At 42.4% G+C, this 72089-nt stretch overlaps 2 non-coding genes and 1 pseudogene across 2 annotated transcripts; 1 reads left to right on the top strand and 2 right to left on the bottom strand.

Moving 5' to 3' along the window:
• Window positions 1-30267: 30267 nt before the first annotated feature.
• Window positions 30268-31055, top strand: LOC136536731 (uncharacterized; annotated as a pseudogene).
• A 7425-nt stretch (window positions 31056-38480) lies between these two features.
• LOC136540950 (small nucleolar RNA R71) lies at window positions 38481-38587 on the bottom strand. Its single transcript, XR_010780067.1, has one exon. It is a non-coding gene; the product is annotated as a small nucleolar RNA R71 (small nucleolar RNA).
• Window positions 38588-53077: 14490 nt separating this feature from the next.
• LOC136541015 (small nucleolar RNA R71) lies at window positions 53078-53186 on the bottom strand. The gene has a single exon (XR_010780131.1). It is a non-coding gene; the product is annotated as a small nucleolar RNA R71 (small nucleolar RNA).
• Window positions 53187-72089: the final 18903 nt, after the last annotated feature.

The raw sequence follows: 72089 nt of genomic DNA, 5'->3' as shown, positions 1-72089 counted from the left end.
CTGATTTTAAAGACAAAACCAGATACACACTATGTGTGAGCCCAGGAAGTCAAATTTCACATATAGCCACAATTAAGGGTAATATCAAGAGACAATACTTATTACATAACATATTAGTAAAAGGAATATAACCTCAGAGTATAGATAGCGGAAAGTCGACTCTGATTTTCTGGCGAAGACTCCAAATCCACAGGGACGACTGACTGGTTGACCACAAGCCTAACTCCTCCAAACCAGCAATCTGGTACCCATCCGGGATTTTTATCCAAAGTATAGAAAAGTAAAGTAAGCGTAAGTACATCTCGTACTTAGCAACATAACATGGGGTTCATGAGGCTCAAAAGGCTGACACTGGTTTACTGCGATTAGCTTTAATATGTCATCTTTTTAAGCAATTAAGTAACAAAGAATTTATCATTCCCATAAACACATGATTAGGTAAACATGATTAATGAATAGCATAAACAATTAATTATTAGTACAATTAACCATTAGTGATCATCTCTATTCCATAAGGGTCCAAGGCCGCTCGTGACTATGAGCACGACTGTTATAACAGTTTTACACTCTGCAGAGGTTGTACACTTTCACTATGAGTCATGATTTACCCTTTCACCCGAGGTAGCTAATCTCTTGACCCACTTCCAAAGAAGGTCGATAGGGTTCACTATGAAGCCTTTCAAAGGTTCGTCTAACAAGTTAGGGCCGCTAGGCGTATGTGGCCCTTCTCTAGGAGTGGCACGCGTGGGCACGCAGCATGATACACACATCCCAGCAGGAAAGGAAACATACCCTCTTGAGTCATAAAGGTAACCACTAACAAGCTAGAAAAGGTCCTCATACTGAGCTAAAGCCAGAGCCATATAGCCCTCACAGCTGTACTATAAGTCCCGGATGATTGCTTATAGATAAGTCCTTAGGGAGAGGAATTTGAAGCATTTAGAAAGTAGCTAAATACTCTAGCCCCCTATTTTCATGTTGCTAAAAAAGTCATGTTTTAATGTTTATTGCATATACCATTAGTCAAGTTACAAGATCATGGTTTAGTTAAGCACTAGCAAAAACTACCCAATGCAATAACCCAAAGGTATCAAGGTACAAGATATTAAATATCTAGGATATCCTTATTGGCAACACGGTAGACACATGCAATATGAATTAAGTGATTAAATGTGAAGATCTAACAAGGATGGTCCCATGCTATACTTGCCTTAAACATCGATCCTTCGGTAAGCTTTAATCTTCAACGTCCTTCTTCTTCCTCTGGATCACCACGTGTATCTCACCAACTGGACGTAATCGTAGAACACCACACAAACATCCATACACATACATGCATACCATACAATTGCATCTATATTAGAACAGTACACCAATCATAGAAAAATAAGCAAAGAGTTTGAAATACGATTCTACGCATCGCTACAAACACACAGCCACGAGAGGCACGCTAATCGGAGCCACGGTTGAAAAGTTACAACTACCGAGAGAATTGCTTTACACGTGGAAAAAGAAGGCTATATGCTTCATTTATTTTAACTATATAAATTCATATATATAAGATATTTCATAAATAATATAGATTGAATTAAGTCAATTTTAGATTTGAATTATAAAACTAAAGTAAAACAAATCATATTTTATTTATAATATCTAGTTGCATAATCATTAATCAAGATATGATTTAAACCATGTTATTTTAGAAATAACAATATAGTAAACACTATTACTAACGCGCAGATCTCATCGTTATGAATCTAATGCAACTTGAACGAACTATTTCAGAGTTAAAATGAATAAGTTATGATTTAAATAAGTTTTCCTATAGTTAAATAATAGATTAAATCTACCCATGAATTTTAAATATTGAAAACATGTCTAATAGTAGTGTAAACACGTAGAAAACGTAAATACGGTCCTAACGCAATTCGAACGGGTCAAATCGGACTTAAAACGCAAAAGTTACACATGAAATAAGGCGCAATGGCATTTCTGTAAATAAACTAAACTTATTTTTGAATTAAAACAATTAAAAATATGAATCTACACGTTTATTGGACTGCGCGTACTATTTCTAGAAAACATAGGGACCTAAACGAATAAAATAAGGACTGATATGCATTTGTTTTGAATTAAACCGGAGTGCGGGTTGATTACTTGAAAACTCGAGGGCTAAAATGCAAAACGTGCATGGCTTTGACCAAGGGCTGACTGTGCTGCTGACCTGGCGGCATGTGGCAGCCGTTGATTGACACGGTGCGCCATGTGTGCGGTGGACGCGCTGATATGGCGCCATGGGCCGGGTCCATGGGTCCACGGTGGATCAACCACTTAACCCCAAAGGGGTACGCGATCTCGGCCATCCACCAAAGATCTAACGGCTCTATCGAGTTAGGGGCAGCGGGTCTCTAGGGAAGACGCACACGACAGCGGCGCCTTGGGTGCTAGTGACCTGAGCTCATTGGTGATGCTGGTACGAGTGAATCCGGCCAACCCAGACCAAGCTGAGGGCACGAGAACATAACGCGAGGTCCTACGAACTCAACGGAGCGTGAGACTATGGTGGGGATCACGCTGGAGCGGCGGTCCCATGGTAGCGCCATGGCCGATGGCTCAGGAGCTTGCAGTTACGGCACTCCAGCGCACTATTTGATGAACGGAGGGCATAAGAAGAACAAGGGGCTCACCACGAGTCGTTAGGAGGGGAGCGTGACGTCCGGGAAGGCTTCGGAGTGAATGGCGACGGCGATGGCGGCTAGAGAGAGAAGACAAGGTGCGGTGAGGATGAATTACGATGATGGTGAGTGCGAGCTCGAGCGGATGGGAAAGGGGAGAAGGAGGGGTGCGGCTTGGAGCTTTATAGGCGGGCAGCGATGCGGTAGAAGGAAGGGGAGCGGGAGGCGAGCGACATTGGGCGCTTTCCATGTAGGTGCGGGCGCGGCGGCTTGCCGAGCATGGCAACGTCATCAACGGCGGCGAGAAAAGGAAGGAGGTGCGAGGAAGAAAGGAAAGGGGAAGGAAGAGAACGGGGCCAACTGATGGGTGGGGCCAGCGACGCTGTGAGAGAGGAGAGGGCGAAGCGCGTGCGGGCGGCTGACGCGCGGGGACAGCGGCGCAGAGCTGGGTTGTGTGGGCACACGCGCGCGAAGCGGGCCGTCGAGCAATGGGCCACGCGGGCGAGACAGCAGGCGCGCAATGCGAGTGGGAAAAGCGGGAAAGGGAAAGGAGCGGGAGGCGCACGGAGCAGGCTAGCGACGAACTGGGCCGGTTCCATGGGCTGGGCTAAAAAGGAAGAAAGGAAGATTTTTCAAAAACAAATCCTTTCCTATTTCTAATTTTTAAATCTAAGCCAAATTCAAATCAAATTCAAGCATGGTTTCAAATATAGCTCCCTATTCAAATAAAAATGGACAATTTTGTTAGGCTTCACAAGATAAACTTTACAACTTTAAAAATACTTTTATTTTTCTATTTTTCTTTTCTTTTATTTCAAAGCCATTTTCAAACCCTTTTTTCAAAAACATTCCAAATTACTTTGGAGTTTTGGATCAACACCATTCATCACAATAAATAAAATGCAACAACATGTATGCTCATACATGTTGCTACCTTATGATGGATTTTAAATTAATGAAGATTTTTATTTTTCCTATATTTCATGTGCACAAAAATTCATAAATAAATCATTTTAGCTCTATTTCAAAAGAGACAAATTTTAGGGTGTTATAGCGGGAGATCAAGGTGCAGGTCACTAGTTTGTCAGGATGAGAGGCACGATTGGAAGGAGTTTGAAATAGACCGGTCGCTGGGACAATGATAAATAGTGTTGTGCCACAGGTCGTGCGTATGTACCTATGTGTGTAGCCCACGTGAGTGAGTCATGTCTGACTGTGAGCGCGAGTCAGATCGGGTCAATCTAGAGTTAAGCGCTACTAGGACATAATGTATGGGCATCATGCTATCTGGTTTGCTCTATGGGTCAGCCCTAAGTTTCTTCAAACGTTGGTGAGCTTGTATGTGTATGTGGGCGTGCTTAGGTAGAGAGGGTAGGGTCAAAGTGGATTTGACTGACCGATGTACCAGAAACTATCATGGGATTGGTTGCCATTGCTTGGGGTGCAGCGAGCCCCTAAGCGTCTGCCCGTGATGAAGTCATTGCGGTCTCCGAGCAATGAGATGATGAGGGTGCTTCTTTAGTGCTTAGGACGGTCGTAGCTGGCGTGGATCGACCTCTCAGATGGCTTTGGGTCGACCTTTGCTGGCTCGACATCCTCGGCATGTTTGTGATCTCTCGGGGATGATTTCTACGTGTCCGGCTCACCGTGGTTTCTGGTCAGCAGGGCTCGTGCATTCTGATGCTTGAGCCTTCATGGCATGACAATGTCACGGTCATCGTGCCTTTGTTTTTGGGTGCAGTTGCTGCTCTCGATGAAGAGCCAACGTGTCAAGTCACCATGGAAGTAGGTTCTAAGGGCAACGCGGTTCGGTCTGATCGGCGCATTGCATGGTGCACTTAGGGAGCCTGCTTCCTTAGACGTTGTGCCTCCGAGTAACAACTAATAGTTCGCTGAGACGTGATGGATGGCTTGTCCGTCGTGCAAGGTTAGACCTTGGTTTCGAGCTTGGTCATGCGAGGCGCAGCGCCGGGTGGCCGCTTGATCGCTAACAACAACGCCGCCCCATGGTGGTGGGTGATTTTGTAGTTCGTGCATGCCCTGGCATGCTGCGCTTCACTGGTTGTGGAGACGCTGCTCGAGGTGTGGTTCTACTATCAGACCCAAGCTTCCCATGCGGTTGGCCTAGACGGGGTAGGAGCTGGTGATGGTCGATCGAGGCCATTCCCTAGGTGAGCTCGCCCTAAGCCATGGGCCTATGGCCTCCTAGGTGGAAGACTTAGCCATGGCTCATGGCAAAAGAGGGTACTGGCCCCCCAATGTAGGTGAACTCTAGGATGCTACCACTAAGGATAGTTCCAAGAGTGTATCCGCCATAGACCATAGGGTCCTAATCTTTGGAGCTGAGGTCTAGGATGCAACTCAAGGTAGACGCGGGCGTTGGCCCTCCAACACTGGTGAACTCATAGTTTCCGTGGAGGATGTGGCCATAGTGGGTGATTCTATGAGGGAGTTCACCAACGGTGTGAGGAGCCATCGCTTCAGTCTCGACAAACCAGAGTGCGCGACTATCCCCTACCTAGTGCGCCAACTATCGGTGTTTTATAAACCATACTAGTAAATTTATATGATTATTGCGCTGCTCTAGGAAGATGATGGTAGCATCCAAAAGACACGAGGATTTATATTGGTTTAGGCTAGAGCCCTACGTCCAGTCTTAGAGATGATTGAGTGCGAGTTCCTCGCTTGAATGCTCTAAAGTTCTTACAAAGGGGGGTGCTAGAATGGTGGAAGAGGTAGGAGAGATAGAGCTAGGAGATGGGCTACCCAAAGGGAAGCTTTAGGAGCCCTTCTATGGTGTAAGAATGAGTGAATGAGTTTAGATGCCCAAGATGGGTGCCCTAGCTGCCCTTATATAGAGTTTGAGGCTAGGACGTGTACAAAGAAGAAGGTTCTCCTGACCGAAGGGTCGTGAGTCTGAGGGAGTTCCTAGCTAACTTGGCTTGCAAGCTATGTCGTCTTGTGGTGCACGTCTAGGCATGGTTGTCATCACAGTCCTGTGGCCATGTCGTGGCATGGTTGGCGTGGTGCTACTATGCCGGTCGTGGAGGCATTGTAGGCATGATGGTGGTTCACCAGACGTCCTTTGTGACGTGGTCTCTGTCGTAGTGCTTATACGTCAATATAATGTAGGAAAGTAATCACCAACATAGGGTTAGGGGTTTAAACTAACAAATTCCATGAGTTTTGGTGAATCTATATTTTCTATAGGGTTTATTTAGAAAACCATCAAGGTGGACCCAAACGTTAGATTTAATTGCAATTATCTACGACGAAAATAGCTCCATAAGGTTTTCTAGAAGACACTAGAGGACACCACGCCGAGGCAGAGAGGAGGAGGCTACCAGGTGGCCAGCCCCACCTACAGGCTAGATAGCCCCTAGGCCCACCTATCAACTTCCATGTTGCAATGTCAGTTCTCCATCGCCTTAGGGTTTGCATCTACGCCATTCATTTAAGTCAGTTTGATCCGAGGGCTCAGAATTGATGCTCTGCCCTATATATACCAGCCCCTACCCTCCTCCCTCAGGCATAAGTCATTCATTTAAGAAGGTAGAAACCCTAATCATCTTTAGAGTTCCACCATATTCTAGGGCATAGCTAGCTAGGCTAGATCTAGAGGGAGACAAGCTTCACTTGGATTCCTGATCTTGTCAATAGTGTGGCTTGGTATAGCCCCTTGTATCCTCTTTTGTATCTTTCATTATTCATACGTTTGCTACAATTAATTCGACATTGTTCTTCATATTATTCATGTTCCTACTTATCCTGATCATCATCTACTTTGATTATATGCTTAGTATAGTTAGATTATCTTTATGTTCAAGCATAAGTTCATATAGCGTTCGCTCCAAAGTACAAGGGGTGAGTGGTCGACATTGTATAAGCATGGTGCTTATATGTTGTTTACCTATGGATGCACCCTATATTCTGGGCCATGTGGTAGATCACGGATGTGACACTCTTGTTGAGTCCTTTGTAGTCCACTCCCCGAATATAGGACAAGTAGGATCTAGTTACGAAGGAAGACAAGCTTTGTTCTTAATCTTCCTTAGTAATATCCCTTATGTGTAGATATGAAGTTGATCTTAGCCATGACTACTAAGTGTAATTGCACTAATCAACATATGCTTTTACTTGTAATTAAGAATGACTTAGGAATTATTCCTCTAATTTCTACTTAGCAACGCTAGTGCCATAGAAAGGAGTACTCTGAGTGATCATTTATCATTACTTATCTTATTTACCTCTTGACTTACCCCTGTTGTGAGTAGAAGTTGGGTTATGGTTACTTCTCCATCATGTGTATAAGTTATCAGTATATTCCAACTGCCCGTCCTTCCCTATGGTAAAAATATAAATAACGATACCTAGAATACTCTCGGGTGACATGCTACAATGGTAAATTATCTGTGCGCTTGCAGATCCCTTCATATATATATATATATTCTTTCTAGTCACAATAAATACTTATGTACTTCTTAGTGTCATTCTAGAAGTGGCACTAGATAGTACTGTTGGAGATATGCCCTAGAGGCAATCATAGAGATGATGCTCTAGAGGCAATCATAGAGATGATGATATTCCATTGTATCCATGTTTCATATTGTGTTCCTTGAATATCCATTAAAGGCTACTTGAATTGATTTGCAATTATGTGAATTGTATGTGAAACACTTTACTTGTATGGTTATTCTAAAATTGTCCCTAGTCGGAGTTCATGTGAGGACACACATGAATATTAGACTAGTACATGTATTAGCTGATGACTATGTTTCACACGTCATGGACATGCAGATGTCAAACTAATAATGTGGGCACGTGTAGAGACATGTGCCAGCACTGACCCAACACGAGATATAGTTACATAGTTCTCTTTACACAATGTGTACGCTTTGTCCTTAGACCTGAGATTGTTGCATGCACTCAATATGTGAATCGACTTACTTAGGGGCTGTCAAACGCTACTCCGTAACTGGGTAGTTATAAAGGTAGCTTTCAGGTTTGTCAGGAAGCATGCTGTGAGGTATGATCAGTCAAGATGGAATTTGCCCCTCTCTACTTGAGAGAGATATCTCTGGGCCCCTCGAGTGATCGAATCCGAAAATGCATGGCCATGCTACGTGAGGTTAAGAGTTAACCTAGAAAGGGATTTTGAATTACAGGATCGAGAAAGAGAGGTCGGCTTGAAGCTAGACCAAATATCGTGAGGCAAAGGGAATATCATGTACATGATGTTGTGATGGTTCGTCTGATATGATCTTCGTGTGCGTATAGCAGTTGGCATGTCTTGCTATAGGCCACTACCAACTATTGGCCGAGTAGAAGTACTCACGTCATGTCTATACATATGTGAACCTATAGGGTCGCACACTTAAGGGGCTAGAAGCCCAATGAGGATCTGATCTGAATTGGACCAGATTTAGGAGTACTAATGGGCCTCGGACCTAGAGGCCTATCAAGGACCTCTATATATTGAGGGGTAGGGGTGGCTTAGGGTTTGGACATTTTTGGCGCAGCTGCTGCTCCATCTCCCATGCCCAGCAGCTGTCCATCTCCCACGCCCTCACTGAGTTGCACTTGTGGATCTAGCAGTCTAGTTTGCGATGCTTCCTCCCCGCACATATGGATACCTTGGAGGTGTTGCGGCTGCAACACTTGGATGAGCCGCTGCACGAGGACACAGCTGAACATTTGACGTGGAGGTGATCGACTACACTACCTCGACGCGCTTCATCAACTTCCGCATCTGCGTGTCTAGTGGTAATCCCGTGATCTATAAGAGCTGTTTTCCTATTTTACGTGGTAGAAATTTTTTTGTGCTAGCATAGCCTACCTCATATTGCTACAGTGGTATCAGAGCCGATGCTGTTTAGTTATGGATTCGGGATGTGTGTATATGGAGATATACGGGTTTTTAGATTGATCTATGATCTGGTTTCATGATCTTGCTGCAATGGTTGTGTAACGACGTACTCCTACCAGTCTAAATTCCACCATCGGAGTTAAGTGATGTCGCAGAACTGAGCAATTTATAAGAGCATAAGTACAATGGTAGCCCGCAAGCGGTCGCACTGTCATACTTGAGCCCATATAAACCCGGTAGTCTGTCGAGTACCACGATGGGTCTCAATAAACGATCCACAACAATCAAGATCGTACATGATTCAACATACATGTCACATATTACATAAAGTTTGCAGATACATTTCCATCATCAGAGTATGAAACAAAGTTATTACAAACTAAGTTTGATAGATAATAGCGGAAGCAAATTAAATTTAAAAGTAGCATTTGCCAACATAATTTAGTACAGTGCCAACATACAATCACAGTCCACAAAAGCATATAGAAAGATTAATAAAGAAGCCTGCCTGAGGTTTACTCCTTATCCACAGCGGGATAGAAGCAACTCTTGCAATAACCATGATAAACTGTGCCATCTGCAACAATGGGAAATAAAACCCTGAGTATGGTAAGGTACTTAGCTAGACTTACCCGTCATAAACCAGAAATGAATTGACTCCAAGGATTATGCAAGGCTGTATAAGTGGAGGTAGCTTGAAAACATTTTGCATAAAAAACGATTAACTCAGTTATACAATTATAATTCCGTTATCAAGTTAATTATGACTATCCATCTCTAAATTAGCAACTATCCTGTGCCAAACATGTGGTAAATCGTTTTAAGAGTATACAATAGTAACCATAGCAGGTATTATAATTCCATGTTTATCCAAACCATCATATTCCATAATACACTTACTACGAGGTTGGAGCTAGCCAAGTTTCTCATTATCCGGGAGAGACGACGATTCGAATCGATTTCAACAAGCTGGGAATTTATTCCTAACACAAACCCGGGTCTACCAGGCATGGTAGCCTTAGGTCACCTTTTGATGAGGACATGGCACCTTCGGATACGAACAATGATTATAAGGTGCGCTCGTTCCTACATTTGCATAGTGGCTTTGGTTCTAATTCACTTGGTTCCACATGTACATGTCACTATTTGATTGTAGGTTCAAATGTGTTTCATAATGGAAGTTCATTAAAGTTGAACTTTCGGTTCGTCGGCAGCCCGACAGTGCCTCATTGGGATGGCCATAACTCATCCATCCGGAGTGCGATCGAGGTCAATGAGCACTTGATGGAAAGCTTGTTTGATAATCTTTCAAATAGATCTGGTTCCATCTCAATATCACATCGGCAAGGCCTCCAAATCACCAATATATTCTGTCGCTATTTCTGGCGGAAGCTACACTATCGTCATGGGCTTGTTAGACATCCTTGGGACCCAGACCCAAGTTGGAGTACGCCCCAAGAAGATGGAGAACGCCTAAGAGATGGCCTTGGACGTCCTCCTCCTTGGCCACCACCTTAGGAGGCCAGCAAGGACGTCCAAGTCAAGCCAGAGGCCCAGTCCAACTTGAGTTCGAGTCCATCTCAGGCTCCAGGACCAGCGTGTAGTAAAACGGATGTCCAGGTCGCATACGAACTCCGTTTTTGATGATCCACATATGGATGGAAAGACAATTTCATAAGGAAACCAATGGAAGTGGTCCCACATCAAAATTACATGAGAATCAATGGGAATTGTCGAAACAAGTTGACGTCCAGAATATGTCACGGCGCTGCGTCGTCGTCTTTTGGGCCGTTGGGCCTTGTAACGTGTTGGGACACCTTTAGGACATGAAGAGGGATCCTTGGATGTCCCTTAGGCTATATAATCAGTAGCCACTACCTACTTTAGGTTTTGGGTTTTGCTTAGATTATTCTGTCAAGAACAGTTTCGCCGTTCCTCGGTTTGTGAGACCCCAACTTTGTGAGATTAATCATTCATCAGTAAATTGGTTGCTTTCTTCCTTGTTCTTGCTTGTGTTCTTCGTTGCGCAGGCAGGGATTAGCCTTCTTGGCGAGGTCAACCTGGTCCGTGACTTGGTTGATAACCAGAGGAGCTGTGGTGCTAAGATTGCAGGGTTCGATCTTTCGATCTGAAGCCGGATCGATGTGTCATTCTCTGCCACAACGATAGTTACCAGTACCTGATGGAAGATCGGGACCCTTGTCTCCATTAAGTGGTAATCAGAGCTTCAGGTATACCATCAAGTTCACATCTTACCCTTAGTTCGAGTATTTTTGCTTTTATCCCATAGTCCAATGCCATATTTGTTTCCTATCCTATAACCATCCGCGCCATAGCCTTTGCATGATTCAGTTTCAGAGTCCGCTTTGTTGAGTTTGTGTCCTAGGTCAAAGTCTTGTTGCTGGTTTAGATTGTGTTCTTTTCTAGTTTGTGTTGATACCTCCACCCGCCGCTATTCCGTATCACCATCGGTTTGCATCTTATGTCCACTAAATCCCTGATTCGAGCAGCTTCCTTAAAACAGTCATAACTTTTACATCCGAACTCGAAACGGGAAAAATTTTATTTCTACGGAGAACGCCAGAAAATTTTGGATCTATTTCATCCCAGCATTGCTGGGTTTGCAAAAATTAGATTTGCAAAATTTGATTAGGAAAATTGAGTTTCTGGGCCCACAAGTTTTGGTATGCTTTTTAGCACAGTCCTAATTTTCTATAGGCCACATCTTTTATTCAATTGAGCTCAATTTTTTTGTGGTTTATTTTTGTGTGCTCCTTGCTGAGAAAAAAATATCAAAAGAGCAAAAGCAAGAAAAAAAAAGATTGGACAAAAAATAAAAGAAAAAAAATAGTAAAAAAGAATAGAAGATATCAAAAAGGAGCACATAAGGAACACTCAATAGCTCTATTGTTTGTGGTATCTTTTGCCTTGTTCATATCCGTTGCTACCTTTAATACTTGTTTCCTTTCATCCTTGTTTCCTCTCTTGTTTATCACAACTGGTGATAGAAACACGTATAAGCCAGCAACTAGGACAAGTGCTCTGGACATTTATTTAATATTGCTGTCTGTCACTGACTTGTGTGCCACATATATATATTTGTTCTTTTTTGTGCCTCCCAAGCTCCACATATACTTCAAATCGGTACAGAAAAAGACCCTTGCAATCTTAGTGTCACACCCTCACAGGTATCACGAACCAGCCACCGGTTGTACCGTCCACTGCTTTGCGTTGGTAAGAACCTTGTAAGAACTTGGTAAGACGTGTGAGAGTGTGATTCCACTGACCAATAAATAGTTGATAGGGCATTTATTTTGATTGCTAACAATGCCAAACAACGAGTTTCTTTTTAAGTGTGAAATGTAGGACATCATGGACCGACTGACTACAAGGATGGATGAAATAATTGCAAAAGAGGTCACTAGAGCGTGCACACAACCTTCCTCCTCCGCTGCTACAACAATGTCATCACCGTCACCTCCTGCATCTACTACAGAGTTTGCACAGCGCGTGCTCAGTTCTCAAATGGAGAAGGCAGAGCAAAACCAGTTCAACAACTTGTTCCAAACATACTTTGTTGTGAAGGAACGACGTTGTCGTGTTATGATTGATGGTGAGACTTGCAACAACCTTGCAAGCTTAGAGATGGTTGAGAAGCTTGGTCTGACCACACAACCACATCCACATCCATATTACATGCAATGGGTAAATTCTTGGGATAAGATAAAGGTAACTGAAATTGCTCGTATTGAGTTTTCAATTGGTCTTTATAAGGACAGCGTAGAATTTGACATAGTACCTATGCAAGCATGTCAATTATTGCTAGGCAAGCCATGGATATATGAAAATAATGTTTTGCACAACACAACTACTAATAAATATTTGCTCAGATATAATGGTAGAAAAAATACTTTTATACCTATGACTGCTACTAAAATTTTAAGAGAAGATCTCATGAGAGCAGAGAGAAGAAAAAATGAGCCTTTTAGAAAAGAATGGGCTATTTCAGATGTTACAATACCGTCATCTAAATCTGAATTTTTACAAAATGGAGATAGTGCTTTGCCTCTTGTTGGAACTAATATTTTGCAGCATGTATCCCAAAAAGAGGACAAGGTGACTGAGAAAGAACAGGTAAATGTATCAGGTAAGAGCTCTCTTGATGTGCTGATTTTTTCCACCAATGATGCTAATAATTCTATACTAAAATCTTCTATTGATTTACCTTTGACACATGGCGAATGTTCTACTGATCTTTGTGATAGAGAAGAGTTGTGTGATAGTGATATGATTATAAATGTGCCGCAACCAGTGAATGAGAATGATTCTTTTGTTTTGGAACCCAAATACTTGTGCTAAAAATAAACAATTGCTTCCAATTGCCACTGAACAAGATGAACTAAAATTGTTGTCTTCTCTAAATACTTTGGGGTATATTGAGTTTGAGACACTATGTGCTCTGAGTAGTTTGGAGGAGAAATTTAATTGTGCAGGATTGCCATGGTTATCTAGATGTACATGTCACTTTATTGGCAAATATAATTGTAAAGGAGAGTATATGGTGCATCGTGTCTATATTTGTTCAACTCTAAAATCTCCTTTCATTGTGCAAAAATATGATCAACTAGATGGCACTAATAGCGATAATGTTGTCATGTCGAAATCCCCAAGTTTTGTAATGAGGCAACAGGTTAAATTTCAAGAAGGGGAGCAATGTTGGCTACTACCGACAACTTGTCCACCAGCTAAGCTCAAACCGAGGACGGTTTGTTGTCAAGAAGGGGAGGATGATGAGGACATGGCACCTTCGGATACGAACAATGATTATAAGGTGCGCTCGTTCCTACATTTGCATAGTGGCTTTGGTTCTAATTCACTTGGTTCCACATGTACATGTCACTATTTGATTGTAGGTTCAAATGTGTTTCATAATGGAAGTTCATCAAAGTTGAACTTTCGGTTCGTCGGCAGCCCGACAGTGCCTCATTGGGAGGGCCAAAACTCATCCATCCGGAGTGCGATCGAGGTCAATGAGCACTTGATGGAAAGCTTGTTTGATAATCTTTCAAATAGATCTAGTTCCATCTCAATATCACGTCGGCAAGACCTCCAAATCACCAATATATTCTGTCGCTATTTCTGGCGGGAGCTACACTATCGTCATGGGCTTGTTAGACATCCTTGGGACCCAGGCCCAAGTTGGAGCACGCCCCAAGAAGATGGAGAACACCTAAGAGATGGCCTTGGACGTCCTCCTCCTTGGCCACCACCTTAGGAGGCCATCAAGGACGTCCAAGTCAAGCCAGAGGCCCATTCCAACTTGAGTTCGAGTCCATCTCAGGCTCCAGGACCAGCGTGTAGTAAAACGGACGTCCAGGTCGCATAAGAACTCCGTTTTTGATGATCCACATATGGATGGAAATATAATTTCATAAGGAAACCAATGGAAGTGGTCCCACATCAAAATTCCATCAGAATCAATGGGAATCATCGAAACAAGTTGACGTCCAGAATCTGTCACGGCGCTGCATTGTCGTCTTTTGGGCTGTTGGGCCTTGTAATTTGTTGGGACACCCTTAGGACGTGAAGAGGGATCCTTGGATATCGCTTAGGCTATATAATTAGTAGCCACCACCTACTTAAGGTTTTGGGTTTTGCTTAGATTATTTTGTCAAGAACAGTTTTGCCGTTCCTTGGTTTGTGAGACCCCAACTTTGTGAGATTAATCATTCATCAGCAAATCGGTTGCTTTCTTCCTTGTTCTTGCTTGTGTTCTTCGTTGCGCAGGCAGGGATTAGCCTTCTTGGCGAGGTCAACCTGGTCCGTGACTTGGTTGATAACCAGAGGAGCTGTGGTGCTAAGATTGCAGGGGTCGATCTTTCGATCTGAAGCCAGATCGGTGTGTCATTCTCCGCCACAATGATAGTTACCAGTACCTGACGGAAGATCGGGACCCTCGTCTCCATTACCTTTGGTACAACTCAAGTACACATTTCGTGGGTTCTCCCAGCGCAGCACAATCAAGGGCACCAAATGCCAGGACGTTTAGGCCTAGCCTGCCCTTGGACTCAGTCTGGCTCCCCGCACATCCTAACTACCATCCAGAGTGCGCACTCTTATAGAGCGGGGCCCAGCCTGAGTTGAGCTACTCGGCTTCGTGGTCGGAACAAGTTATCCGACCAGCTATGTGATAGGCATGCGTTCAATCTTGTCAAAAGGTCCAACAATGGTACGGTCCTTAATTGGCACAGATGAAATCACATGAGTCAACCTACCATAGACTCCACCCGACTTCGATTTACATTACCCCATGGTTCTTTTCCACGATAGCAAATATAGCCAACCGTGCTTCGGTATCAACCTATATCTTGCAGGTGACAGGAAATCACCCGACTTCTACCGGTCTAAGCATATATTCGATCCTGGACCTACATAGGGTTAAAGGTATATTTCTGGACAAGGAAAATATATGCATCCAGGGGTTGCAATCAATTCTGATAACCTAATGCATCAATCATAAAGGACTCGAGCAATATTTTGTAAAATACTGGGAGACATAGAATGCTCCGGGGCTTGCCTTTCAGAAAAGAACTGGGACGGTGGTCAGGGCACTCCAGAAGCTCTCTGGGGTCTGCTTCTCTTCTTTGGGAGCTGCGGCTTGAGGAATCTCCTGCTGGTCCCCTTCCTCTCCTTCGTTGAACTCCAGCAATGTTATCTCCTCTATCGATCCTATATGCATGGATATGGCATAAGATATTGCGAATGCATACATGCTGACAAATATAGTATGATGATACATGATGAATGGATTCTTGTAAGTATTCTTAATAGCATGGTGTCAAAGTAATAACAAGTGCATCACATTTTATTGAGTATGTGCATATCTCTTCTTGATTACTTAATCAAACACTTCAACAATTCATTTACTATACTACAAAACAACAGCTACTTGTTTTACTCATAACTGAAGTTCTACTTATCCAAATGTTGTGATCTTGAACTTTCTGGAAAGCTTATAAAATTGTCTACAACTCTTATTTAATCACCAAAAGCTAGTTCGCAATCTATCTTAACCAAAACAGACAATCAAATCAGTGCTGTCCAGAAATTCCAGAGAGCGAGCATTTCGGAATACTAACTTTAAACAGCTATAACTCCTAAACCCTTTGGCCTATTGTCCTGAAATTTTGACACAAGATATATGAAGAAGTTACCTACAACTTTGTTATTAACCATTTTTACAGCAAGCATCATTCTTGCTATGCAACATACCAAACCACAAAATCTGTCTGAAAACCCTTCTCACCCGAATTATAAAGCAACGATATTTCTATTGCATATAAACATTCCAAATTTGACCTCAACAATCATACCAACAGTACAAGGACATCAAATACACTCAAGAAACATAATGACCATGCCCAAACTATTTATTTAATTGCCTTTATCAATTTACTAAGATACTTAGGTTAAATAATAAACATATACCAAATGTAAATCATAAATTCTCAGAAATTTACAGTGGCTTACTAGAGCTACCAATAGTCTACTATAAAGGTTTCATGCCATTTTACCAAGTAAAACATCCTATGCAAAAATGACAAGGCATAAAGGTTTAAAATAACATAAATAGGAAACCCTAGTGAAAAGTGTCAAGCAACAGATTTTATATTTTTCTTAGCATCCATAAGGTACTAAGACAACCTCCAATAAATTTCATGAGTATTGGATTCATAGATAATTTATAACAATTCACACAAGGATCACCTTATTATAAAAGGAAAATCTATAACTCAAAAACTATTCATGCACTAACCCTCAAATTTTTACCAGAGCTTATACTTATCAAGAAAAGCTCACCATATAAATTTCATAATTTTTGGACCACAGGAACTCTAGATATAAATTAAACAAGTTTGCATACATTTAAAAACACATTTGAAGTTTCAATTTAATTCTTCCAGAAACTCTACTACAAGTGCTAATATTATATTTTTCTTAAATACTACACTTCACCAAGATCCTAACAAAATTTGAACCACCAAATTTGGATCTACCAAACTCTAGATATAAATTTTTCAAAACAGCATGAAATCTAGAAATAATCGAGCTATCCTACAACTCTACAGTCACCTATAGACGGGACCCACTGATCAGTCATCCCCACATGTCAGCGAGACAAAATAGGGCAGCGACACTAGATCGATGCGGCTCGACCAAAGCTTGTCGCCGGTGAGCTCGCTGGCGGTAGCGACTACACCTACATGATCTACTCATCCACCCGCACCCGGTGGTGGCCTTTGCATGGCCGAAAGAAGCACGGAAGCCCTTCACTGACGACCATGGCGGACGGCGGCGTTGGCACGGCAGTACGCCGGCCAACTCCGGCCAAGACCCGGTAAAGCGATGGTGTACTAGCCTATGAGGAGGTCCAATGGATCTTAAGGAGGCGACTAGGACGTTGCGGGTGGTACGGTTGAGCTCGGCCACACGCACCGCTGCACGGCGGCGCACAGAGCGCAACGACGAGGTCGCCGTTTTGGCTAATCGGCGGCGACACAAGGGTCTCCATCATGCCAATAACTAGGCCTACGGTTGCTCAGTTCGGTGCTCATGAAAGGGGGACAAAAGGCGGGGAAGCTGCACTACGGCAAGCTCGCATGCCATGGCGAGCATGGCTACTACGACGGCGCCGGTGGCATGTTCCAGTGGAACTGCACAGTAATCATGGGTTAGTGAGGTACACAAGTGCAATGACTCACAGGCGATTCTAGGACAAGTGAAATAAAGGCATGAGGTGCACCGAGGAGACATGGCCACGGCGGCAGCCATGGCGGAGCTCCAGCGGGGACGCACTCGTGGTGGCGCAACACGAAAAGCGGCTAACCAAAGGCACGACTGTGGGCGCTGCAAGGTGGGAAAGGCAGAGCAGAGTGAGGTGGAGCTTTGAGTGTAGCCAATTGGAGAATGGGGCGGCGGCGAGCGCAGGCGGGCTCAGCGGAGGTGGTGTGGTGCTCGGCGGCGCTGCGGACAAGCTCTACGGCAAAGGAGGAAGCATGGAAATGCAAATGTGAGCGCGGGGATGGAGCAGGCGAGTGCGGGCACGATATAGTGCGCTCTGGCCTAACACGGTTGCGCTGGGCAAGACACCGACGACGCGCGGCTTCGCTTCCACCATGCGGCGGCCATGCTCTGGTGTTGGTCAGCCACTGAAGGCCGGTTCAATTCAGTCATCAGCGTCCCGATTCAAGCCTGACAAGGTGATTTGAAAGCATTCAATCACCTAAACCGTGAAGAATTAGCGCCAACTATCTAAACCAAAGTTGTAGCTCTATGTACCAGCTAAAATTCGTATTTAAGGATCAAGGCCTAATTCTAATTGGTTAGTGAGTAAAATCATCTCAAAGGTGAGCTTGTCAGCACTGTCAGTTAACTGACTTAGAAAATTTTTGCTAAGTGCTAAAAACAGTGAAAAGCTGATTTTTGTGAGCCAATTTCAAACATGTTAGGAGCTAAACTAGTCTATGACCCAAAAATAAAAGTTGTTCCCCTTATCAAATACTACAACTTTGCTTTAGTGACCGCATCCATGCAAGGTCTGTATCATATAGTTCGAACTTGGTCAAACCCATTACATTCAAAGGATGACTTGTACTTAAACTATGACTTAGTGACCAATTTACCTCTAGCCATGAATACCAAAGTTGTTCATAATGACACTCTAAACATGTTTAAGCTATTGATAAGGTCACACAATCATTTGATACATGGGTTACACATAAAGCTTTCTAGGTCAACATGCATGGCATCACTTAAGTACTTGATCATGCAAAGTGATCTTCATGAACATTGTTTCACTAGTCATCCTAAGTGTAGCTAATATGTTTTAGTGACTCACATCAACCATTTACATGTATTAACTCATGATCATATGCATATGTACCAAGAAACATAAAATATCAAGCATGTTTCATATGTTTCAACCCCATGTTTCAATTGTAAGAGCTTATATATGAATGCTCGATGCTCATGCTCATGCAATGCAAGTCAAATTATGCAAGCTTAACACCTAGGGTGTTACAGCCCCTCCCCCTTATAAAAATCTCGTCCCGAGATTTGCAAGACCTACCATTCTTGGAAAAAGGCGGGATAAACCTCTTGTAAATAATCCTCTCGTTCCCACGTTGCATCTTGTTCACTGTGATTGTTCCACACCACCTTATAGAACTTAATGATCTTACTCCGTGTTACTCTTTCCATCTCTTCTAACACTCAGATTGGCTTCTCTTCATAGGTCAAATCCGATTGAAGCTGTATGTTGGTGGGTGCAATAGCTTCTTCCGGTACACGAAGACATTTCTTCAACAGAGAAACATGGAAGACATCAAATATTGCACTCATCTCTGGTGGAAGTTGTAACTTATAAGCAACATTCCCTTTTCGTTCCATAATCTTGTATGGCCCTACATATCTAGGCGCAAGCTTCTTTTTCACTCCAAATCTCTTCACCCCTTTCATGGGTGATACTTTCAAGTACACATAGTCACCCACTTCAAAAGTCAGTGGTCTTCTTCTTTTATCAGCATAACTCTTTTGTCTGGATTGAGCTACCTTCATATGCTGTTGGATAATATGCACTTGCTCTTCAGCTTTAGTTACAAAGTCGATACCAAAGTATCTTCTTTCACCGGGCTCAATCCAATTCAATAGAGTTCTACATTTTCTGCCGTACAAGGCTTCAAATGGAGCCATCTTGATGCTTGCTTGATAACTGTTGTTGTAGGAGAACTCAGCTAAAGGTAACCATTTCTCCCATGAACCTTTGGAAGATATAACACAAGCTCTTAACAAATCTTCTAAGATTTGGTTCACTCGCTCTGTCTGTCCTAAAGTTTGTGGATGGTATGCCAAACTTCTGATCAATTTAGTTCCCAAAGCCTGGTGCAAGTGTTCCTAGAAATAAGCTATGAACTATGGTCCTCGATCTGAGATTATGGTTCTAGGTACTCCATGTAGTCTCATGATCTGAGAAACATATAGTTTGGCGTATTTCACTACGCGATCCGTTGTGTTCACCGGTATAAAATGTGCTGACTTGGTGAGGCGATCTACAATGACCCATATAGAATCATGACCTCGCTGTGTTACTAGAAGGCCTATGATAAAGTCCATACTGATTTCTTCCCATTTCCAACCTGGAATAGACAATGGCTGAAGTAATCTGATAGATTTCATATGAACAACTTTTACTCTACCGTAGTTATCGCACCTAGCGACATAGGCTGCGATCTCCTTCTTCATCTTAGTCCACCAAAAATGGGTCTTCAAATCTTGATACATTTTGCTACTACCCAGATGGATAGATAATTTAGACGAATGAGCTTCCTCTAAAATTTGATTTCTAAGCTCACAGTCTTTTAGTACCACAAGTCGGTCCTCAAACCATAGCACACCCTTTCATCTAATCTAAAATGCTTGGTTTCTTGCTCTTGCATCTTTCTCTTGATGTGAACTATGCCTACATCTGTCTTCTGCAGCTCTATGATTTTGCTCTCAAGTGAACAACTGATAGTGATATTGTGCAGTACTACAGGATGTAACAAATTAAACCCATCTTCCAACAATGCTTCCATAGTGTTGCAATGAGCTTTTTGACTAAGTGCATCGGCTACAACATTGGCTTTCCCTGGATGGTAGTGCACTTCCAAATTGTAGTCCTTAATTAGCTCTAGCCATCTTCGTTGTCTCATGTTCAGTTCTGGTTGGGTAAAGATATACTTGAGACTTTTGTGGTCAGTATATATATGACATACATTGCCTAACAAATAATGTCTCCATATCTTTAATGCATGAACAACTGCTGCAAGTTCTAAATCATGTGTAGGGTAGTTGACTTCATGTTTTCTCAACTACCGAGAAGCATATGCAATAACTCTTCCTTCTTGCATGAGCACGCACCCCAAACCTATACCCGATGCATCACAAAATACATCGAAAGGCTTCTCAATGTCGGGTTGCGCTAAAACAGGAGCTGTAGTTAATAGAGTCTCGAGGGTGTGAAAAGCTGCTTCACACTTTGGTGTCCAACTGAACTTTTCTTCTTTCTAAAGTAGCCTAGTCATGGGCTTAGCTATTTTGGAGAAATCTAGAATGAAACAACGATAATAGCCTGCTAACCCTAGAAAACTCCTAACTTCATAAACCAAAGTTGGGGCCTTCCAATCCATGACCTCTTGTACCTTCGATGGGTCTACAGAGATTCCATCTCTTGATAAGATATGACCTAAGAAAGGTACCTTGCTCAACCAAAATTCACACTTGCTAAACTTTGCATATAGCTTATGCTCCCTCAACCTAGATAGAACAATCCTCAGATGCTCTGTATGATCTGCCTCATTCTTTGAATAAATCAATATATCATCGATAAACACTACCACAAAATTGTCAAGCTCGGGCATGAATACCAAATTCATCAGGTACATGAAGTAGGCAGGAGCATTCGTTAGTTCGAAAGACATAACCAAATACTCATATAAGTCATACCTAGTGGAGAAAGCAGTTTTAGGTATTTCCTCTAGCCTGATCTTTATCTGATGATAGCCTGATCTCAAGTCAATCTTGGAGAATACCTTTGCCTTCACCAACTGATCGAACAAGATGTCGATGCGAGGCAACGGGTACTTGTTTTTAATGGTCACAACGTTGAGTGGTCTGTAATCCACGCACATTCTCAAGGACTTGTCCTTCTTCTTCACAAATAATGCTGGACAGCCCCATGGAGAGGAACTAGGTTGAATGAGACCTTTGTCCAACAGATCCTGTAGTTGAATTTTAAGTTCTGCAAACTCATTTGGTGGCATCCTATAAGGCCTTCTTGAGACAGGTGCCGTACCTGGCACTAACTCAATCTTAAATTCCACATCCCTATCAGGTGGTAAACCTGGTAACTCCTCTAGGAATACATCCGGAAACTTACAAACCACTAGGATATCACAAAGGGTAGTGGTTTGGATAGCACAAGCTAAATGTTGGAGTTCAAAATTTTGGGAGAGTGGTACTAGAAAAACATTTCCTCCCTTGGGTTCTCTCAACATAATAGTATGAGTGCTAGTGTCAATGAGAACACCATGATCCTTCATCCAATTCATGCCTAAGATTACACTTATGGACAACCCGAGCAATACTATCAAATCTATTGTATATTCCCTCTCTAGTATAGAGATGAGCACATTTCTGACTATCTTATTTGTAGAAATAGTAGCCCCTGCTGAACTTATATTATAACCACTCTTGCTTACTTCAATTATTTTCTGATCATGTCTAGATGCAAATGCTTGGCTCATAAATGAATGAGAAGCTTCCGAATCAAATAAAACAATAGTGGGATGCTTGTTGACAAGAAACATACTAGCCGTGACAACTTCTCCAGCAGGCACTTCCTCAACGGCAGTATAGTGCATGTATCTAGGACGTGCCCTTGAGTTTGCCTGCCTCTGATTGTTCTGATTCTGATTGCCGTTCTTCTTAGGGTGGGGGCATTCCTTGGCCCAATGACCCACTTGATTGCAGTTGTAGCAAGGTTGATTGCTCCTAGGCCCTATGGAGCTTCCTTGACCACCATTTCCTTTAGGTAAGACAATAGTGAATGCCTTACAGAATGTTTTCTAAGGCCTGCTGTTTAGAGCTTTTGGTGGTGGAGACCTAAACTTAGGTGTAGATGGGCAGAACTGTGGCCTAGCTGTGATAGGAGCTCTAGACTGTGCAGATCCGGAGGCACCTGCCTCAATTGCCCTCTTGCGGCCCTTAGCTGCCGCATGCATGTTGTTATGGTTTTCTTGAGTTAAAGCATCACTAATAAACTCGTTATAGGTGGTGCACTTGGAATTGGCCATGGTCTTCATCAGTTTCGTGCTTAGACCCCGCTTGAAACTCTCTATCTTCTTCTCTTCGGTATCAACAAATCCTGGGGCATACCTGGACAGGTTGTTGAAAGCATGCATGTATTCTGTAAGGGTCTTTGTCCCTTGTGTGAGCCTCATAAATTTAGCTGCCTTCATGCGCATTAGGCCTGGGGGAATGTGATGTCCCCAAAAGGCCAACTTGAACTGCTCCCAAGTTACTCATGCATTAGCAGGTAGAGAGGACAAGAAATGTGTCCACCAAATCCTTGTTGGTCCCTGCAACTGATGGGACGCATACTCAGCCTTCAGGTGTTCAGTGACCCTTAGCAGACGAAACTTCTGCTCAATGGTGTTGAGCCACTCGTCCGCCTGTAGCGGTTCCTCTGCCACCTTGAAGATAGGAGGTTTTGTATCCAAAAATTCGTTGAAGGTACTGTACTGGTTTGGCTCAGGCCCCTGTTGATGTGGGTGGGCATGAGCTGTGTTCTGCGTAATGAGGCATAGAGCTTCCTCCATTGTCCTTTGGCTTCCCAAGAATTGGGCAAAGAATTCCTGAGCAGACGACGATGGCAGTGGCGGTAAGTCACCGTCGTTGCCATCATGGCTGCTGCTAGCTCCTGCACGGGTGCGAGTCATCTGCAAAGTTGCAACAATAAGTGATTATTGGATGATGTCAAGAGATTGCAGACAAATTGTATAATCATGCCAAACTAAAATTACTGGAGAGAATCTCAATTTCATACAATAAAAACAGAGGCATAATAATTCATTCTTGCAGCATGGCACCACCAATTTGATCACTTATCGGACTCATAATTTAACGTTCAAATTATGATCACCGATAATTGAACTGGAATTGCATTAGCGTTTAACCAAACGTGAGATAACATGCAAATACCAATATTACATGATAGTCTAATCACCAACACCAAACTCAAACTACAGGTCCATTACATAATCAGTGATGGTACATCAAGCATTTCTACTAAGTACTAAGTGATCTAATCCTCATCATGATCGCAATCGAGGTCAAAGATAGGATCATCTCCCTCCTCTGGCTCCACTTCTTCCTCATCCTCATCTTCATCTTCCTCCATATTAGGACCATCTTCTTCCCCATTGAGGATTGGGTTTAGCTGGTTCAAATAATGCACCTCATGCTGAAGGTCCATCACTTGAAGCTGAGCCTGTGCAAGCTGCTGACGCAAGTCCCTTTCAGCACGATCCTGCATGGCACTCATGGAACGGTGCCTATCTCGTTCTATCCTTATTGCAGCGGCATGGTTGTTTGCTGCATCTGACTGGCACATAGCTGTGGACGCCTCTGCACGGGCGGCCTCCAACTGCTCTTGTAGTCCTGCAAGCAATGCTTGATGATCAGCTCTTGCTTCCTGGGCGGTTGCTCTCTGTTGATCCACTTGCTCCATCTGGGCATGGAGATTGCCCAAAGCTGCATAGGCCTGGTTAGATTCCCATTGGGCTTTACTTGCTGCTTTCTTATGCTTTCGCACACACTTCTTGAGCTTACGTTGTGTGGCTTTAGCTCTCATGAGCTTGTCCATGCAAGTGGTGTATGATTCCTACCAGAAATCCCTGGTGTCCTAGCGTGTACAAAACATCTTCATCACCGCAAGCATGGCACTCATAGCGGGACTAGAGCTATTGGCCATCAGAGTTAAGTGATGTTGTAGAACCGACCAATTTATAAGAGAACAAGTACAATGGCAGCCCGCAAGCGGTCGCACTGTCATACTTTAGCCCATATAAACCAGGTAGTCTGTCGAGTACCACGATGGGTCTCAATAAACGATCCACAACAACCAAGATCGTACATGATTCAACATACATGTCACATATTACATAAAGTTTGCAGATACATTTCCATCATCAGAGTATGAAACAAAGTTATTACAAACCAAGTTTGATAGATAATAGCGGAAGCAAATTAAATTTGAAAGTAGCATTTGCCAACATAGTTTAGTACAGTGCCAACATATGATCATAGTCCACAAAAGCATATAGAAAGATTAATAAAGAAGCCTGCCCGAGGCTTACTCCTCATCCACAGCGGGATAGAAGCAACTCTTGCAATAACCATGATAAACTATGTCATCTGCAACAATGGGAAATGAAACCCTGAGTACAAGAAGGTACTCAGCTAGACTTACCCATCATAAACCAAAAATGAATTGACTCCAAGGATTATGCAAGGCTGTATAAGTGGAGGTAGCTTGACAACATTTTGCATAAAAAGCGATTAACTCAGTTATACAATTATAATTCTGTTATCAAGTTAATTATGACTATCCATCTCTAAATTAGCAACTATCCTGTGCCAAACATGTGGTAAATCATTTTAAGAGCATACAATAGTAACCATAGCAGGTATTATAATTCCATGTTTATCCGAACCATCATATTCCATAATACACTTACTACGAGGTTGGAGCTAGCCAAGTTTCTCACTATCTAGGAGAGACGGCGATTCGAATCGATTTCAACAAGCTGGGAATTTATTCCTAACACAAACCCGAGTCTACCAGGCATGGTAGCCTTAGGTCATCTTTGGTACAACTCAAGTACACATTTCATGGGTTCGCCAGCGCAGCACAATCAAGGACACCAAATGCCAGGACATTCAGGCCTAGCCTGCCCTTGGACTCAGTCTGGCTCCTCGCACATCCTTACTACCATCCAGAGTGCGCACTCTTATAGAGCAGGGCCCAGCCTGAGTTGAGCTACTCGGCTTCGCGGTCGGAATGAGTTATCCGGCCAGCTAAGTGATAGGCATGCGTTCAATCTTGTCAAAAGGTCCAACAACGGTATGGTCCTTAATTGGCACAGACGGAATCACATGAGTCAACCTACCATAGACTCCACCCGACTTTGATTTACATTACCCCATGGTTCTTTTCCACGATAGCAAATATAGCCAACCGTGCTTCGGTATCCACCTATATCTCGCAGGTGACAGGAAAACACCCGACTTCTACCGGTCTAAGCATGGCTAAGCATATATTCGATCCTAGACCTACATAGGGTTAAAGGTATATTTCTAGACAAGGAAAATATATGCATCGAGGGGTTCCAATCAATTCTTATAACCTAATGCATCAATCATAAAGGACTCGAGCAATATTTTATAAAATACTGGAAGACTTAGAATGCTCTGGGGCTTGCCTTTCAGAAAAGAAGTGGGACGGTGGTCAGGGCACTCTAGAAGCTCTTTTGGGGTCTGCTCCTCTTCTTCGGGAGCTGTGGCTTGAGGAATCTCCTGCTAGTCCCCTTCCTCTCCTTCATTGAACTCCAGCAACGTTATCTCCTCTGTCGATCCTATATGCATGGATATGGCATAAGATATTGCGAATGCATACATGCTGACAAATATAGTATGATGATACATGATGAATGGATTCTTGTAAGTATTCTTAACAGCATGGTGTCAAAGTAATAACAAGTGCATCACATTTTACTGAGTATGTGCATATCTCTTCTTGATTACTTAATCAAACACTTCAACAATTCATTTACTATACTACAAAACAACAGCTACTTGTTTTACTCATAACTGAAGTTCTACTTATCCAAATGCTGTGATCATGAACTTTCTAGAAAGCCTATAAAATTGTCTACAACTCTTATTTAATCACCAAAAGCTAGTTCGCAATCTATCTTAACCAAAACAGACAATCAAACCAGTGCTGTCCAGAAATTCCAGAGAGCGAGCATTTCGGAATACTAACTTTAAACAGCTATAACTCCTAAACCCTTTGACCTATTGTCCCGAAATTTTGACACAAGATATATGAAGAAGTTACCTACAACTTTGTTATTAACCATTTTTACAGCAAGCATCATTCTTGCTATGCAACATACCAAACCACAAAATCTGTCCGAAAACCCTTCTCACCCGAATTATAAAGCAATGATATTTCTGTTGCATATAAACATTCCAAATTTGACCTCAACAATCATATCAACAGTACAAGGACATCAAATACACTCAAGAAACATAATGACCATGCCCAAACTATTTATTTAATTGCCTTTATCAATTTACTAAGATACTTAGGTTAAATAATAAACATATACCAAATGTAAATCATAAATTCTCAGAAATTTACAGTGGCTTACTAGAGCTACCAATAGTCTACTATAAAGGTTTCATGCCATTTTACCAAGTAAAACATCCTATGCAAAAATGACAAGGCATAAAGGCTTAAAATAACATAAATAGGAAACCCTAGTGAAAAGTGTCAAGCAACATATTTTATATTTTTCTTAGCATCCATAAGGTACTAGGACAACCTCCAATAAATTTCATGAGTATTGAATTCATTGATAATTTATAACAATTCATACAAGGATCACCTAATTATAAAAGGAAAATCTATAACTCAAAAACTGTTCATGCACTGACCCTCAAATTTTTTATCAGAGCTTATACTTATCAAGAAAAGCTCATCGTATAAATTTCATAATTTTTGGACCACAGGAACTCTAGATATAAATTAAACAAATTTGCATACATTTAAAACACATTTGAAGTTTCAATTTAATTCTTCCAGAAACTCTACTACAAGTGCTAATATTATATTTTTCCTAAATGCTACACTTAACCAAGATCCTAACAAAATTTGAACCACCAAATTTGGATCTACCAAACTCCAGATATAAATTTTTCAAAATAGCATGAAATCTGGAAATAATCGAGCTATCCTACAACTCTATAGCCACTGACAGACGGGACCCGCTGATCAGTCGTCCCCACATGTCAGCGAGACAAAACAAGGCAGCGGCGCTAGATCGACGCGGCTCGACCAAAGCTCATCGCCGGTGAGCTCGCCAGCGGTAGCGACTACACCTACATGATCTACTCATCCACCCGCACCCGGTGGTGGCCTTTGCATGGCCGGAAGAAGCACGAAAGCCCTTCACCGATGACCATGGCGGACGGCGACGATGGCGCGGCGGTACGCCGACCAACTCTGGCCAAGACCTAGTAAAGCGATGGTGTACTAGCCTATGAGGAGGTCCAACAGATCTTAAGGAGGTGACTAGGACGTTGTGGGTGCTACGGTTGAGCTCAGCCACACGCACTGCTGCACGGCGGCACACAGAGCGCAACGGCAAGGTCACCATTATGGCTAATCGGCGGCGACATAAGGGTCTCTGTCATGCCAATAACTAGGCCTAGGGTTGCTCAGTTCAGTGCTCATGAAAGGGGGACACAAAGGCGGGGAAGCTGCACTATGGCAAGCTCACATGCCATGGCGGGCATGGCTACTATGACGGCGCCGATGGCATGTTCCAGCGGAACCACACAGTAATCATGGGGTCAGTGAGGTACACAAGTACCATGGCTCACAGGCGATTCTAGGACAAGTGAAATAAAGGCATGAGGTGCACCAAGGAGACATGGCCATGGCGGCAGCCATGGTAGAGCTCCAGCGGGGATGCACCCGTGGTGGCGCAACGCGAAAAGCGGCTTACCAAAGGCACGACTGTGGGCGCTACAAGGTGGGAAAGGTAGAGCAGACTGAGGCGGAGCTTTGAGTGCAGCCGATTGGAGAATGGGGTGGCGGTGAGCATAGGTGGGCTCAGCAGAGGTGGTGCGGTGCTCGGTGGCGCTGCGGATGAGCTCTACAGCAAAGGAGGAAGCGGGGAAATGCAAATGTGAGCGTGGGGATTGAGCAGGCGAGTGCGGGCGTGATATAGTGCGCTCTGGCCTGACTCGACCGTGCTGGGCAGGACACTGGTGACACGCGGCTTCGCTTCCACCACACGGTGGCCATGCTTTGGTGTCTGTCGGCCACTGAAGGCCAGTTCAATTCAGTCATCAGCGTCTTGATTCAAGCCTGACAACGTGATTTGAAAGCGTTTGATCACCTAAACCATGAAGAATTCGCACCAACTATCTAAACCAAAGTTGTAGCTCTATGTACCAGCTAAAATTCGTATTTAAGGATCAAGGCCTAATTCTAATTGGTTAGTGAGTAAAATCATCTCAAAGGTGAGCTTGTCACCACTGTCAGTTAACTAACTTAGAAAAATTTTGCTAAGTGCTGAAAACAGTGAAAAGCTGATTTTTGTGAGCCAATTTCAAACATGTTAGGAGCTAAACTAGTCTATGACCCAAAAATAAAAGTTGTTCCCCTTATCAAATACTACAACTTTGCTTTAGTGACCACATCCATGCAAAGTCTCTATCATATAGTTCAAACTTGGTCAAACCCATTACATTCAAATGATGACTTATACTTAAACTATGACTTAGTGACCAATTTAGCCCTAGCCATGAATACCAAAGTTGTTCATAATGACACTCTTAACATGTTTAAGCTATTGATAAGGTCACACAATCATTTGATACATGGGTTACACATAAAGCTTTCCAGGTCAACATGCATGGCATCACTTAAGTACTTGATCATGCAAAGTGATCTTCATGAACATTGTTTCACTAGTCATCCTAAGTGTAGCTAATATGTTTTAGTGACTCACATCAACCATTTACATGTATTCACTCATGATCATATGCATATGTACCAAGAAACATAAAATATCAAGCATGTTTCATATGTTTCAACCCCATGTTCCAATTGTAAGAGCTTATATATGAATGCTCAATGCTCGTGCTCATGCAATGCAAGTCAAATTATGCAAGCTTAACACCTAGGGTGTTACAAGTGATACACGTAATGCCAGTTGCAGCGAGCGAAGATCAATGTGATTGGTCAAATTGAAACCTAGATTCATACGCCAGACGCATATGATGCGTAGTAGTCGATTGGATCTACTACTGGATCGAATAATTTGCCATGGTCATGTGTTTCGGTAAAACGGCCATAACTTTTTGGTATGATCTCAGATCGAGGCAAATTTTATATAAAAATTGATGTACAGAAAAAAAATACACATGAAATTCAACGCCGTTGGTGTTTTTGGTGAAATTAGATTTCCCAAAATCAGCTTGGAAGATGGAGTTTCAGGACTTTTAAGTTTGGACATTAGAACGCCTAACTCTGTTTTGCAGGATTTTGTGATCAGTATGGCCCCTGCATATGTATTGTCAAATTAATGTAATTGATGACCTGCGTGTCAATCTGTGATGATCCAAGCAACTGTGTAACCTTCTTTACTAGCTGATTAGATGTAATAGCTTGTATTAGTTCTTGGAGGACTCATCACTAGGAGGATGGTGCACATAGATCATGGAGATGGAGATCATCATGGTGAACAGGTTCTATGGAGATGGAGATCACCACTAGAAATCGGGCCATACTATGTCACAACTATGTGAATGCTACTCTTTTGTTTTACTCTACATGATGTGATGTTAGAAGTAGAATGATCCCTCACAAATTTTAAGTTATGTATGCCCTCCCAACTAAAACTTGCACTGTCCCATGTCTTGTACAATTGGTGGTGGGTCTATGAAATTAGAGTATCACTAGTTTTCCTTGACTAGATGGGTTTGTATCGGATACTTACACGCATAAGGGTTGGTTTGCTTCACAAGGTCATCTTAACGGTTAAGGACTTTGGGGCATGAAGGTTGGGCGCCGAGACATGGAGATGTCACCCAACAACAGGAGTCATATGTGATATTATTAGCAAAGAGTTGCTTATCGATCTTCCTTGACTGCTAGTGGTGATGCTAAAGCTCACTAGTAGACTTGTTAGTTGTGGATCCTAAATCACTAAGTATCAATAGAGGGATATTGATTTTAGTGGGAGTAGAGTCTGTTAAAAGTTTAATGTGATTTACTCTATCATGGATACTTTTGTCTTACTATTTTGCATTATTATTTGTTGTAGATAAATGGCACCTAGCAACACCACACCGTTTGCTTTGCGTTCAGTCCTTGAGAAGGACAAGTTGAATGGAACAAACTACACAGATTGGATCCGTAACCTGAGAATTGTTCTTAGGGCTGATAAAAAGGAAGATGTTCTGGACACCCCATTACCAGAAGAACCTGCTGATGATGCACCTGCTGCCGTTAAGAATGCTTACAAGAAAGCATGTGATGCTAATCTCGAAGTAAGCTGCCTTATGCTTGCTTGCATGGAACCCGAACTGCAGATGCAGTTTGAAACAAATCATGAGGCGTACGATATGATCGTGGCGCTTAGAGATATGTTCTAGACATAGGCTAGGACTGAAAGGTTCAATGTGTCTAAGGCTTTTGTGGAAAGCAAGCTAGCAGAAGGAGTAGTAGTAGGGCCACATGTAATCAAGATGGTTGGTTATGTTCAATGGTTGGAGAAGCTAGGCTTCCCACTAGGCCAAGAGTTGGCCACTGATTTCATTCTTTCATCTCTTCCGCCTAGCTATGGGAACTTCATCTCGAACTACCATATGCATGGGGCAGAGAAGGGTCTGAATGAACTATGTGGCATGCTTAAAACAGCAGAGGGTGACATTAAGAAAAGCGCTGGCAGCAGCTATGTGATGGCAATACAGAACAAGCCTATCTTTAAAAAAAGGGCAATTATTGGAAGAAGAAGGGCAAGGCTATGAACTCTAAGCCAAACCCAGCGCCCAAGGTTAAAGCTAGACCTGCTCCAGATAAAGAGTGCTTTTATTGTCATGAACTTGGTCACTAGAAGAGAAATTGCAAGCAGTATCTGGCTTCGTTGAAGAATGGTGGAAGTAAGAGTACTTCCACCTTAGGTACGCTTCTTATTAATGTCATAGATAACATATTTCTCGCTGATACAATTATTAATTCTTGGGTATTTGATACCGGATCGGTTGCTCATATTTGCAATTCGATGCAGGGACTGATAAAAAGTAGAAGCGTTGAAAGAGGAGAAGTTGATATCCGTGTGGGCAATAATGCAAGGGTTGCTACGTTGACCGTCGGGACGATGCAACTCCACCTCCCATCAGGATTTATCATGGAGTTGAATAATTGTTATTTCGTTCCTAGTTTAAGTCGAAACATTATGTCTCCTTCATGCTTGATGAAGGATGGTATTCATTTGCGAGTGAAAATAATGGTTGTGTGATCTCTAAGAATAATATGTTTATGGCTTTTGCACCCATTGTGATTGGATTGTTTGTTTTAAGTCTTGATGATTCACCTGTCTATAATATAAGTGCTAAAAGGCCTCGGCCTAATGATTTGAGTCCTACCTACATGTGGCATTGTCGTTTGGGTCATATAAGTGAAAAGCGCATGAAGAAGCTCCATTCTGATGGACTTTTAACTTCGTTTGATTTTGAATCATACGAAACATGTGAGGCTTGCTTGCTAGGCAAGATGACCAAGGCGCCTTTCATAGGTTTTCCTGAGAGCGCATTAGACTTGTTGGAACTCATACATACCGATGTATGCGGACCAATGAGCACGACAACTAGAGGAGGGTTCCAATACTTCATAACTTTTACTGATGATTTTAGTAGATATGGCTATGTCTACTTGATGAGGCACAAGTCTAAAACATTTGAAAAGTTCAAGGAATTTCAAAATGAAGTTGAAAATCAGCGTGGCAAGAAAATTAAGGCCTTACGATCTGATCGTGGAGGCGAGTATTTAAGCCACGAGTTTAGCAATCATCTAAAGAGCTGCGGAATTGTTCCAAAGCTTACGCCGCCTGGAACACCTCAGAGAAACAGTGTATCCGAGCGACGTAATCGAACCTTGTTGGACATGGTTCGATCAATGATGAGCCAGTCGAACCTACCGTTGTCATTCTGGGGATACGCTCTAGAAATAGCAGCTTTCACACTTAATAGGGTAACGTCTAAATCCATAGTTAAGACACCATATGAGATGTGGATTGGAAAGACTCCCAGTTTATCTTTTCTAAAGATTTGGGGATGTGAAGTATTTGTCAAATGACTTTAGTCGGACATGCATTTTCGTGGGATATCCAAAGGAAACTTTAGGATATTATTTCTATAACCGATCGGAGGGCAAAGTGTTTGTCGCTCGGAATGGTGTTTTCCTAGAGAAAGAGTTTCTCAAAGGGGAGAAGAATGGAAAGACAGTGCATCTTGAAGAAGTTCAGGATGAGCCAATTGGGCAAGAATCAACGAGTGATGCTAGCGTAGCAGAACAAGTTGAGATATCCATGGCAAGAGAAGCACCACCACAACCACGAAGGTTGGCGAGGCTCCACGAATTGCGGGAAATATTATTGTTGGACAATGATGAGCCTGCAACATATGCAGAAGCAATGATGGACCCAAACTTTGAAAAATGGCAGAGTGCCATGCAATCCGAAATAGAGTCCATGGGAGACAATCAAGTTTGGAACTTGGTTGACCCGCCTGATGGTGTTAAAACCATAGAGTGCAAATGGATCTATAAGAAGAAGAAAGATATGGATGGAAATGTTCGCATCTATAAAGCTCGACTTGTTGCAAAAGGTTTTCGACAAGTTCAAGGAGTTGACTATGATGAGACCTTCTCGCCCATAGTGATGCTTAAATCTACTCAAATTATTCTAGCCATAGCTACATATTTTGATTATGAGATATGGCAGATGGATGTCAAGATAGCTTTCCTGAATGGAAATTTAACTAAGGACGTGTATATGATGCAGCCCGAGGGTTTTGTCGATCTAAAAAATGTTGGAAAGGTATGCAAACTTCATAAATCCATTTATGGGTTGAAGCAAGCATCTAGGAGTTGGAATATTCGTTTTGATGAAGTGGTCAAAGGGTTTGGCTTCATTAAGAACGAAGAAGAGGCTTGTGTTTACAAGAAGGTTAGTGGGAGCTCTATAGTATTTCTAATCTTATATGTGGATGACATATTATAGATTGGAAACAACATTCCTATGCTTGAAAACCATCAAGCCCTCACTGAAAAAAAGTATTTCGATGAAGGACTTAGGGGAAGCAACATATATTCTGGGCATCAAAATCTATAGAGATAGATCCAGAAGGCTTATAGGATTAAGCCAAGATACTTACATTGACAAAGTGTTAAAATGGTTCAGCATGGAACAAGCAAAGAAAGGGTTCTTGCCTATGTCACATGGCTTACACCTTAGCAGGACTCTGTGTCCTTCGACAACTGATGAGCAGGATCGCATGAATAGAGTACCATATACTTTGGCTATCGGATCTATCATGTATGCAATGATAAGTACTCACCCAGATGTTTCATATGCGCTAAGTATGACAAGCAGACACCAGTCTGATTTGGGTGAGAGTCACTGGACAGTGGTGAAAATCATTCTTAAGTACTTCAAAAGGACTAAAGAAATGTTCCTCGTATATGGAGGTAATGAGGAGCTCGTTGTAACAGGTTACACCAATGCTAGTTTCCAATCAGACAAAGATGATTCAAAGTCACAATCAGGATTTGTGTTTACGATAAATGGTGGTGCTGTTAGCTGGAAGAGTTCCAAGTAGGAGACGATGACTGATTCTATGACAGAAGCTGAGTACATAGCGGCTTCAGAAGCCGCAAAGGAGGGTGTTTGGATAAGGAATTTCCTTATTGAGCTTGGTGTGTTCCTGAATGCGTCCAGCCCATTAAATCTCTACTGTGATAACAATGGAGCTATTGTGCAAGCAAAGGAGCCAAGGAATCACCAGAAGAACAAACATGTAATGCGGTGATTTCATCTCATTCGAGACTTTGTTAACCGGGGTGAGATCAAGATATGCAAAATACATATAGAATTGAATATTTCTGATCCTTTGACAAAGCCTCTCCCATAGTCTAAGCATGATGCACATGTAAGAGCTATGGGTATTAGATATCTTCTAGATTGACTCTAGTGCAAGTGGGAGACTGTTGGAGATATGCCCTAGAGGCAATCATAGAGATGATGCTCTAGAGGCAATCATAGAGATGATGGTATTCCATTGTATCCATGTTTCATATTGTGTTCCTTGATTATCCATTAAAGGCTACTTGAATTGATTTGCAATTATGTAAATTGTATGTGAAACTCTTTACTTGTATGGTTATTCTAAAGTTGTCCCTAGTCAGAGTTCATGTGAGGACACACATGAATATTAGACTAGTACATGTATTAGCTGATGACTATGTTTCACAAGTCATGGACATGCAGATGTCAAACTAATAATGTGGGCACATGTAGAGACATGTGTCAGCACTGACCCAACATGAGATATAGTTACATAGTTCTCTTTACACAATGTGTACGCTTTGTCCTTAGACCTAAGATTGTTGCATGCACTCAATATGTGAATCGACCTACTTAGGGGCTGTCAAATGCTACTCCGTAACTAGGTAGTTATAAAGGTAGCTTTCGGGTTTGTTAGGAAGCATGCTGTGAGGTATGATCAGTCAAGATGGAATTTGCCCCTCTCTACTTGAGAGAGATATCTCTGGGCCCCTCGAGTGATCGAATCTAGAAATGCATGGCCATGCTACGTGAGGTTAAGAGTTAACCTAGAAAGGGATTTTGAATTACAGGATTGAGAAAGAGAGGTTGGCTTGAAGCTAGACCAAATATCGTGAGGCAAAGGGAATAGCATGTACATGATGTTGTGATGGTTCGTCTGATATGATCTTCGTGTGCGTATAGGAGTTGGCATGCCTTGCTAGAGGCCACTACCAACTATTGGCTGAGTAGAAGTACTCACATCATGTCTATACGCATGTGAACCTATAGGGTCACACACTTAAGGGGCTAGAAGCCCAATGAAGATCTGATCTGAATTGGACCAGATTTACGAGTACTAATGGGCCTCGGACCTAGAGGCCTGTCAGGGACCTCTATATATTAAGGGGTAGGGGTGGCTTAGGGGTTGGACATTTTTGGCGCAGCTGCTGCTCCATCTCCCATGCCCAGCAGCTGTCCATCTCCCACGCCCTCACTGAGTTGCACTCATGGATCTAGCAGTCCGGTTTGCGACGCTTCCTCCCCGCACATGTGGATACCTTGGAAGTGTTGCATCTGCAACACTTGGACGAGCCGCTGCACGAGGAGGACACCGCTGAACGTTTGATGTGGAGGTGATCGACTACACTACCCTAACGTGCTTCATCAACTTCCACATTTGCGCGTCTAGTGCTAATCCCATGATCTATAACAGAAGTGTTCCTGTTTTACGCGGTAGAAATATTTTTTTGTGCTAAGCCTACCTCGTATTGCTACAAGTACACACAAGCATTTCTGGCATCATAGCTAGGGATGACAACTTAGCAAAAGTGATGCTAATAAATGTCAATAACATTAGGTGGCTACTTAAACAAGTGACATCTTAATAAATACCAACAAGCATTTCTGGCACCATTGTCGGGGAAGGTAGCTAGGCAAAAAGGAATATTGATAAACTTGTACTTATTGATGTGATCGAGGAAACCATATACCCCTGCTCAAACAGGATTACCCTTGTTCTATCTACTTTTATATCTTATGCAGGGTAATGTATGACTGGTGTTGACCTTCCAACAAACTACGTTGAAGATCTAGAAGCATTAATCAGGAGGACTAGAGCTAAACTCAAGAAAGTTCTAGCTTTAGAATCGGAAGACAACTTGACAAGGCGAAGCTTAACACCAGTTTTTGAACCCATGGACAACAAGACTCCGTGAATTCTCCGCTCCAACTACGGCCAACATCCATTCTGGACCAGTGATCAACATCGGAGACAATGCTTTTGAGCTCAAACCAACTCTCATCAACATGGTGCAAGCTAGCTATTTTTGTGGAAAGGCACATGAAGATGCGAGTGCTCATCTCCAACATTTCCTGGAGATCTACAACACTTTCACCATCAAGGGAGTTACTAGAGATGCCATATTACTTTGCCTTTTCCCATTTTCACTTTCAGGTGTTGGCGGTCACTATCGATCAAATCTAACTGCCAATTAATGTCCAAAATGGGAGAAATAAACAAACTTATGACACATATGCATATACTATTGACCTAGTTCCACTTGTATTGGAGAAAACATGTTTTGTGGGACACACATTCGAATACAAGTGGAAAACCAAGCAAAATGCGCAACCAGGCAAAGCGTAAAGCAGATTCATGTAACCAAACATCAAAGAAAGAGAAGAAAGGCCACCTACATGGCAAACTTGGGCCGAGCACCGACATGGAATGGGCCCAGGCCCACCCAGGAACCAACCATGTGAAGGCGGTTGTGAGGCAGGCGCACCAGCATGCGGGCGCATTAGGGGTGCGGCTACACCCTAGGGGCTACCACCTAGGCTCGCCTTCCATCGACTGGTGCATGCCACCATGCTAAGGCAGTTTTGGCTGATCTCCTTATTTTTTAGTGCCAAACCGACCATCAACCACTATAAGAAGAGGGATGGAGCTCTCTTTCAACACAAAAATCATTTGGAGATACACACCTCACTACCACTTCTTGTATTTTTACTTTAGTAGTCTTTTGTGAGCTAGCAAAGCTATCAAGGAGAGCTTGGCTCCTTGGAAGAAGAGAGGAATCTTGGTATGAATACTATAAAGAGTTCTTCCATAGTCATTCCCTTATATCTTCAATATAGTAGTGCATATGAACTAGAGTATAGTTGTCTTGTTATAATCATGATATATGAACTAGCATATAGTTTGTGTGTTATGATCTTAACATGTTCAACTTTATGCATAACCATTCATATGACTTGTATGAGTAGAAGTAGAGCTAGGTTGAGGTGGCAGTTCATCGTTCCTTCGGATTTGCCCATATCGTATGCTTGTTGATCCATAGGGTCGGAGTCCCAGGGGATATGGGTACTTTCTTTGTACACGTGTGTGGTGCTCGGGTGCATGGGAACCTTTGGATATGATGGTACCTATGGTTGAGGGGTAGGCGGTAGGTGGTGATAGCCCTGTCTGTCCCTTGTAATCCTCTAGGTTTAGGTACTGTGTAGAGGTTTGAAAGTCTCTCGCACTTGCTGGTAGACCAGTGCTCCGAGATGTCCCCATCCATCTTAGACTTAGTTCTAACTCTAATCATAATTTGATGATCATTAACTGTTCTTTGTATAGCTATATTTGACCATGATGGCTCCACTTAGTAATATTCTTTTATTCTTTGTTTTCCTTTTATCCTTGAGGTTAGCCTAGATGCGTGTCCACTATCCTTGAAATACCATTTTTACCCCTGCCATGAACTATTGGTTTACTAATGCAAGTATGTAATCTTGTTCATGCTCATGCTAGACTCTTATACCTTGCCCTCCTTTGGAAAAATATAAATAACGATACCCTGAATACTTCCGGGTGAAATGCTACAACGATAGATCTATACGCTTACGGATATTCTCTGTAATTGTTAAGAACTATCACAGTTGGTGTTTCTTGGTGGCGTCGCTAAGGTTAACTCAATCTTAGTGATGGTGCTAAGAAATGCCAACAGGCATTTTTGGCACTGTTACTAGGGATGGACTTGAAACCTCCATACTTGGTGATTGCGCTAAAAAACACCAACAAGCATTTCTAGCACCATTGCCGGGGATGGCATAGGTTAAAAGAATCTAGTAGGACATGATCATGATCACATGCATATAATTGTAGCCATAGTTTATGCAGGCTAATTCTGCTTGTTTTCTTCCTATTGCGGATGAAAATAGGATAGTGTATGACTGGTTACAACTGCCGAAAAACTACACCAATAATCAGAAAGCGCTTCTAAAGAAGAACAGGTCCCGTATTGCTTCTTCCTCCACTACTCCACCAACAGTTGAGCTTGTCACCCCATACCATCTGCTACTACCGCTATGGCCAAGACACTCCATGTCTACTCCACCCCCACGGATGCCAATGTGCCCATTGGGCCCGCCGTCAATACAGGAGCTAGAAACTTTGAGCTGTGCATTGGCCTAATCATGATGGTGCAAGCAAACCAGTTCTATGGTTTGCCAAGCGAGGATGCAAGTGCACACTTACAACACTTCCTGGAGCTGTGCGACACCATCATCATCAAAGACGTCGCACCAGCTAGCATAAGGCTCCGTCTATTTCCCTTTTCCCTAGTAGGGAAGGCAAAACAATGGTTCTACAAGGAGAAGGAAGCTGTTAGTACGTGGGACAAATGTTCCATGGTGTTGCTCGCAAATTTTTTTCCCATGGGAAAAACCAATGCCCTAAGGGGGGAAATTTCAAACTTCTAGCATACTTCATTTGAATCCATCCCCGAGGCATGGGAGAGGCTACAAGATTACATCCAAGAATGCCCGCACCATGGGATGGAAAACTGGCTTGTGCTCCAAAACTTCTATGAGGGGCTTATGCCCATGTCGAAGGGACATGTGGATGCCACAGCTAGAGGAGCATTCCTCTCTCTCACCATCGATGGAGCCATGACTCTCATCAAAAAGATGGTGAACAATTAGAGCTGGGGGGAGGAAAGAAAACAACAAAAAGGCATGCATACCATGAAGGAGGCAAATATGCTTGCTGAAAAAATGGATCTATTATTGAAAAGACTGAATGAAAGGGCCCACAAGAAGGAAGCCATGAAGGCCACCGTTCAGGCCACGGACTCACAAATGACTTGCGAAGTCTATGGAGAACTTGGCCACTCAGGGAACAACTACCCTGAGACCCATGAGGAAGCTGCATATCTCAACAATGGGTTCCACCAACAAAATAATAACGGGTAGAACAATCAATCACGCCCATAAGGAGGTAATTCAAATTTTAATTTTAATTTCAATTCAAATCAACCTTCCCTAAAAGACTTAGTTCTAGGTCAAGCTAAAATTAATGAAAACCTTACTAAAAAGCCAACTTATAATGACAAAATGCTAGAAAATATTAACTCAAAAATAGAAGATTTATCTTCCACTGTTAAAAATCAATTGAGCTTTAATAAAATGATAGAAACACAATTATTTCAAATTGTTGTTGCTATTCCCGTTAATAATAAAGGGAAAATCCTGGGGTAACCTGAGAATTCTCTTAAAAAAGTTAATGCAGTGACCATGAGGGGTGGTAAGTCCACTCGTGATCCACCAAACCCTAACAATAAAGTAGGGAAAGCACAAGGGCAACAGGAGGAGGCATCTTCTTCAACAAAAACACAAAAAGATCAAGAAGAGGAGGAAACGACACCGCAAGACTTCGTCGAAACCAGTTACTTGCCATTTCCAACAAGAAAAAGAAGACAAGCCGTGGACGAGTGTTGGCAGTATCTATCGATCAAATCCGACCACCAATTAAGTGACAAAAAAGGAGAAATTAGCAAAATTAATCACATATGCATTTACTATTAACCAAGTTCCACATGTATTTGGAGAACATTATTTTGCCGGTCACAAACACAAATACATGGAATAATTCACCAAAAGGTGCTTTGCGACGCTAATTCACGCAAAGAAGCAAGGGAGACGCCCACCATACCAACTAAAAATGGGCAAAACCACATGGGGCAGTGACCCATGACAAGCCCAAGGCCTACCATGCAAAGGCAGTGGCCAGAGGCAGTGGTGAAGGGCCGACCGCTCCTAGGGGGCGGTCGCTCCCCTCTAGATGCCTCCCTACCTCTCCTTGCTATGGCGGTGGCATGCCACCATGCTGAGGTGGTGCAACCCGGTGTTTCATGCCAAACATAGATGGAAGCACCGCCTTCACTCTTGTATAAGTAGAGGGGTACCCCCTCTCTAAACACACACCACGTTGAGCAACACCTCACTCTCTACTCTCTTTAGTTTTACCTTTTAGTTGTATTAGAGCAAGGCAAAGCCACCTTGGAGCGCTTGGCTCCTTGGAAGAAGAGATTCTTGGTATGAATATCAATATGGGTGCTTCCAAAGTCATGTCTTCACTTTATTATAGTCATACTTATGAACTAGAGTATAGTTATTGTGTTATGATCTTGATATATGAACTAGCACAGAGTTTATGTGTCATGAGAATAGCACGCTAAACTTTATGCTTAAACAATCATATAACTTATATAATCAAAATTAGAGCTAATTGATGTGGTGGTTCATCGTGCCATCAGGTGTGCTCAAGTTATTTACCTATTGATCCATAGGGTCAGGGACTCGAAGGGATTTGGATAGTTTCTATATACACAAGTGTGGTGCTTGGGTATGGAGAGACATGTGAATGCATTGTCCTTCTCTCTGGTTGAGGGGTAGGCGGTAGGTGGTGATAGCCCTATCCGTCCTTTGTAACCCCTCATGTTCGTTTATGGTGTAGGAGTCTAAATTGTCACATGAGGTTGCTGGCAGACCAGTACTCAATGGCCTCCCGACCTGCTTCACACTTAGCCCTAAAACTAATTATGTAATTTGTGTGATTATCAACTAATCTTCGTATGACTACCCTAGACCAGTGCCTTCTCAACCTAGGATTATTCTTTTATCCTTTCTTTTTTGTTTTATCCTTTGAGGAATGCCAAGTGTGTGTCAACTATCTTGGAATGACTATTCTTACCCCTATTATAAGCATTGGTGTACTTGCAAGCATTATTATTCAAGTTCATATCCATACTAGACTCTTAATCAAATGCCTTCCTTTGGGAAAATATAAATAATGATAGGAAAAAGTCTACTTAACCCCCCCCCCCACCTTTCATACTTGGTCTACTTCACCCCCCAACTATGAAACCGTCTGTTTTACCCCCTGAACTTTCCAAAACCGTCTATTTTAACCCCCCCGGTGGTTTTCAGCGGCGGGCTTGCTACAGTAACAACGTGTTTGCTACAGTAACGGTGGTTTGCTACAGTAATGGTGGGTTTGACTTTTCGGTGAATTTTTTGAAAAATCATAGTAAATCATAGAAAAATCATAAAATGAAAAATCTAATTTTATTGGACTCCACATGAGTAGATCTACATAGTGAATATATAATACGGTATGCTTTAGTACAAATTTTTGTCTGTAATTGGAATATATAATTGGAAAATCTAATTTTGTCTGTAATTAATTGGAATAATTCATAGCTGCAGCTTCTATGGTCCAATTGTGGTGAAATTTTTATGGTACGCTAATTATTGTATGCTTGAACTATAGTAAAAATTTTGTACTCATTGGACTATGTATAACTTAGTTATAGATAAATTCTAATTAATTACAGACAAAATTGGATTTTTCAATTAATCTAAAGCTACAAAGAAATTTTTACTAAAGCATACTGTATTATATATTCACTGTGTAGATCTACTCATGTGGAGTCCAATAAAATTAGATTTTTCATTTTATGATTTTTCTATGATTTACTATGATTTTTCAAAAATTCACCGAAAATAAATAAAAAAATATAAAACCGCTGGCACTGTAGCAAACCCACCGTTACTGTAGCAAAATCGCCGCTGAAAACCGCCCAGGGGGGTAAAATAGACGGTTTTGGAAAGTTCAGGGGGTAAAACAGACGGTTTCATAGTTGGGGGGGTGAAGTAGACCAAGTATGAAAGGTGGAGGGGTTAAGTAGACTTTTTCCAATAATGATACCCTGAATACTTTCGGGATAATGCTACAATGATAGCTTCGTGCACTTGCGGATAAATATCTAAAATTGTTAAGGAACTATCAAGGCTATTTCTTAGCAGCATGGCTACACATTATTTAGGTTGCTAAGAAGTACCAACAAGGTATTTCTGGTGCCATTGTTGAGGATGGATTCAAACCCCATACTTAGTAGTGATGTTAAGAAATACCGACAAGCATTTCTGGCGTCGTTGTTGGGTAAGGCATATTCATTAAAGAATCTACTAGGACATGTTCATGATAATATGCATGTAAGGTAGCCATTGTTTATACAGGGTAACTGTGCTTGTTTTCTCCTATTGTGGATGAAAATAGGATAGTGTATGACCGGTTTTGATCTGCCGAACAACTACACTGCAAATTCGGAGGCACTCCTAAGGAAGAATAGGTCTCGTGCCACTTCTTCTTTTGCCACTCCACCAATAGATGAACTAGTCACCCCCGCACCATCCACTACTCCAACCATGGCCAAGACCCTCCACAACTACTCCACACCCGTTGTTCCAATGTGCCCATTGGGCCTACTGTTAATATTGGGGATGAAAACTTCAAGCTCCACACCGGCCTCATCATAATGGTGCAGGCAAACCAATTCCATGGTTTGCCTAGCGAGGACATGAACACGCATCTCCATCACTTCCTCGAGTTGTGCGACATGATCATCATCAAGGACGTCACACCTGAGAGCATGAGGCTCCGCTTGTTTCCCTTCTCCCTCTCGGGGAAGGAAAAGCAGTGGTTTTACAAAGAAAAGGAAGCTGTCAAGACATAGGACAAATGTTCCATGGCATTCCTTGCCAAGTTCTTCCCCATGGGCAAAACCAATGCCCCGAGGGGATGAATTTTCAACTTCTAGCAAAGCTCCATAGAGACCATTGCCGAGGCGTGGGAAAGGCTGCATGACTACATCCAAGCATGCTCAAACCATGGGATTGAAAATTGGTTAGTGCTCCAAAATTTTTATGATGGATTAATACTCATGTCTAGGGGCCACCTCGACACTACTGTTGGAGGTGCTTTCCTTTCCCTCGCGATTGATGGAGCCATAGCTCTCATCAATAAAATGGTGTCAAATCAAAGCTGGGGGGAGGAAAGGAAAACACAAAAAGGAATGCATATCATGAAGGAAATGGACATGGTTTCCACAAAAATAGATTTATTGATGAAAAGATTGGATGAACGGGCCTAAGATAAAGAAGCCATGATGGGCACCATCCAAGCCATGGACTCACACATGACGTGTGAGGTCTATGGAAATATTGGCCATTCGGGGAATGATTGCCCTAAAACCCACGAAGAAGCTACCTTCATCAACAATGGGGTTCGCCAACCAGGTAATAACGGGTGGAACAACCAATCTCGCCCGCAAGGTAATTCAAACTTCAACTCCAATTATAATTCGAATCAACCTTCCTTCAAAGACTTGGTTTTAGGCCAAGTTAAAATTAATGAAAATGTTACTAAAAAGTTGATGTATAATGATAAAATGTTATAGAACATCAATTCTCAAATTGAAGGTTTGCCCTCTGTAGTGAAAAATCAATTAAGTCTTAACAAAATGATTGAAACTAAAATAGCTCAACTTGCTGCAACTATACCTGTTTCTTCAAGAAAGATTTCGGGACAACCTGAAGCTTCTCTTGAATCTATTAAAATGGTCTCAACGAGGTTTGATAAGACTCTATGTTAGGAAAACCACATTTATCTTGTGGATCCACCATTCAATGCAAGAAAGAAGATCATGGCCGCCCGACAATTACATGCTCAATTGGCCCACATGTCTTCCACAATGCCCTCTACGGCCTTAGAACAAGCATCAACATCATGTCCAAGGTAACATATGATAAAACATTAGGTGGAACTTTGTCCACTGCACATTTCCGACTGCAGATGGCAGATCAAACTTTACGAAATCTGGAGAGATTAGCCATGGACATCTTGGTGAAAATCCAAGACACGTACATCCCCACGAACTTCATCATTCTAGACATGGGAAACAATGAGGAAGTACCCCTCCTCTTAGGGAGACCATTTCTTAACACTACAAATGAAATCTTACATGTGGGATCAACGCATGTTAGCTTTCATATTCAAGGGGAAACAATGAGATGTCCATTCAATGGGTTTAAAATGCTTAAACATGTTAAAACAAACCGGCCCAAGAAACAACCACGTAAAGGGATCAAATAGGTATGGCAGGTAGAAGCATCAACATCTGCATCTACTTCTCTGAACATGGATGTACCTCCATCAAGCAAAAAATGAAAGGAGAAGAGACCTGCTCATTGGACTTTAAAATGGTGAGTCCTTGCTGAAGGTAAATCAGTATTTATGATTTAAAGTTGCCTAAAATTATTAGATAGTAAAACTATAATAATAATTAAAAAAATTCTTTGGTTCTCTTATTCACCATTCAATGTCTTCGTCTCTGTTGGATGAATCTTGTTTATCTTTTCATGCTTCCTTTCTCTACACTGGTATGTTTCGGTTTGGGGGTTGGTCATACATATTTCAAATTAAGCACGGTGCTTAGTTTAGATGTAATGATCATACTTCCATAGTTTTTTTTGAATTAAGCATGGTGCTTAGGTTAATAAGCCTACGTTAATCAAATTAGACATGACGTCTAGTTTGATCATTGAACTAAAACTGCTAGTGTAGAGTTTGGTTGATCATATGGACTGACCCTTGCAGGAATTTATCAACTTCATGAGGGTAAGTCTTTGAGATGATAACTAAGATAAAACTTGTTTGGTAAACCTTGATTAAAATAGTAATAATAATAATAAAAACTTTCGACCCCAAGTATGGTTGTCTTGTTATCTTGATGGCACCAAAAGACAAGCTTGGGGGAGCCTCCTAGCACGCTCAAAAGGAGGCCACAAATCACAAATCAGGCCACGGCATCCACCAGCTAGCAGCATTCCTTGCTGAACCACGAACCGTAAGTCAGGAGTTAGCTTGGGGGAGGACTCCCACAGAGGTAACGTGTATCTCATATTTCTTTTAGTTATTTTATTGTTAAAAATGATGAGATATGACTAAAAAATAATGATTTTACTCTCATATATGACTTAAGAATGTTTAGTTTCTCCTTTGTTGAAATGATGAATAGTTGCTCTATCTATAATTCATCTGTGCCTAGGCTGTAACTTAGTATTCTCTAAGATTTAAGTTTGTTGGCTAAAAATATCTTATCCTAAAAACTTGGAACTTGTGGGTTGCAAAAGCATGATCCTTTTCTAAGTTGTTGCAAGCTATGATATAGTAAATAGGATATGCTATGACTTTGTTCTAAGAGAAACTTGACATCTGGAGTTTTCATCTTAAAAATGCTAAAATCAAAAGTTCCTCAATGATTATGAATTCCTACCACGGCCATATGACATGATTCAAATGCAAACCTTAGTCATATGCTATTTACATTCACATTGAGTTTTATCAAATTGTTATGACCCTTGTAGAGATTCTAGTCATGCACCCATGATCAAGACTCACGTACACCACAAATAAAATGCTGACTCTTATATTGAGAGTTATGCAAAAACATGTTTTCCGTCCACCTAAAATAAAAACTCTATTCATTTGTCATGAGTCTTTCTCTCTAAAGTTTTCATATGCCAAAATGAGTATGGGGCTATACTAAAAAAAGAGAGACATATGAAGCTCTCAAAATAGCAAAAGAAAAGAAGAAAAAGAATGGAACACATGAAGGTTCCAAAGTATTGAAAAAAGAGAGATAGTCCATACTTCTAAGGCAATTATTCAAAAGAGAGAAAGTCATGATCAAAGGAGTATCAAAAATATTAGGAATCACTTTTTATATTCCACACACTTGCACATCTTGATCAAAGTGTATGATTTGCATCTCCTTGGATCTTGTTTTTGACTTAACAATATATGTGATGTAAGTATGCCTCTCATTCATACCTACCTAAAACTCCATTCAAAGCTTTTTAGAGATAGGATGCAAAGAAGGCAAAAGAAATGCCTTGGTAAGGATCATACACATTAAGTGATCGAGTGAATCATTTGAGGAACTTACATTTTATTTTTGCAAAACTCATAAAACCTCCAGATAGAAGGTTGATCAAAGAATGAATGATTGGTAATTCTGTTAAATTTGTTCTATCTTGCAACCGCCTAAGACTTGAAAAAGCAATAAGCCCCACAAGGATTAAGTTAAACGGGTGGATAGAATGCCAAACTTATTTAAATTAAGGAAGAATACTTTGTTATAGGCATGGCACTTGTGAATTATATTCGTCATTGTAGCAACTACTGATCAACAACCAATAACTTAGCTATTTGCTCGGGATGAGCAAAGGTTAAGCTTGGGGGAGCTTGTTAGCGGTCTCTAACGATCAAATCCGATCGCCAATTAAGTGACAAAAAGAGGAGAAATTAGCAAACTTAATCACATATGCATTTACTATTAACCATGTTCCACATGTACTTGGAGAACATTATTTTGCAGGTCAAAAACACAAATACATGGAATAATTCACTAAAAGGCGCTTTCCGACGTTGATTCGTGCAAAGAAGCAAGGGAGACGCCCACCATACCGACTCAAAATGGGCAAAACCCCACGGGGCAGCGACTCATGAGCAGCCCAAGGCCTGCCACGCAAAGGTGGTGGCTAGAGGCGGTTGTCAAGGGTTAGTCACTCTCCTCTAGACATCGCCCTACCTCTCCTTGCTGTGGCGGTGGCATGCCGCCATGCTAAGGCGGTGCAGCCCGGTGTTTCATGCCAAACATAGATGGAAGCACCGCCTTCACTCTTGTATAAGTAGAGGGGTACCCCCTCTCTAAACACACACCACATTGAGCAACACCTCACTCTCTACTCTCTTTAGTTTTACCTTTTAGTGGTATTAGAGCAAGGCAAAGCCACCTTGGAGCGCTTGGCTCCTTGGAAGAAGAGATTCTTGGTATGAATATCAATATGGGTTCTTCCAAAGTCATGTCTTCACTTTATTATAGTCATACTTATGAACTAGAGTATAGTTATTGTGTTATGATCTTGATATATGAACTTGCACAGAGTTTATGTGTCATGAGAATAGCACGCTAAACTTTATGCTTAAACAATCATATAACTTATATAATCAAAATTAGAGCTAATTGATGTGGTGGTTCATCGTGCCATCAGGTGTGCTCAAGTTATTTACCTATCGATCCATAGGGTCAGGGACTTGAAGGGATTTGGATAGTTTCTATATACACAAGTGTGGTGCTTGGGTATGGAGAGACAGGTGAATGCATTGTCCTTCTCTCTGGTTGAGGGGTAGGCGGTAGGTGGTGATAGCCCTATCCGTCCTTTGTAACCCCTCATGTTCGTTTATGGTGTAGGAGTCTAAATTGTCACATGAGGTTGCTGGCAGACCAGTACTCAATGGCCTCCCGACCTGCTTCACACTTAGCCCTAAAACTAATTATGTAATTTGTGTGATTATCAACTAATCTTCGTATGACTACCCTAGACCAGTGCCTTCTCAACCTAGGATTATTCTTTTATCCTTTCGTTTTTGTTTTATCCTTTGAGGAATGCCAAGTGTGTGTCAACTATCTTGGAATGACTATTCTTACCCCTATTATAAGCATTGGTGTACTTGCAAGCATTATTATTCAAGTTCATATCCATACTAGACTCTTAATCAAATGCTTTCCTTTGGGAAAATATAAATAATGATACCCTGAATACTTCCGGGTATAATGCTACAATGATAGCTCCGTGCGCTTGCAGATAAATATCTAAAATTGTTAAGCAACTATCAAGGCTATTTCTTAGTAGCATGGCTACACATTAGTTATGTTGCTAAGAAGTACCAACAAGGTATTTCTGGTGCCATTTCTAAGGATGGATTCAAACGTCGTACTTAGTAGTGACATTAAGGAATGCGACCAACGAGCAATTTGCTCGTTTTGTCGAGCTGATAGAAAAATACATGTGAGCGTCCCCCTAATGGATGTCTTACATGTACCTTCCTACACAAAATACATCAAAGGCATCGTCAACAACAAGCGACCATTGTTGTCCACAGAAATTGTCAAGCTAACGAAAGAGTGTAGCGCGGCTATACTCAACTGTCTATCTAAAAAGAAAAAGGATCTTGGGTGCCCCACCATCACATGATCCATGGCACCTAGTAATTTGATCATGCCTTGTGTGACTTAGGGTCTAGCGTCAGCGTGATGCCCAAAGTTGTGTTTGATAAGTTGAACTTTGCACACTTATCGCCTACGCCAATGATGCTTTAGCTAGCAGACTTAATGGTCCTCTATCAGGCAGGGATTGCTGAAGATATCTCGGTGAAAATCCAGAGTTACTTTGTCCCAATTGATTTCATGGTGCTAGACATGGAAACCACGAAGGAATCACCCCTCATCCTTGGGCAACCTTTCCTTAGCACCATGGGAGCACAAATTGATGTTGGAGCTAGAGAAATCCACTTCAATATCAATGGCAAAGAAGAAAAGTTTGACTTTAGGCCCTGACAGGAGCAATGCTCCATGATTCGTATCAAGTATGGGCTAAACCCACAAGGCATTAAAGAGGTTGAGATATAGCCTCAACTGGTGGACAGCCTCATCAAGAAAAATAAAGGAAACAAAAAGAGGGCCGGAGCTGAAGAAGAACAACCTAAAGCAAAAAGAAGAAGCCCAAAGGTTGTTCCCACACCACCCATAATGGTGTGGAAACAAAAGGAAGACACTCCAAAGTCCACCACCACACCACCCAAATCAAACAAAATGGTGTGGAAACCAAAGAAAGTGCAGTCATCCACGTCCACTTCTTCGGGCATGGATGTACCTTCATCAAGCAAATTGTAAAAGGAGAAGAGTCCTACTCATTGGACTTCAAATAATAAGCCCTTGCCGAAGGTAAATCTGTAGTTATCCTTTCTGTTTATAACCTACTAAATAAAAGTGCTAAACTTAGATAATTATAATGCATAAAATTATGCTAAAAATATATATTAGTTCATCTTTTCATATATCTTTACTTGAATAAATCGTGTTGTTCCACCATGCTCTACATAAAGTATGTTTTGGTTTGGAGTATGGTTCTTGCGCGATCATGCTTCATAGGCTTTTCAAAATTAAGCATGGTGCTTAGGTTGATTAGCCTACCTTGATCAAATTAAACATGACGTCTAGTTTATCATTGTACTAAAATTACTGAGTATAGACATGAGTAGGATAAACAAACCTTTAAGTAAAACCATATGCAATAAAATAATCTACCTCGGAGTCATCACCAAGCACATCTCAAACCATGGGCCATGAGCTAGCTTGGGGGAGGACCCGCGCAAAGGCACCTTGCATCTTTTCCCTCATTTTTTTAATTTTTGCATTTATTTTTTGCATTTATTTATTTATTAGTATTTAAAAAATAAAAAAATTAAAAATACCAAAAAATATGAATTCCACTCTCATATATGTTTAAGGAATGTTTAGTTTCTACTATGTTGAAATGATGAATAGTTGCTCTATCTATAATTCATCTGTGCCTAGGCTGTAACTTAGTATTCCCTAAGATTTAAGTCTGTTGGCTAAAAATGTCTCATCCTAGAACTAAAAAACTTGTGGGTTGCAAATGCATGCTCCTTTTCTAAGTTGTTGTGAGTTGTGATATGATACAAATAGAATTTAATATGACTTTGTTCTAAGAGAAACTTGACATCTGGAGCTTCCATTTTTAAAAAATGTTAAAATTCAAATGATTTTGAATATCTATCAAGGCCATATGACATTATTCAAATTTAAAACCATAGTCATATGTACTTGTTGGAGAATTAAGCTTTGTTAAATTGTTGTGACCCTTGTTGAGATTCTCGTCATGCATCCATGATCAAGACACACATACACCTACAAATAAACCACTGACTACCAAATAATTACTCCATTTACTTTATCAACTGTCTCTCTCAAAATTTTCATATGCCAAAAAATAGTATGGGCTATGCTTAAAAAAAGAGAAAGAAAAGAAAAATGTCCATGCCAAAAGGCATGAGAGGAAAAAATGCATGCCAAGGAGTATGAAGAAAAGAAAAGAAAAAGAAAAAAATAAAGATAGCCCATACTTTCAAATAAAAGGCATTCATCCAAAAGAGAGATTCATGATTAAAGGAGTACCAAAAATATTTAGAATTAGAACTTTATAAAAATTCCACACACTTGCACGTCTTGATCAAAGTGTATGACTTACATCTCCTTGAGGTCCGGTTTTTGACTTAGTAAAATATGTGATGCAAGTATGCCTCAATTTCATACCTACCCAAAGCTATACTCAAAGCCATTAGTGGTAGGATATGAAAAAGAAGGCAAAATTTCAAATGCCATTGGTAAGATTTCGTACACATTGAGTGATCGAGAGAATCATTTGAGGAACTTACATTTTATTTTGCAAAATTCATAAAACCTCTGGATAGATGGTTAATCAAGGAATGAATGATTAGTGATTCTGTTATAACCGTTCTATCTTGCAACCACGCAACAACTTGGAAAAGCTATACGCTCCACAGGGACCAAGCTAAAGGGTGGATAAAAATGTCAACTTATTTGGGTTGTGGAAGAATACTTTGTTATAGGCATGGCACTTATGAAATATATTTGGCATAATAGCAACTCCTAATCACCAACCAAGTACTTAGATATTTGCTTAGGACAAGCAAAGGTTAAGCTTGAGGGATTTGTTAGCGGTCACTATCGATCAAATCTGACCGCCAATTAATGTCCAAAATGGGAGAAATAAACAAACTTACGACACATATGTATATACTATTGACCTAGTGTCGGGTTCATAAACCTAGGGTCCCCAATGGACCCGCTTCCCTACAAAACCCGGCCCAGCAGGCGGCATAGCGACAACATGCGCCTGGGCTGGCCTAGATACATAATGATAGGACAAGACAATGATCCAGTCCACAACCGGAAGGCCTGGCCGAGGTGGGACCATAGTCTGACTCCGACCCCTTTCTCCGACTGAGGATACGCTGGACCTCTACTCGCTGCTCTTTCCCGACTGACACGGTTAGGGTCAATTGGGAACGACTGGCCGAGGATGCCCGCTCGGTGTGGGCCTGGGGAGCAGGCAGAGCAGACAAGGTAAGGCACTTAAGTCAACCGTAATACCAAGGACTATACCCTACCACACCCTGCGCACCTGCAGGATGGTGCCATCAGGGCATGTCCGGCGAACACGATAGAGCTACTAGATGCGTCAGAGCATAAATAGTATTATGGGCGCCGTCGTTTGCCATACCAGGCGAACATGGTAGAGCCTGCCAGACATGTCTAAACATCAACAATATTGTGGGTGTGGGCAACAAGACTAGGTAGCGCACGTATACACACTCTCTCTTTCTCCGACTTATAAGGCCATCCCCTTCAACTATAAAAGGGGATGAGCTCTCTCCTAAAAGCCCCCCTGAAGACTAGATGACTTGAGAACTCAATAGCTCAATAGCTCTAGAGCGTGATAGCTACACAGTCTACACGCTCTCAATAGCTAATAAGCTCAGACACATAGAGCATACGCTCCGATACTTAGCGCACGTTTGAGCAGCTGTCACTCTCTTCCACTCGATTCAGAGTCCGACCAGGCCTCTAACACCCCCTTCTCATTCCTTACTCATTTGTAACCCCACAACAAACTTTGAGCACCTAGGCTCAGGAACAAAGTCACTGACTAACCTCAACTGGACGTAGGGCCTATTGCCTGAACCAGTATAAATCCTGTGTCATTGAGTGCTAGGCCACATCCGATCACAATGCACGGCAAAACTACAAATATTTATTTGTTGGCCACATTTCGCACCAATACCTAGTTCCACTTGTATTGGAGAAAACATGTTTTGTAGGACACGCATTCGAATACAAGTGGAAAACCAAGCAAAATGCACAACCAGGCAAAGCGTAAAGCAGATTCGCGTAACCAAACATCAAAGAAGGAGAAGAAAGCCCACCTACATGGTAAACTTGGGTCAAGCACTGACATGGAAGGGACCCAGGCCCACCTAGGAACCGACCACGTGAAGGCGGTCATGAGGCGGGTGCACCAAGGGTGCAGCCGCACCCCAGGGTCCATCACTTGGGCTCGACTTCCACCAACTGGTGTATGCCACCATGCTAAGGCAGTTTTGGCTAGTTTCCTTATTTTTCAGTGCCAAACCAACCATCAGCCACTATAAGAAGAGGGATGGAGCTCTCCTTCAACACACACATCATTTGTAGCTACACACCTCACTATCACTTCTTGTATTTTTACTTTAGTAGTCTTTTGTGAGCTAGCAAAGCTATCAAGGAGGGCTTGGCTCCTTGGAAGAAGAGAGGAATCTTGGTATGAATACTACAAAGAGTTCATCCATAGTCATGCCCTTATATCTTCAATATAGTAGTGCATATGAACTAGAGTATAGTTGTCTTGTTATAATCATGATATATGAACTAGCATATAGTTTGTATGAGTGGACTTATATGAACTAGCATACCAGTTGAGGGGTAGGTGGTAGGTGGTGATAGCCCTGTCCGTACCATGTAATGTCCCACATTTGGGTACTGTGTAGGAGTTTTAAAGTCTCTCGTGCTTGCTGGCAGACCAGTGCTCGGAGATCTCCTCATCCATCTTAAACTTAGTTCTAACTCTTATCATCTAAGTTGTATGATCATTAACTATTTTTTGCAAGGCTATATTTGACCATGTTGACTCCACTTAGGAATATTCTTTTATTCTTTGTTTTCATTTTATCCTTGAGGTTAGCCCAGATGTGTGTCCACTATCCTTGAAATACCATTATTACCCCTGTCATGAAATATTGGTTTACTAATGCAAGTATGTTATCTTATTCATGCTCATGCTAGACTCTTATACCTTGCCCTCCTTTGGAAAAATATAAATAACGATACTCTGAATACTTCTAGGTGAAATGCTACAATGATAGATCCATATGCTTAAGGAATATTCTCTGTAATCGTTAAGAACTATCATAGTTGGTGTTTCTTAAAAGCGTCGCTAAGATTAACTCAATCTTAGAGATGGTGCTAAGAAATGCCAACAGGCATTTCTAGTGTCGTTACCAGGAATGGACTTGAAACCTCCATACTTGGTGATTGCGCTAAGAAATGCCAATATGAGGAAGGCGAAGCAATGGTTCTACAACTATAAAGATAGAAATACTATATGGGGAAACTACTCCACTGCCTTCCTATCAAAGTTCTTTCTCACAGGCAAGACCAATGCTCTACGTGGGAGAATTTTGAGCTTCCAACAGCAACATGATGAATCTGACCCTAAGGCATGGGAACATTTTCAAGACTACATATCAGAATGTCCTCATCATGGGATGTAGAATTGGCTACTCATGCAGACTTTCTACCATGGGTTGATAAATAGTACCCATGAGAATATGGCTGTTGCTATTGAAGATGCATTCTTGTCACTCATAATCCTAGGTGCAACAGCTCTCATGGAGAAGATGGCCTCCACCAATGTTGGAATGAAGAACGTCTTTAATCCCGCAAGAGAGGTGGAGGTATACATCAACTCAAGGAGGTAGACATGCTGTCTGCCAAGATGGACCTGCTGATAAAAAAGCTTGAAGACCAAGCCAATGAGAAGCAAGAAGTCATGCACATTCATGATTCTCACATGACATGTGAAGAATGTGGCAACACCAGGCAATTAGGGAACAAGTGTCCTAAAACCAAAGAGGATGTGAACTTCATCAACAATAACAACTATCATCCTCAACAGAATCAAGGATGAAATTAGCAACAAAGGCTAAATTACCAAGGTAACTATCAAAGTAATAATTTTAATAAGTTCAATAATCAGCCACCCTTGAGAGAGTTAATTTCTGACCAAGCTAAAATTATAGAGTGCTTATCTAGAAAATTAGCTTCTAATGCTAAAATCTTAGAAAATATAAATAATAGAATGGATAGCTTCTCAGCCATTAAAAACCAGTATAGCTTTAATAAAATGATAGAATCACAAATAGCTCAGCTAGCGGCTGTTGTTCCTCCAATCGACAAAGGTAAGATTCTAGGGCAACTAGAAGATCTAGAAACTACGAATCTTGTCAATATTCACAATGCTGCAAGATGCTACATAGAACAATTGATAGGAAGATGTGAGGATTATTCCTTACCCATAAAAAAGGAGATCCAAAAAGACATGTCATCCCTATAGCCATTGGACCTCACATTTTCCAAGAAGTTGTTTGTGACTTTGGAGCAAGTGTCAACATCATACCAAAGGTAATTTATGATAAAATTAATGGAGATACTTTGTTATACATAAACATGCGTTTGTAGCTTGCAGATTGGTCACTATGCTAACCCAAGGGAATTCTTGAAGACATTTGTGTACGAGTTGGACAATCGTACATATCCGTAGACTTTGTGGTTTTGGAAATAGGTGGAGATGTAAGGGTACCGATTATCTTGGGCCAACCTTTCCTGAGCACCGCAAATGCCATCATCTACACGGATGGTGCTAAGATCTATTTCACAATCAAGGATAGAAGGAGAAGTTTACTTTCAAGAATCATATACATCACTCTCCTAGTCATCCACAAATGGCATATCTACTCAAAGAAACAACAATGACCAAGAAGAGCAACAACCGGAGAAGAAGGAGGAACAAGGCCAGGCAACCACAAGAAGAGTCAGTCAGGATGATCAACACACTTAGATCCGAGTACGACCATCTTCTTGCTTCACCATTCCTTACCAAGAAGGAAGACCCTGGAGTACCAACAATCAAGTGTACAATTGGACAAAGAATCTTCCACAACACCTTCTATGACATCGGATCGGGTGTCAACATAATGTCCAAGGTAACATACGACTACTTATTCAGTGATAAACCTTTGTTCCCTACATATATGCAATTGTAGATGGCAAACCAATCAATTCGATTTCCAGAGGGAATAGCAAAAGATGTCATAGTAAGAATACAAGATCACTATGTCCCTACCGACTTCATGGTTCTTGATATGGGAGAACAAGACGTACCCATCATCCTTGGAAGACCATTCCTCAACACTACCAACGCAATCATCTACATCAAATCTAGACAAGTCCACTTCCAACTTCCAGGAGAAAAGGTATGATGTTATTTTAATAGTTACACCACTTATGAACAGCCAAAGAAGACCTGCTCCAAAAGGATACGCCAAGCATCTCAACACCAGAAGAATCAACTACCCAAGAATGAAGAAAATAAAGAACCTAGGAAGGATAAACCTACTCCACCAAAATCAAGTCCACAGACCAAGTAGGTGTGGAATGAAAAGGTAACATCGTCATCAGAGTCACCATCACAAGAGGTGCAACCATCAAAGTCTCCATCTCTGGGATCGACAGATGCACCCAAAGAATGAACAAGACTAGAGAAGAGTCATGTCCGAAGGACTTAAAATCCAAACAATCGTCAGGAGGTAAATCTGTAGTTATCTATATTTACTTCATAGCATTGCATAAATTATTTTCATTTAGCATGTTTACTTTTCTGCACTTGCATTGCATTTAGATAAAAATCCTAAGCCCCATGTGAATACTTTTTACGGTGTGTAAAATCCCGCAAGAATATTCACCATGGTGGCATAAAAATAAAAATACCATGCATGCATTATGTTAGAAAATCCAAAAAAAATATGAGATAGACATCCTATTAGAATTCTGTCAAATCAAAAATCTTTCTAACTCCAAGAATGTCTAACCCCTAGATGGCTGACCGTTAACCCTTTTATTCTAATCCGTTCCATGAGTTTTGTTGTTCTTGTTGAAGTTTTTGCAGGATGGTCATGAGCAAGTTCACCCAATTGTCTTCATCTCGTTTCACCAAGAGTACATCCTCCTTGAGGAACTCAATCTCCTGATGGACGAGAACGACATCCACTAGTGAAACCGCTCTGAGAAAAACCACAACAACAACCAGCTAGGGGGATGGGCATCCCCCATGTATCTAGATAAGTATTACTTTTCCTTTTTGTTTTATTATTTCTAAGTTTGCATTATAGAAAATGCATAATTAAAAAAAATTAAAAATTTGTCTTTATCTTAGATATATATTAGTAATGTGTGATCTAAAAAATAAAATGAAAACAAAATAAAAAGTATGTGTCTAGTTTTATGTTTTTAAGAGTTAAATAAAATGGTCTCTAAAGATAATCTCTTGAATGGAAATGATAAATAGCTGCTCTATTGTAATTCCTTTCAAGTACCTAGTCTTCAGCCTTGAATTCTCTCGAGTTTTGGATACGATTGTTTTGATATAAGAATTTACCCTGAACTTGAAACTCGTGGGTAGCAGATGCTTGATCTAAGTCTAGGTAATTGACGGATATGATATGAGAAGGTCTGAGTTGATGTTTATCTTGTTCCAAGTGATACTAAAATTTTGGAGATTTATCTTTTGAAAAAACATAAAAATACTACATGATGAGTTGCCTATGACAAAGCTTGAATTCCCACCAGAGCCATACATGATATTTAGACCAGGAAAACTTTCAATCATATATGCTGCTTGTTTTACATTGAGTTTAGTCAAGCTTTGTGGACCCCTATGAGAGGTTTGTCATGCTCTTAAAATCAATATCACATACACACCACCCATAGATGCACTACTACTACACTGGGGGTAGGCGCAAAAACATGCCACTCCATTTTGATCCACCCAAAAATGTTTTACTCCTACACTAGGAGTGAACACCAAAAATATGCTTGATAGGTTTTACCATCCACCAAATAAATGCTCCAAGTTCTTGTTGTTGTCTCTCAAAAGTTTTGTTGTGGAAAAGAAGCAAGGGCTAAGCAAAAATTATTCATAAAAAAGAAGAAAAAAGAGAGAGAAAAAAATGGACAATTGTTCGAGATATCTAAAACAATGGGTACTCAGATGCCCGCCTAAAAAAGATGAATAAGATTGGCCATGTTTTTTTGCAAAAAGATTTCTATGTTTCAAAAGTGAGATATGTTTTCAAGGAGCAAAGTAGAATTAGGTTAGCCACCATATATATCCATACACATCATCTTGATTTGATTGTATGACTCAACTCTCTTTGGATCCAAGGTTTGACTTTATAATATATGTATTGCAAGTATGCTCTTTCATGTTATTTCCACTCCTATGAGCTCCACATAAACCTTAGTTGTAGGAAGAGAAAGGCATAACATCACTATTTCCTTGGTGAGGATCCACAAATACCACATATATTGACAGACTTGAGAGTGTCATACAATGGAAGCTCTGAGTTTTATTTTGAAAACCTACAAAAACTCTAGAATAATAGTTGAGCAAAGAACTTGAGACATAGTGCTTGACTTAATCGTTTTGTCTTTTAATTGCTCAAGACCTAAGTAAAGGTTGAGAAGCCCCATGGTTGAAGGTAATATAATTAAGTTTGAAAGTCAGAATAGTTTATTCTAATCTAGAGGAGAATTTTATTTGAACGCATGTGTACTTTTGAGGAGTGAAACCATTGATGCAACTATTGTTCCATTACTGAGCTTAGCTTTGCTCAGGGACGAGCAAAGGTTAAGCTTGGGGGAGTTTGTTGACGATAGTTAACAACCATTATAAATTGTCAATATAATGCATAAATGTAATCACCAACATAGGTTTAGGGGTTTAAACTAACAAATTCTAGGAGTTTTGGTGAATCTGTATTTTCTACAGGGTTTATTCAGAAAACCGTCAAGATGGACCCAATCGTTAGATTTAATTGCAATTATCCTTGATGAAAATTGCTCCAAAAGGTTCTAGAAGACACTAGAGGACACCATGTCGAGGTAGGCTGGCCCCACCTATAGGCTGGCTGGCCTCGAGGCCCACCTGTCATCCTTCGCGTTGCAATATCGATTCTCTACTACCTTAGGGTTTGCATCTATGCCGTTCTTTCAAGTTGGTTTGATCTGAGGGCTCAAAATTGATGCCCCACTGTATATATACCAGCCCCTACCCCCTCCCTTAGGCATAAGTCATTCATTTAAGAAGACAGAAACTCTAATCATCTTCACAACTCTACCATATTCTAGGGCATAGCTAACTAAGCTAGATCTATAGGGAGGCAAGCTTCGATTGGATTCCTGATCTTATCAAGAGTGTGGCTTGGTATAGCCCCTTGTATCCTCTTTTGCTACAATTGATTCACCATTGTTCTTAATACTATTTATGTTCCTAGTTATCCTGATCATTGTCTACTTTGATTATATGCTTAGTATAGTTAGATTATCTTTATGTTCAAGCATAAGTTCGTATAGCGCTCGCTCCAAAGTACAAGGGGTGAGTGGTCGACATTATGTAAGTGTGGTGCTTATATATTGTTTACCTATGGATGCACCCAATATTTTAGGCCATGTGGTAGATCATGGATGTTACACTCCCATTGAGTCCTTTGTAGTCCACTCCCCGAATATAGGACAAGTAGGATCTAGTTATGAAGGAAGACAAGCTCTATTCTTAATCTTCCTTAGTAATATCCCTTATGTGTAGATATGAAGTTGATCTTAGCCATGACTACTAAGTGTAATTGCACTAATCAACGTATGCTTTGACTTGTAATTAAGAATGACTTAAGAATTATTCCTCTAATTTCTACTTAGCAATGCTAATGCCATAGAAAGAAGTACTCTGAGTGATCATTTATCATTTATCATTACTTATCTTATTTATCTCTTGACTTACCCCTGTTCTGAGTAGAAGTTGGGTTATGGTTACTTCTCCATCATGTGTATAAGTTATCAATATATTCCAACTATCTGTCCTTCCTTGTGGTAAAAATATAAATAACGGTACCTAGAATACTCTCAGGTGAAATGCTACAATGGTAAATTATCTGTGCGCTTACAGATCCCTTCATATATATATATATTCTTTCTAGTCACAATAAATACTTAAGTACTTCTTAGTGTCATTCTAGAAGTGGCACTAGATAGTACCAACAACCATTTTTGGCATCATAGCTAGGGATGACAACTTAGCAAAAGTGATGCTAAGAAATGTCAATAACATTAGGTGGCTATTTAAACAAGTGACATGTCAATAAATACCAACATATAACTTTGTTTGTTTTCTCCTGTTGTGGATGAAAAACAAGATAGTGTAAGACGGTTTCGACTTGCCGATGACCTTCACCAAGAATCCAGAGTCATTCCTAAAGTAGTCCCGACCTCATGTCGATCCTCCTTCTGCTACTCCATTGGAAACCAAACCCATCAACCCAGCACCATCTGTACCAAACACCATGGCTGACAAGATGCTGCAAGAGTACTCCATCCCCACTATTGCCAACATGCCCATTGGGCCCACTGTCAACATGGGCGACGTGAACTTTGAGTTGAAGACTGTCCTAATCATGATGGTGTAGGTAAATCCATTCCATGGATTGCCTAGCGAGGATGCCAACGTACAACTCCAACACTTCCTAGAGCTGTGCGACACCATCATCGAGGGTGTCTCATTGGAGGTAACTAGACTCTGTTTGTTCCCATTCTCCCTCTAGGGGAGCGTGAAATAGTGGTTCTATAAGGACTAGGAAGCTGTCAACACATGGAACAAGTGTTCCATGGCATTCCTCGCGAAGTTCTTCCCGATAGACAAAACCAATGCCCTTCATGGATGAATTTCCACCTTCCAGTAGACAGCATCAGATTCCATCTTGGAAGCGTGGGAGAGGCTGCAAGAACACATCCTTGCCTGCCCACACCACAGGATGGAAGATTGGTTGTGTCGGGGACCTAATATCGGGGTACCTGATGGGGTGAAGCTAATAATCATCAAACGTTGATGCTTCCAAACAGACAAGAACGTAGCTACACTTCTTGCCTAAATGACTAAAGATTGGCTCCACCTCGCCCGATGTCCCGGGCTGGCTCCGCCTTGCCCGACGTCTGAGGGCAAGCTCCGCCTCGCTCGATGTCTGAGGGCAAGCTTCGCCTCGCCCGATGACTAGGGGCAAGCTTCGCCTCGCCCGATGTTTGGGGCAAGCTCCACCCCACACGATGTTCTGGGCTGGCTCTACCTCACCTAACGTTTCGGGCTGGCTCCACCTCGCTCGATGTTCTGGGCTGGCTCCACCTCGCCCAATGCCTAAGGGTCGGCTCTACCTCGCCTAACGTCCGAGGGCAGGTCTCCACCCTGCCCGACGTTCAAGGGCTGGCTCCGCCTCACCTGACCCCCAAGGGCTGGACTCTGCCTCACCCAATGATTGAGGGCTAGCTCCACCTCGCCCAATGTCTTGGGGCTAGCTCCGCCTCACTCGACGACTGTACTTTGCTATTTCATAATGACAAGTATAGGGTATGATAGGACATTTGAGTCAACTGTAGTACCGAGGACCATGCCCTACATGCCTGCAAGAAGGTACTGTTAGGATACGACAGGACAGGCGCTTTAAGCCCTTTTCAACGTGATAGAGCCCAAATAGTGTTGTAGGCACTGACTTTTGTCTTATAGTGTTATGGGCGCCGCCGTCAGCCCTCGGACACAGATCCTAACATAAGCATACGACAACCACTACAATCTAGAAGGGAACTCACATCATCTACAGTGACAAACATATGGTCACTTCCCCGTCTACTCCCCGTAGGGTCACAACTTGGCTCCCTGGCATACCGCACCATCCACCGGTGTAGGATGGGACGTACCCACTTGCTGAATGAGGCCAGGGCACGGCCCTATAAGGATCAGTGAACATGCCATCCTTGACATGGTCTGCCATGTCAGCAGGGCAGGCACAAGGGGAAAGGAAGACCCGGCTCCTTCGAAGGACCTTCTCAACCCTTTGGTATTTTCCACTTTCCCCCATCTATAATCTCTGCTCCCCCTTGGTCTATAAAAGGGAGGGCAGGGCACCCTACTAAGGGGATGGATTGATTCCACACACAACACATAACCAAGCAGCAGCTGAGCTCTTGGCATCCTTTCAACATTTCCATCAGAGACTTGGGACCTGTCTCTCTCTCGACCGTTTGTACCCCCTACTATGAACCTTTTTCGGTACTAATAACATGAGCAGCAACAAACTGGACGTAGGAACATTCTGCCTGAACCAGTATAAACCTTGTGTCCTTTAGTACACCATCCGAGCCTAACGCACAACAAATATAAATTTACTAGTTGGTGTTTGTTCGAAACACCGATAGTTGGTGCGCCAGGTAGGGGCCTTTGCACGTTCCAAATCAGGCCTCAGATGGCTAGCCATAGAACCAGCTAGGTCCCAAGCACACACATGCATTTTGGTGACCTGGACTTCACCGTCACGGTGGGAGGAGAGTTGGCGTTGGCCCATGCCACCATCCAATCTCTCCCCTCCATCGGCTTCAACTACGGGAGGCCTGAGCGTCAGCCTGATGTCTCCCTTAGACCCCGGCTGTCTAGGGAGGACCCATGCCGCCTCACCCTCTCTTCAGAACACTCGACATGGAGTGCCCCGATGGCACTTTTGTTCGTTCTCCGCAACAGCGCGACGACCGTTAGCCACCTTGTGGTGCAGCGCACGATCCTATCCCCTGTGAACAATGAGTTCATGGGGATGATTGAAAGCATCACGGAATCCTTCCACGGCCTCCTCGCGGAGGGGCCGGGGTTGGACTCTAGCTCTGACTCTAGCAAGGGGAGCCATCACCCATCTCGGGAATGTTTCATGGTGGGTACCCTCGAGGGACACGTCGAAAGCATCTCCATGGAGGAGGCTACCTTAGCAGGCAACCTCGGTGATGGAACCAAAGGGGAGACAGTGGCCCTACCTCGCATAGGGGTGGAGCAACTAAGAGCCCAAAAGCGGGAGATTGAAGAAGCCGAAATCCAGCTTGTGCGGGAATGCGTGGAGGTCGATTGGGAGATCGAACGCCGCAGAGACAGTGGGTGCACATGTGCCAGGGCCTGTGATGTGAACTGAAGGATCATCGCCGATGATGAAGCCCTTCATTGCTTTGCCTGAGCAAGCCAGAACATCAGCGCCATGATGGCCTTGCTCCATGGCCTTCCAGAGGCCACGATGACTGAGGATCGTCTGGCCCACCGTCTACCACCTGATAGGGATGTTCAATTTAACATAGATCTAAAACCTAGAACAACTCTGATCTCTAGGAGAGCTTATGGGATGCCTCCTAAGGAATTAGCTGAGTTGAAGACTCAATTGCAAGAGTTGATTGATAAAGGTTTTATCCAACCTAGTTCATCACCTTGGGGATGTCCTGCAATTTTTGTGAAAAAGAAAGATGAGACCCTGAAATTGTGTGTTGACTATCGTCCATTGAATGAAGTGACAATTTAAAATAAATATCCCTTACCTCGGATAGATTTACTTTTTGACCAACTGGCTAGAGCCAAGGTTTTCTCCAAGATTGATTTGAGGTCAGGTTACCATGAAATCAAAATTAAGCCTAAAGATATTCCCAAAATGGCATTTACCACCAGATATGGATTATATGAATATTTGGTAATGTCTTTTGGTTTGACGAATGCCCCAGCTCATTTCATGTATCTGATGAATTCAGTGTTCATGCCTGAGCTAGACAAGTTTGTAGTGGTGTTTATTGATGACATCTTAGTATATTCCAAGAACAAGAAAGAACATGCGGAACATCTCAGAGTTGTTCTGACCTGCCTAAGAGAACATCAGTTATATGCCAAGTTCAGTAAGTGTGACTTTTGGCTAAAGGAAGTGCAATTTTTAGGACATGTTTTGTCAGCTGAAGGAGTTGCAGTAGATCCAAGCAAAGTTAAGGATATACTAGATTGGGAACCACTAACCACTGTTCATCAGGTTCAGAGTTTTCTAGGAATGGTGGGTTATTACCGTCGTTTTATTCCAGATTTCTCTAGAATATCCAAGTCCATCATGGGATTGTTGAAGAACCAAGCCAAGTTTGTCTAGTCACCTGAATGTGAAGAAGCTTTCTAGACTTTGAAGAGATTATTAACCACTGCACTAGTGTTAGCATAGCCAGATATTGAGAAGCCGTTTGACGTTTATTGTGATGCTTCGGGTATTGGTATTGGGTGTGTATTGATGCAAGAAGGCCGAGTCATTGCCTATGCTTCTAGACAACTTAAGCAACATGAAGAACATTATCTGACTCATGATCTAGAGTTAGCAGCAGTTGTCCATGCTTTGAAGATTTGGTGGCATTACCTGCTTGGTAATACTTGCCATCTTTATACAAATCACAAGAGTTTAAAGTATATCTTTACTCAATCGGAATTGAATATGCGACAAAGAAGATGGTTGGAATTGATTAAAGATTATGACTTAGAGGTGCATTAGCATCCTGGTAAGGCAAATGTGGTTGTAGATGCACTCAGTCGTAAGAGTCATTGCAATTGCCTGACAGTAAAAACAATGGATCTGACTTTATGTCAAGAGATGGAGAAGTTGAAAATAGAGATAATTCAACAAGGTAGTTTGACCAATATAATTGTTGAATCAACTATTTGAGACCAAATTATTGCCGCTCAGAAAGAAAACAAGGGTATAGCCCATATCAAAGAAAGAGTCAGGAATGGAAAAGCGGCATGCTTCGGGATTGATGATGCAGGTGTGCTATGGTTCAAGAATCGTTTAGTGGTACCAAAGGTTCCTGAGTTGAGACAGTCAATTCTTGAAGAGGCACATACAACCAGGTTATCTATTCATCCAGGAAGTAATAAGATGTACCATGACTTGAAACAGAGATTTTGGTGGACCAAAATGAAGATAGAGATTGCTCGATATATAGCCAAGTGTGATACTTGTCAAAAAGTAAAAGCTATACATTTGAGGTCCGCTAGAGAGTTACAGCCATTGCCTATTCTAGCTTGTAAGTGGGAGGATATTAGTATGGACTTTATCATTGGTCTACCCAAGACATCAAAAGGTTTTGACTCAATATGGGTTATTGTAGATCGACTAACTAAGTCAGCACATTTTCTTCTAGTCAAGAGTATATATCCTACTATCCAATATGCCAAGATGTATTTAGCGAGAATCGTGAGCTTACATGGTATACCAAAGACCATTGTGTCGGATAGAGGTACATAGTTTGTCTCCAACTTTTGGAAATAATTGCATGCTTCATTGGGTACCAAACTTCTGTATAGTACCACTTATCATCCACAGACTGATGGTTAGACTAAAAGAGTAAATCAAGTACTTGAAGATTTGTTAAGGTGTTGTGTCCTTAACTATTCCAATAAGTGGGATGAATGTTTGCCTTTGGCTGAGTTCTCATACAACAATAGTTATCAAGAGAGCATTAAGATGGCTCTGTTTGAAGCACTCTATGGTTGTAGATGCAGAACATCACTAAATTGGTCTGAACCCAGGGAAAGATGGTTCTTTGGAGTTGACCTTGTGAAAGAAACAGAAGAGAAGGTTAGGCAGATACAAAGTAATTTGAAGATAGCTCAGTCCCGACAAAAGAGTTATGCAGATAAACGACGTAGACCCTTGGTGTTTAATAAGGGAGATTTTGTATATCTGAAGGTATCACCAATGAAGGGAGTTACCCATTTCGGTGTTAAAGGCAAATTGGCACCTCGTTATATTGGACCATTTCAAATTTTGGAGAGGTGTGGAAAGGTGGCATATCACTTGAAGTTACCAGAACATCTCTCAGTTGTACATGATGTGTTCCATGTTTCCCAATTAAAGAAATGTCTTCGAGTGCCTGATTAGAATGTTGAGGTTGAAGGAGTTGAACTTGAACCTGATTTGACCTATTCTGAATATCCTATCCGAGTTCTAGATCGGAAAGACCGTGTCACTCGAAGGAGGACAATAAAGTTCTACAAGATACAATGGAATCAACATTCCAAAGAAGAAGCTACTTGGGAATCCAAAGATTTATTGCTAGAACAGTTTCTAGAATTTCTTGCGTCAATATAGAATAATGTTAGTTGTGCTCTATCATTGCAAATCATGTTTGTAAAGGGACCTAAGCTATTTTATGGACATGTTTTGAATGTTTTGCTTGACACATTTCCTTTTCCATTACTTACCCTTGGACTTTAAATCTCGGGACAAGATTTCTTTTAGGGGGGAAGATTGTAACACCTCTGGTGTTTTAAACCCTAAAGCATGCCATGTCATCATATGCATTGCACATCATTCATGTGTTAGTGAAAACTTTGATATGCATCCACTAAAACAAGTTTACTTTTGTGTTATATGTGTTGACTTGTATGGATTGAATCAAGTTCAAAATCTTTGTATTGATTTGGAATTTCCGAAAACCCTAACTTTCAGCATTTAAATTCTACCCTGGAAACCTAATTCAAAATCTAAACATATTTTGGGGTTGAGCCTAAAATAAAAAGTGTAGAGTTTGTCATTTTGTACAAAGTTGGTATTTGGAGTTTTCAAAGTTGTTATGTAAAATTTGAAGTAATTTGAAAAGGCGATAAGTTCTTAAAGTGTCCCCTATTGATTTTAAAGTTACATTTTAAAATGTAGACATAATTTGAGTATGGTTGTTAAAGCAAAGTTGTAGAACTTTGAATTTGGAACAACTTTTATTTTTGGAGATTTTTGAGTTACCATGCAAATTTGGGAGTAATTTGAGAAATTAGACGAGTGGCAATTCGGTAAATATGGTGAACAGTGTTAGCAGGCGACACCTCACCGTCGGTGAGCTTCCGACGTCTTCTAGGCGCGCCTGTGGCCATCTCCGGCTTTGCGTTGGCAGGGGAAGGCTGCTGCGTGGCTTCTCCTTGCTTCTTAGCCGCGCTATAAAGCCTGCGTCGTCGCCGTTCTTCTCTCTTTCTTCTCTGTTTTTCCCGTCATCACCGCCAGCTCTGACAAGCTTGCACCATCGCCGTAGACCTCTCCCAGTCGCAGCAAAGCATGCCATAGCTCTGCCTGCTCATTGTGAACCTAGCCAACTAGTTCTAGCAGCCAGACTTCATCAAGATATGCTGCACGTCGCCCTTCTTCCTCGCGGCCGGCAGCATCGCCGTCGAGTGCGCGTCACCGTGGCCAGCACTCTACGGTGCGTCTTTGCTCTTGCTCAGTGTAGTTCCATCTTCTCCATGTTGTTGTGATGCTCTATGTCTTGATGGTTGATCCGTACGTCCACCGCAGCCACCAGAACACTACCGTCGACACTAGCTGAGCCACCATGACTGCTTTGATCGTCGACCAGCTCCTCTGTTGCTTCTCCGGTTAACCCTTCAGCTCAAGCGAGTTTGGGGTAAGCTTCTAAGTCTTCCCAAGCCTTTTGTTTAATCGCTACCGGCCTCACTTCGTCGGCATAGCGCAGCCGCACCGTCGTGTCCGCCATGGCCGGTGTCTAGCTCGAGTTGTGCAGCGATTGGTGCAATTAGTACCACCAATAGGTGCGCCTTGTCCTAGGGATCACGATGGTGCCTTGGCTGTCGCTGGAGACCTCGCCGTCGGTGAGAAATCGCCGGTCAGTGAGCTTCGCCACTGTGGTCAGCGCGGGGCACTGTGCTGATGAGTGGGACCCCGCTATCAGTGACGGTTTGAGTTAGAAATGGAAATTTTTCTATTTTTAGAATTGTTTAAATAGTGTTGTGTTTTGTTTATTTTGTGTAGAATTAAATAGAGCTCCAAAGATTATGAAAATTTTTGGGTGACCTCTCTGAGATGTAAACTATTTAGGAAAAATATTAAATGTTACTTTTTAGCACATTTTGAATGTGATAAAAATTGCTCAAATACAAAATTAAGTGATTAGGAGTTGAGTGGAAACCTAATTGGTGCATTACCAACCTTGTTTTTCCATATCAACCTTGTTACCCGTTTTAATCCGTGAATGCCTAAATATGCTTAGCCATGCTTAGAACAATAAAAGTCGAGTGATTACCTATCACCTGCGAGATATAAATGGATTTTTGGTTACGACTGGTTATTTATGCTATCATGAGGTATAATCTTGTGGAGTAATAAATCTAGACCGGGCGGACTCGGTGTATGAGAGCCACAGGACATAGATGTCTTGTGAGCGGGTTCTTTCCGCCTGTGTCGATTAAGAACTGTCTGTTGTTGAATTGCATGACGTGAGACTTTGTAGTACTAGCCACATACTCCAGTAAGCCTTAACTCGGCTATTCTATTACGAGAATGGCTACTCGCGCACTGGGAGTGGAGAGATGGTGAGAATAGCGTGTACCCACGTGACAATGGGCTGGATTGGTGGAGTACTGTATTCTCGGGTGGCGTGGACCCATTCTTGTTTTAGAGGATCTGAGGGTGGGTTGGTATATGTAGGTCAGGGACCTGCATATGTCGTGTGGTTGGGAATCCCCGGCTGGGTTATAATCGGTTTGAATCGTCGTTGCTCCTCGGTTATGGAGACTCAACTCACTGTTCCTCATCGTAGTTAATAAATGAAACTTGAGTTGGATTTGAGAAAGAGTTTGATATGAAGTTCATGATCTCATTACGGATCATGGTAGATTCATATATGGTCTTTATGAAGAATTAAATGTTGAAAGAATCTTGTTAGAGAGCTTTTACGCAAAAGAACTTTGATTCTTGCTAAAGCCTTACCTAGAATCCCTGAGCCTGCATTCCTGAGTCTTATTAGTTTTTATTTCGGTTAAGTTTTGTTGAGTACTTTTGTACTCAGGGTTCATTAAACCCTTGTTGCAGGTGAGCCTCATGAGCAGGTCTGCTTTGGACCATGCTGCATGACTGTTGTTCAAATCGATGATGATAAGTAAATGTGTAGCCCTTGAGCAGGGCACTTTCTTTGTGTGTTATGTTTATGTTACTAATGCCACTCCACTACTATGGTTTGTAATAATAATCATACTTAGTTTGTGAAACAACTATTTTGAAACTAAGTTATTGTAAGACTTCCGCTATTTCACTCTGATGTATATTAATGAATAAACTATTATAATACTGCAATGACTCTGTAATGGGATCCTGCTCAGAAAATCGTGGATGATTCGGGGTTCTTCGAGGACACCCGACTGTCTTCTTAATTTACCGGGAACATATGCATAGTCGTCAGAGGTCATTGGATAGTGACAGGTGCATATGGGCCCTATAATTTAGGAGGTTCTACCACACCTTCGCTAGGGCATCTAGGAACTATGCCATCATGATCAGCCACAACCCTGACAATAGCACCTAGATGGGGGGCGCTCCCCGCCGAAGAAAGGCCACCATTATTGATGGATGTCTCTGACATCTCATCAAGCTTTATGAACTGGTTGATCTGAGCAGTTGCAAGGGCGCAACCGCCTATCGACGTAGTCCTGGGCGGCTTCCCCACCAACATGGCTCGCCTAGAGAAAATTCACCAGATGAAGTCCCTGTACGGCTCCATTCCGACGAAGGCCTCATGGATGATGACAAAGCCGATGACGCTTAGCATCCTCTAGTGCGCCTCCTCCTTCGGTAGAAGAGGCCCCTTCTCAACAAAGTTGGCCAGCACCATCTCATCTACGTTGGATGACCTCTAGCTCGACATCGCACTCTGGATTGATGAACGGATCTATGAGTTCTCCTCTCCCTCGCATTACCCTCTCTCACTTAGGAACTGTCGTGACATGCAAATGCGCTCGATGAGAAGGAGAAAGGAGGAGAGGTAGCGGCTCAGGAACAGGCGAAGGAATGGGATGAGAACTCCCCTCCCTCTCCCTATTCAAGGAAGAGGTGCAGTAGCTAAAGAAAGGCAAAAGGTTGGGACAAAAAACTCTCTCCCTTCCCCTATTCAATGTAGATAGGAAATTGATGCTGACGGGAATTCGAGGGGACACGTCTGGACCGACGGGACATGCTCTGCTCAATGAAATGGCACCTAGTCAAACAAGATGTGGCTCGGGCATGGCCTGCCACTACCACACACTGGGCGCGAGAAATAAGGCACACCCGCATGCAGGTGACTCTATGCTTCCCTAGGTAGGACCTGGAAGGACTCGACGATGGAACCTCCATCAAGGGGAGCCCAACGGGCATCCTGGTTCGATCAGACAACCCATGTGAATGCCAAAAGATAAGCACCTTTGTTTTGGTAGGGGTATGGACATCGCTCGGGGGCTACCGAGAGTGTCTACCTATTTAGACATCCTCTTCGCCCGACCCCTCCTTATGTTTAAAACCAGAGACACGGTGTGCGGGTGTAAAACGTTGAGTAAAATGCGACGAACCGCTAGACCCTACGCCCTGGCGGCTATGGTGTTTTTGTTCAACAACATAATCAAATTCATAGTTCTCCGCACCCCAAGCTTTAGCATCTGCCTTCTCGAGAAGGGTTCGGAGGGGGCCTCCTGCAGAGTCTCCTTCAAAGAGAAGCTGTTAGGTCACCTAAATCGATTGAATGGCTCAGATAGCCACTGAGAGACAGAAACGAAAAATTGCGATGCTCATGTAGGTCATGCCGGCCCCATCGCAAACATCGAACCCGAACCCCGCATGGACATGTCCGGTGAGAGCTTCTCATCGCTCATGCCACCAAGGTAACATTATCGACCCCACTTTTGTTTCAATTAAATTGTACATTAATCCCATGCATCCAAACGTTGCATGTGCAATCGCTGCATCTCAACGCTTCTTGTCGCGTCACAAAGCGACAGTCGCCTCATTCGATATAACCGACAACTAACTGAGATTCGAAGGCCAGCCTACAAAGGGCTTAAGGCCACCTTATGTCAAATAGAGCCAGGGGAGAAAAACTGAGATGAGCCCTAGTGGCCTTGCCTGACCCCACTCAGAAGCGGACAGGGACATCTCGACCTTTCTTGTTCGATTCTAACCTTGAGCCAAACCCACAGAATCTCTGTTGAGGAGAGGCCAACAAGCCACCTGAGCCTATCAAATGGCTCGAGCATCTACTGGGAGGTGGGTTAAGAAGTAGTGGAATGCCACATGAGGGCTCTGCCGACCCCGTCAGCGAATGATGGACCCAAATTCCACACGAACATGCCTATTAGCGAGCCCATTGAGCACAACACTCGAGCCGTCAAGGAAAGTGTTGTTAGCTCAGCCCCTCCGGTTGCGGAAGCCGAGGATGGGGTGACGCGTGAAACACAGCCGACCCCTATCAAACCCTGAGGGGCTCGGGGGCTCGAGCCGCTCGATCTAAGATCGAGACACCAAGGTTCCAAGGCTAGCCCACGAAGGGTCTGAGGCCGCCTCGCATCGAACAAGAGGTAGGGGAGAAAACACAGATGAGCCTCAGCGGCCTTTGCCCAACCCACATAATGGCGGATAGGGTCATCTCAACCTTCTAGTTCAATCCAGCCTCTAGCTGAGCCCATAGAATCCCCATTGAGGGGGAGTCTATTGCAAGGCGGGTTACGGAACAACAGAATGCCACTCGAGGGCTTTACCGACCCTGTCATGAGCGACGGGACTGGATTCCATTCGAACATCCCCATTAGTGAGCTCATCAAGCGCGTCCCTCGTGTCGTCGAGGCAGGCAACGTCGCCTCAACCCCTCTAGTTGAGAAAACCATGAACGAAGCGACAGTCACAAAATGAACCGACCCTTGACCGAATCCCCACCACACACAGGGGCTCGGGGAAGGCTGGGCCAGCAATGAGACCAAATGCACGGTCACAGAATGATCGTGAAAATCCTAAGTAAGGGGTACGTGCGAATACAAGAGTAAGTTCACTACCCTCGCTTCGGTCTCCAGTAACATTCAGCCCCAGCGACCGCAAGGGGTCAGATCTCACTCGAGGGCTGATAAAGGTATAAATACCTCCTTTTTTGAAACAGTCATTGCATCAGACCTCTTCCTCACGTTAAGGTTAGCGGCAAGGTTTGTGGGAATAGATAAACGAGCATGCCTGGTAAGACTACAAAAAACCCATGCCCCGACGGCTATGCTAACTTTGCTCACTAGCATAATCAAAATTTCCTCATACACCTCGGGCCTTATGGTCTTAATGAATCGAAGGATCAGATCGGATAAACCTTTTTTCTCGAATGCAAAAGGGAAGAAAGTAAGATCAAATGAACGAAACAAAATTGCGAAATGAAATTATGAATCTATTTTTGGACACAAAAGTACCAACACTTGTCCACATATTACAGATAAATGTTTATCAAACTCATTCGACTAACTACCTCCTCAGGGGGAGAACTATGTCTTTCATCCTATCCGCTAGGTTCCACGCAATAGGAGTCACCACCTTCTCAATCTCATCTAGCTCAGAGGCTTCGTAGCTAGGCATGAAGCCAAGGCTCATTACCTCCAAGTTAATTTCCTGATCATAATGAGAGTGGGCAACAGCAAAGGCTTGAGTGATCCCAACATGAAAGGCATTCTCCTCAAGCTGGCGCACCTACACCGTAATATCTACGGCATGGGGCACAAGTGAGTCGGTTTCCTCCGGACGCGCCACCCCTAGGTCATTGAAAACACCCTGATGGCACTACGTAGGAGATCGTGCTCATCACTCTTGGCCTAAAGAATCCCCCACACCTTGGCGAGCTCCGTGACCAGCTCAGTAGAGATGCTCTCGGCCTCCTGCCTTCAGGCCACCATGGCTCCAAGATCCGCCCAGAGGGAGCTGACCCCCTAATGCGCCTCGCCACGCTCTCGGATGGCCTGGTTGCACTCCTCGTGGGCCGTGCTATGCTCTGAGCAGAGTCATTCTGCAGTCTGGCATAGCTCATCTCGCTCCTTACGTAGCCGGGCAACCCCCTCAGCATCCATATACGCCTTCTGCTGTAGGGCCGTGGACCTTTCCTCAACTTCCAGCTTGAGATCCCGCTCCATCTCCACCTCAGCTAGGAGATCGACAACCCATTGGCGAGCATCAACATCCTTCTAGAGCAACTCATCCTGCTCCTTTTGGACCCTAGCGGTCACCTCCTCATCCTGCCGCACCCTCTCCGATAGATCCTAGAACATCCCATGGACATCCTCCGCATTCCGACGTGCCTCAGCTTCCCGCTGTTAGGTGATAGCAAGTTGGGCACTCACATCTCCATGCAACCAGGCCTCCTCAGTGAGGCAGTCCCATTCCACCTTTTGCTCATGAAGGAATTGGGATTTCTCCCAGCTACAAGCAATGAGGGACTAAAAAGAAGACCAGTGTCAAAAACACAAAAATACATGAGGAAAGAAGAAAGCAAGAGGGAAGATCAAGTGGATACCTAACCAGTGGGAATGATGACGTCATGCAAGACGCCCCTGGCCTAGTTTAGGACATCCATCATAGCCGAGATCCCTCAATCGAGACTCTCCTGCTTTGTGCTCTCGGTAGTATCGTCGAGTGAGAAGAGAATCGATGTTGGGCCTTGAGGATCCATCCACTAGAGCAGCGACTCACCC

This window comes from Miscanthus floridulus, chromosome 2, assembly GCF_019320115.1.
Source record: "Miscanthus floridulus cultivar M001 chromosome 2, ASM1932011v1, whole genome shotgun sequence".
Taxonomy (NCBI): Eukaryota; Viridiplantae; Streptophyta; class Magnoliopsida; order Poales; family Poaceae; genus Miscanthus; species Miscanthus floridulus.
The sequence above is the reverse complement of the archived record's forward strand: the minus strand, read 5'-3'. Positions and strand labels throughout refer to the sequence as shown.